Here is a 72,089-nt window from a genome sequence, read left to right on the forward strand (position 1 = left end):
TAATATTAAATATATATTTCCACGACTTCTTATAATTACTTGCACAAATAATTTCAATTTATAATTCTTTCCTTGGGGATAAGGGGTTTCCTCTAAGGGACTTCGCGTTTCGTTTTCGGCAATTCATTCTGAGGTTGCCCAATTTTAACAGTTTTTTCCAAGAAGTATAACTTTTACATACAAAATTCAAATTGACACATTTTTTACACTATTGAAAAGGTATCTAAGTGTAGAATAACGTTTCTAGGTTTGATACATAAAAATAACTTTTTAGCCATAAAAATCATCATTTAAGACCCGGAAATGACCACAAAGTTTTCAAATTTCAATTCTTCAAACTGAGTCCTATTAATAAATCTACTCTTACAAGTCGATTACTCTAATTTCTCTACTCTAAAAGCATTCAGATAGATGAAAAAAATAAAATGATCCAATCTAGATCATACCTCCCCATTTTCAGAGGCTTTAGGTCCCCCAAAAAATTTACTAAATGAGGTGAGGAAATTCGCCAACCTTCATGTTTATGGAGTACCATTTGTCTGTGTCTGGAAGTTGTCCTTTGAACCCAATCTGCCAAAGTTTATGTTTTTCTTGACGTGTAGTTTTATACATCTTCTGCAAAATTATATCTTACGTTAACACTGCTTGGGCATCTAGAATTTAGTCCCTTATGAAATGTAGGACTTGTTCCTCTTCGTGATTCAACATGGAAGACTCCTAGAGTGTAAGATTTTCTACATTTACTATTGAGTAAATTTCCATATATGTGGGTAGAATTAGTCTATCAGTATTATCTCTCACCTTTTCTAGTATCTCAAAAGGACCATATTGCAAAGCCTTGATTTTTATACTAGGACCTTGTAGCCTTTTTGTGTTCAAATATAGCCATACTTTATCTCCCACTATGAATGAATTCTCTATTATACGTTGATCATGCTTGACCTTGTACTTATCTTATGACTTCTTTAACATATCTTGTACTTGCAAATGAATTTTCTTGGTTTTCTCAACAAATTTTTCTACGCTTAAAGCATCCCATGTGAGATCCTTCCTCACTACTCCTTGTTACCCATATTCAACATCTAAAGGTGAAGGTGGAAAATATCCAAAACAAGTTTCAAATGGGGACTTACTAGTAGAAGTGTGGATTGTTATGTTATAAGTGTGTTGTGCATAGACCAAATTTTCATCCCAATGCTTTGGATGCTTCTTATTGTAACCCCTAGTTAAATTTTGCACCAAAGTCTCGTTGACTACTTTAGTTTACCCATCTATCTATGAATAGAATATTGTAAACCTCTTTAACTTCATTTGCATATTCTCTCACAATTTCATCCAAAATGCATTGAGAAAGCTAGTGTCCATATCTAAAATGACATTCCTTGGTATCCCGAAGTGCACGTAGACTTATTGAAAGAATATTTTTGCTACCTTTCCCCCTTTCATGGTATTCTTATAGTGCATAAGAATGCATGTCTTACTAAACCTATAAAATACCATAAATAGGTTATTGTGTCCCTTCCTAGTTATTAGTAAAGCTCCCATAAAGTCCATGGAAATTATTTTCCAGGGATGATTAGGTATAGGTAGGGGATAGTATAAACCTTGTTTCACGTTAATAGGCTTGATGGTATAACAAAGCATGCACCCTCTAATGGAACTTTCTACTTCTTCTTACATTTTGGGCCAATACACATACCATTGTAAGTTGGCCATGATATTCCCTACAACAAAATGCCCTACAACCTTGGAGATGTGAGCATATTTAATTATATATATTCACTCACATTTAGGAACATCCATTATATTATTAAAGTATCTAAGGCTTATGTCAACTATGCTAATAATTGGATCTAAGAAGTTAACATTATTGGATCTAATGTTGATAATATTTATTAAGAATATAATGGATGTTAGTTCTAATTATATTCCTAGTTGACATAAGCTTTAGGAGTTGACATTAATGGATCTAAGGAGTTGAAATTATAATGGATCTAATGGATCCTTAGATATAATTCATTATAGATCCTTCTAACGAATAATAAGGATCAAAGCTTGTCTCCCTTGTAAAGAAACCCGTTCCAAAGATGAAAATCAATTATGTTATTTCCATTGTATGCATGAAGATGAATCTATAGTTGTTGAAAAACCTCCTTGAAGACTTCATTTGTTGTATATGCATCTTTGTATGCATCATGGGTGAAAGGATCCATGTGCATCGAAGTTCCCAAATCTATAGTTTTTGATGTGGATGGCTTTGAAAGCATGTCAGCCAACCTGTTTGTGCTACCCTTCTTATACTTAATTACTAAATGAAGCTATTGTAAGAACCCCATCTATTTGCAGTGTTTGTTCCATTGTATAGTAAAATAATCCTATAGGGACTATAATGGTTGCCGATCTATGTGGATGCAAATATCCCTTCCCATTACATAATGCTTCCAGTTTCTAATAACATATACCATACATAGAGATCCTTGATACAACTATAGTAGTTGAGAATCATCCCTTGAAATAATTCAGAATGGTATCATATTGTTATAGACATTTTTGTGCCTTACAGCATTGAGCATGAAATGTCCATAATCCAAGGGATCCAAAGTCCCTAAACATGTTGTTCCTACCTCTAGAGGAACAAGGCTAACAAACCACAGCAATTCACAGAAGTTCTCCACCAGAAACTGCTCAAAAACAAGTCAATTCAGGATCAATTCAGTGGCTCCACTAGCTGTCTGCACTGAAATGCAAAGTCAACACTGGCTACCTGCACTGCAACGCAGGTAGAAGCACTACCAGGGTGCGCTGAGCAAGAGTTGACAAATGGCAAGTTCATTCCAAGAGGTGTTAAGACCCAGGAAGCTTCCAGAATCTTCCTCAATGACACTTGCCTCAGTGAATTCGACTAGTGATGAGTAAGAGGTTCCCAATCTCCAAGTGGAAGCAAGAACCTCCAAGTGGAATCAAGAACTGACAGAGGGAGAGGACACTAGTCAGATCTCAAGCTGACTCATCCTCTCTCCAAACATCTATATATGGATCTCTCCTCCATGAGATCTAGAGGCTGGAATTTTGTTATTGCAAAGAATTGCTGTTGGTTTGAGATTGGAATCATTGGGTGCTTAATGTTTTGAAGGAAGGGGAAGATATGAATTTCATTTGCTGGGAAGGAGATGCTGGATTGGAGCCCTCTGGGTTGTATCTCTTCCTGAACCTTGTTATTCATCAATAAAGCTATCTTGGTTTCTCCTATATACTGGTGTATCTTTGATGTATGATTGCATTAGTATGTTTAGTTTATTTCTAATCCTGAACTAGTTATGAATATGAATCTGTGTCTTTGTGTAGTGTTCTCTTCTTGTGATCTCGCAGAAACCTCTTGAAGCTGGGCGAGCGAGAAGGCAAGTAGTTGGGAACTCCCAAAGAGAAGAGAAACAGGATCGAAGGACAAACGGAAGACACCGGTTAGTCCATCCATCTCTCTTCATTCTTAATTCATAAAGGAAGAATACTAGAATAGCTGTCTCTGTTTGTTGCTAAGGCACTGTCACACCTTAGGTGGATAGGATCGTCCTGCATAGGCATTTTTCCCCACAACAAATTGGCGACTCCGCTGGGGAGATCTGTTTAGTCATTTTATTTGTGTATCTATCATTGTTTGTTTCATAGACTCAACAGCAACAATCGAACTGCATCTGCTATTCTCAGATGCAAAGTAGACAGCTGCTGCTTTGATCCAATCACTGGATTTGTCTATGATCTGAAAAATGGACTCACAAATGATTTGATGATCCTTTGTGAAAGATCTTAGCCCTTCCTCAAAGCATCCCTTTGATTGTACCTTGCTTGTTGCTTTGATTTGGCCTGAAACTGTAGATTAAATAGCAAACTGTGACCCAGAACCCAGTGAGAAACTGTCGTTTCTCCTTCAGCGCAGACCCTGTGAAGAGGTTCTGCATTTCAACGCAGGTCCCGTGAAGGCTACCTGCGCTGAATGTCAAAACCTCTGTGTTGAGGGTGCGCTGATCCAGTTAGGCCTTGTGCAGCTGGGGTTCTCTGCTCTGTTTTGCCTTGTTTTGATCTCTGTTTTTTGCAGCCTGTAACCAGCATAGGTACCTGTCTGATAACTCCTTTTCTCTGCTTAAATTCCGCCTCCTTTTGTACAAAAATACTGTGAGTGTTTTTATGTGTTTGTGGCGTCATTTACAGTTTTCCTTTGGAAGAGTGAAATAGTCATCCTGTAGCCCTTGATTCAGATCTGTTGATTGTGATCTTAGGAGAGAGTTCATTGGCTGTTTACAGTTGATTATACATTCATTTTTGCTTTTGGTTTGAGCTTGTCTCTTTTAAGTGTCGAAACAAGTATTCATTTCGAAAATCGTTAAGTGTTGTAATCTCTTCTACCCTCTCTGATTTCGAAAAAGTAAACTTGTTCGTATTTGTCATTTAAAAGCAAATTCAAAGTTGTACAAAAAGCTTTCTTTGTAGGCATCAATACTAAGAAAGCGGAAAACAAACACCTGCATTGTGCATTTGCATCTTGATAGTTTGCATGTTTGGTTTAGGAAATGTGCATTAGAGTGTGCTGATTGCTCTTTGAGAAAAGATGGTGTCTTTCTTTTCCCTTTGTAGCTAGGATTTTCATAAGTTGAAAAGATATAAAGCTTGCTTATCATCTTTAGACTGTATTTAGGAATTGTATCATACATCTCGTGGTGAACCTAAAAAGGCAAACTTCTAAGAAGATCAACCTAAAATAAATTGAATGAACTTAACAACGCTTTGCAACATAACGCACAACATAGAGGTCTAGGCTAGAGACGTGTTCCGGCGTCATAAAGCCTGGTGACTGTCGATCTCGTTGATGGTGGGTGATTCCTCCTGAGGGACGATAGCGCCAGTACAGATTGTGCTCCCACGTACCGTCGCGTATACATTGGGAGACCCCTATAGGCATAAAACCTTTATCCTTAGGAAGCTGTGTCGGTCGCCCTACTGATCGCAATGCACTGAACACAGCATTCAGGAAGATCGACCGCCCGTACCTTAAAAAGTATTCTGTGGTTTTGCGAAAAGTTTGGCACACCCTCTACCTAGAACTCCAGAGCAGTTCCTTTTGGCCTTTTTCAGACTCTATAACGGAAAAAGTCCATCTGAGCATTTGTCACTTCGGGCTCGTTAAAACATCGAAGGAGACTAGAGTCATCTTTAGCTTTTTCTCGACTCTTTAAAATTGAAAAAGAAAGTTGTGTCTAAAGCGTTTTTAAAATTTATTTTAAACGGAACAATCACCCCTATTCCTGCGTTGATCTTTAGGTTGAAAAAATGGAGCACACCAACCAAGGAATTCCCCTTGGTGGAAATCCTAGTCCCTTCTCCTCTTGGGGAGATGTTGGTGCGCCCCATATGGCCACATTGTCGCTTCCAGGACTGACAATTGGCCTGTCGGTCTGGCTCTTCTCAACCAATGTCGTTCAGAACACCACTATTCCTGAACAGTCGAATCAACAGTCAGACCAGACCAGAGTTACCCACCAGCCTTCTACTTCATCTAATTCTCCCTCTCCTCCTTCCTCTTCGCTTGACGGAACTGGTAAAACAAAAAACCAAGTTCCTAAGGAGAAGAAGGAAAAGAAGAAGAAAGAGAAGAAGAAGAAGGAGCCAAAAGCGACTGGGGGCAAACAAGTGGCGTCTGACAAAAATCCACACACAACACTAACTAGGCCTAAATCGCCATGTGTCATATGCAAGGGAGACCACTTCCACAGAGATTGTCCCTGCATCCCTCGGATACTAAGGGACTGGTCTCCCCGTTTGCACAATTCGGTGGCGTCAACCTCTGATAGCCATGTTGACAGCTCACCGTCAACTAGTGAAAGTGAAGTCACAGGACAGAGAGGGAAAGCTAGATTTCCTTGCAAACTGTGTGAAGGCGACCATGCCATCCACCGTTGTCCCTTCTTAGACGAGGCTAAAAGAGTTTTGGAAGATCGCCTGGTTTTACCAGTGCAACTTCCTCCTGGATATCAAAAACTCCTGCCAAGTCCTTCACCAGTTGAGAACCCGGCTGGCCCACTCAGGTGGTCAGCCGAAGCACCTATCATTGAGGATGAACTGTCTGAATCCATACCTGACGAAAGTCAAAAGGTTGAGGCGGCAGTTGACCCGGTTTTGCCTTCAGAGGCTCTATCTTCGAATGATACCGTCACAGAGGAGAATAAAGACGACACCGTCCAAATTCTCTTCATCAACACAAACTCCGACGAACAAGGGGGCAATTTGCCCATTCCTTTATCGCAGGAAGGAACTTCGTCAGAGTCATACCCGGCCGTCTATTCAGTCCCACCACCAAGCAACCTAGTTGTCTCGTTCGACTGGAACCAACTAGGCAGACCCCGTTTGCCGGCAAGCATACCATTCAGGATTATCGTTCAAATATACAGAATGGTAATGGCTGGCACTATCATTGATGAGGGGGCATCTGTGAGTATCCTTTCCTCTATTGCTTGGAAAGCGCTTGGTTCGCCAACGCTTTTGCCTGAAATGAGAAATCTGACAGTCTTTGATAAAGGAACCAGTCGACCTTTAGGGATCCTCCCCAATGTGCCCATAACATTGAAAGGGAAGACCGTTCAAATGAACGTGATGGTCGTTCAAGGACCCTTGGATTATAACCTACTCCTTGGACGAGACTATATATATTGCATGGGAGCCATTGTCTCCTCACTCTTTAGAGTAATGTGTTTTCCGCACGAAGGAAGAGTGGTCAAGCTCGTGGACCAGCTTTCATTTCCCGGATCACGCATCGCAAATAGTCATATACCATCCCTAAATGGTCTCTTCACGCAAGAAATGTCTCAACCCACGGTCCATCCTCCTGATGAGCGCGAGTAATCCAGGAGGATATGACTGAAACCCAGGGGGCATGCATCCTGGTCTGCTTCGGCAGGAAAACTTTGGGTGTAGGGTAGGTTTCCGCAGGAGAATATGACTAGTCCGTACCCCGTCCATGATTGGAAGAGGGGTTGTTCTAGAATAAGATTCTTTTGTCAAAGTTATGTGAGTTGGCGGGCTTCGTCGCTCACCTTTGTTTATCTCGGTAGACATCGCCGAAGAAGTGTTTTATTCATGGCCGCGAATGGAGCAATCTTTGGTAACCTGAAAGAGGTAGGCCTCTCTCGGTAAAACAATTGTTTTGCCGGACTAAAGTAGGGGTAACCTTGAAACTCTGTTTTATACCTGGGGGCATGCAAACCTTTCGGAGTGCAAGCAAGGGGCGGCTATTTATTTTTTTAAATTTTTAGGTCCTCCCTTTAAACCTGTAGGTCTAACCCTTTAAACTCGTAGGATTAGTCGTTTCCGAACTTGCATAATGAAAGGATGCGGGGCATAGCTTTGGTAAGGCGCAAGCTCCATAAAAAATGGAATCTTACATGAGACATTCTTATCATATGACTGGATTGATCGAGCAGTTTTAGCACACAGTTCATGCTCGTTAAAAAATAAACGCAAGATCCGAGCAGTTTTAACACATAGTTCATGCTCGTTAAAAAATAAACATAAGATCGAGCAAGTGTTTCCACCCGCGTTTAAGCTCGTTAAAAAATGAACTATCCCAGTAAATAACCACAGTGAATGTAATATCATCAGCCATTAAAGCCTTGGTCGTGTTTGCACCGTCACCTCCACTTTTCCATTGGCCGATCGTTCACCTCCATATGATTGTTTACCCATTTTGAGGAACAACTGCGAAGAGTGATTTCACTAACCATCCTTGTGACACTGCCGTGATTGGAAAATTCCAACATGTACCTGGAATCAGCTGCTAACCTGTTTCATCACTTGTTCCTCAAAAGACGAGTCTTCTTTAAGCTCTTTTCATCTGACTCGTAAAATATGAAAAGATTGCCGAGTCCTTGGCCTTCCAGCTCGTTAAAGGGACAGGAAGTGTTATCCCTCCTCTAGATTTTAATCTTTTTGGACCTGAGGGATCATTGCACAAAAAGATCGAGCGCTCGTTTTATTCGGCTCGTTAAAATTATAGAAAACTCATCCCTTCTGTATTGTTTTACACTTTTTCGGACCTAAGGGATTAGATGACGAAAAAGGACTTTTGGAGTTAACTTTATGTACCTTTTCAGACTCTCTAAAAATGAAAGGGACCGAGTTATCTTTGTCGTTAGACTCGTTAAAATCATTAAATAGCGACAAACTTGTCTTTAGACGAGAACGAGTTTCACTATCGCTAGGCTCGTTAAAACATAGCAATGGGCTTGCCCAAAGGGCAAGTTATAGAACAAGCATATGTTATCCTCCTCAACCTTGACAAAAATAAAGAGGTACTGGTCAGCAATGACTGGGGAAAAATTGGGAGAAACTTAAGAAAACTTTGACGGTAGCAAATCGCTCTTGAACATGACACTTTTCCTCCGTACCACAGTCGGGTTGGGTTGTTTCATTCACCGGTCACATCACCATGGTCTCGCCATACCATCCATATTTGGGGTAATGCTACCGATCCATCGCATCAGTGTCGCCATATGTTCAAGAGAAGTCGTTCAGAAAATTCAACCGTGTCCCATCCACTGCCGTACATTATCCTTCATCCTTTCATGACCGCCACCCTGAATCATATGTCACAGATCGTTTTCACCTCCATCAAAATCATTAGCTCCGTTCCGTGTCATTGATGTGGGATTCATTAAGGCCCTCCTTTGACGGATCGCTTCTTGTCGACATCAGCTCATTATCCAAGAAGTTGATCTAGGAACAACCCCTTCAGTACTTTGAAGCTTGCATGCCTCAATGGCAAGTTTCTCACTTCCGGCGACAGGTATACATCAATGACCTTCGACCGAAAGATTTTGCGTGGTGTTCGATGCCAAGTCCTTTATTCACACCATGTGAATTGTACTGCAGTACCTTGAGGGTCATTATCATTATCGGTGATTCCTCTCGCGCTTGTTAACGGTTTACCTCATTGACCGGTAATCAAGCGATGTCTTTCCATGTTCGACTTCAGAACATTTCTCACATGGATCGACTTGTACTTAGAGTGAAGATCGAACGAGTTTGAAGACCCCGGATCTAGTTTCATCCATCCGGGCTGCGATATATATTCAGGAAAGATAAAGACATTGACATGTACATTATTGCAGCAGATAATCATCCTATCCAAAGGATGATAATTGCATCAAAATTATCAGTCTACCATCAGACGATTGTGTGTTCTATGTACAGGAAAATGAATTTATAAAGCTGAGCATGGGAATGCCCGCCTCAGCTAGATCATGAAAGCAGTATGAAAAATAATGTATTGTATTATATCTTATTACAGGTCTCCTCCCAGCATTGGATGAACTTCGGATCCTCCTGATAAAGCATTTCACCCGATAAACAACCTCATACTTTAGGGGGCAACTGTTATAGACATTTTTGTGCCTTACAGCATTGAGCATGAAATGTCCATAATCCAAGGGATCCAAAGTCCCTAAACATGTTGTTCCTACCTCTAGAGGAACAAGGCTAACAAACCACAGCAATTCACAGAAGTTCTCCACTAGAAACTGCTCAAAAACAAGTCAATTCAGGATCAATTCAGTGGCTCCACTAGCTGTCTGCACTGAAATGCAAAGTCAACACTGGCTACCTGCACTGCAACGCAGGTAGAAGCACTACCAGGGTGCGCTGAGCGAGAGTTGACAAATGGCAAGTTCATTCCAAGAGGTGTTAAGACCCAGGAAGCTTCCAGAATCTTCCTCAATGACACTTGCCTTAGTGAATTCGACTAGTGATGAGTAAGAGGTTCCCAATCTCCAAGTGGAATCAAGAACTGACAGAGGGAGAGGACACTAGTCAGATCTCAAGCTGACTCATCCTCTCCCCAAACATCTATATATGGATCTCTCCTCCATGAGATCTAGAGGCTGGAATTTTGTTATTGCAAAGAATTGCTGTTGGTTTGAGATTGGAATCATTGGGTGCTTAATGCTTTGAAGGAAGGGGAAGATAGGAATTTCATTTGTTGGGAAGGAGATGCTGGATTGGAGCCCTCTGGGTTGTATCTCTTCCTGAACCTTGTTATTCATCAATAAAGCTATCTTGGTTTCTCCTATATACTGGTGTATCTTTGATGTATGATTGCATTAGTATGTTTAGTTTATTTCTAATCCTGAACTAGTTATGAATATGAATCTGTGTCTTTGTGTAGTGTTCTCTTCTTGTGATCTTACAGAAACCTCTTGAAGCTGGGCGAGCGAGAAGGCAAGTAGCTGGGAACTCCCAAAGAGAAGAGAAACAGGATCGAGGGACAAACGGAAGACACCGGTTAGTCCATCCATCTCTCTTCATTCTTAATTCATAAAGGAAGAATACTAGAATAGCTGTCTCTGTTTGTTGCCAAGGCACTGTCACACCTTAGGTGGATAGGATCGTCCTGCATAGGCATTTTTCCCCACAACACATATAGGCCTTCCTTCTTGCATCAACTAGATCACTCCCATGATATACCCAGTCACATTTGTCATGACCTTAAAGGGCTACTACAAGTTTGGTAACACAAGAAATAGTGCTTGAATTATTTTCTTCAACTCTCTGCATGCCTTTTGTTGACCCTTCCCATTGAGAAGTTCTTGCCACTTATTATTGTAATATAGAGTGGTGTAGCTACTACTACAAATAAAACTATGAATTTATTTAGGTATTGTTTCCTCAATGAAACTTTTCTCTTCAAAGACATTTATAGGAACTTTCCACTTTATGATGGTATCCATCTTTGTAGGGTCTATCTTAAGCTTGCCTCCACCATCACATAGCCTAAATACACCAATCACTACTATGCAGATTCACATTTCTTTATATTTTCCAGTAGTTGGTGCTTCTCCGTAATTTCTAGCATGTGCAACAAGTGTGAGATGTGCCCCTCCTGAGTGCCACTATAAACCATTATATCATCTAAATAAACAATACTTCATGAACTAAATAATGGTGCAATACATCATTCATTAATCTCATAAATGTGGCTCATGCATTACATAGACCAAATGGAATGAATAACCACTCATACAAACAATTTATGCTTTTGAAGGTGGTTTGCCAAGAGTCTATTTCTTTGAATCAAACATGGTGCCTCCTCATAGCTAAGGATACGATCTCATTCACCCTTTCCTTCCTAGACCTACCCACTTCCCTGAGTTTAATTCCATCCTAGTGAAATAGTTTTCTAATTATAACTCATCCAACAAATCATCAATCCTTGGAAAGGGGTACCTATACTTTAACCTCTATAATCAATGCACATTTTCCAAATCTTGTACTTATTTGGAACATTTATGATGGGAAATCCACAAGGTGAGGTACTTGTTTGAAGCACCTTCTACAACTGCTTATTCACTTCTCTCGCTTCTAAAATGAACTATATAACCTAATATTTGGAAATGGAAACTCCACCAATAGTTGGATTTTATGCCCCACTCACTTCTTTGGTGGTATCCCTTTAGGATCTTATAACACTCCCCTACACGCTTATATCAACCATTCCAATTGGTTTTTATGTTCTTTACTACATCCCTATGGGGATTCCTTTTCCCTTATTAAATCCTCACTATACTAATTTTCTCTTAAAAGCAACAACACTTTTCTCTTGTTGGAACTTATCAATTTATTGGCTTCATTGGCATTTACTAGTGAAATATTGGACTTGCCTTTGTCCAAATTGATGATAAAATATTTCACATCCTTGATGATGCGGTATTGTTTGTCTCTATACATGAATATTTTAGCTCACGTATACATGTAGGGACTCCCAAAAATAGCTCTGCATACGTCAAGTGGAACTACATCCAATCTACTTCATCAATAAAATTAACACCAATAGAAAATTTATCCTACATTGTTTTGTTACCTTAATTTAAACATCCTTATTTACCCATCATAATGGATATGGGATCAGGTGATTTTGATCTTCTTAACTTGTATCTTAATGTGGATGAGCTTAGTCATCTCGTCCTCCTTTTGATGACGAGAGATACTCAAGCGCACCTCCTTTTTCATTGAGGTGTAGATAATATATCATCCACATCATTGCATCTATCTGCTCAAGTTTATGATGATAAGATTCTTTTTCTTCTCATCCTCCTCCTGTTTCTTTGAGTTCAACTCTAGATGCAATCCCTAACACTTCACATCTATGTGGAAATCAATGTTGTAGTGATTGCAATGATTACTAGGATCCTTGAACTAATTGCAATGCTTATTATCTTATTTTCCTTTCCTCTTTCCACTTTTTCTTAAGTTCGTTGGAAGCTTCAAGGTGCCTATTTTGTTTCAAACCCTTTGAATACCCTTACTTTTGGCCTATTTTTTATAGGTATTGCACTTGTACAAAAGCCTCATCCATTTTATTTTGCCTTGAACAACGTCAACTACATATCTAGATGGCTATGTAGACCCTATAGATACTTATGCAATACATTTGGGTTCTTGGGATAGATATTCAACAAGATGGCCATCTTTAAAGATTGAATAATGTACTCCCATACACTCTACCATTGCCTTTGCTTGAAGTAGTGCCATTTAGGGTAGAATTAGGACTTTATGAGGGTTTTAAATACCTCCCACTTAGTCACTATGGGAACACCCTCCAACCTAAGTGTCTCCATATGGTTTTCCCATTAGGATAGGGCATCACATTTTAGATTCAACCATGATTGAACCTAGAAAATTATATTTTCTTCTCCTCATCTATGTGGTGAATGCTACAATATACTTCTAATTGTTCGAACTAGTGATTCAATTTTAAGGCATTAATCTCACCTTGATATGGCTTGATGTTAACCTTTGCTTCTATCTTGAACATGGACTATGAATGGTTGACAACACTCATTCTTGGATGCTCCTTTTGGGATTATTTCCTTGACTCGTTTTCTAGTTCATCATGTTCCTTGTTGAGGGGTCTCTTAGAATTATGATTGTTATCATACATAATGCATTAAGTAAATGTGAATAACACTTAGTAGCTATGTAAAATAAGGTAAATGAAGGGTTAGTTGAGAGAAGCTCCAATCGCTCCAACCATATCATCTATGTATAAATATGAATAAAGTCTAATGTCTGATACTTTGTTGGAATTCATTCCCAAACTAGGTTTCTCTTTTTGTATTTCTATGTATGCTCGTGTTGTTATTCATGATGTAGTCTATTTTGGCTGCACAAAGAATAGTCTTACAACATCATGGGTCAATGGAATCATGGGTCAATTTCCATTGGTACCGAGTTTGGGGCGAAACATATTAAATGAATATGGTGAACAACGGCAAGAAGAAAGGAAAAAGCAAAGAATATTAATTTGTAAATCAAGGTATATCGGAGAAGATGCTGTAGGAGAAACTTTTTCTTTCTAAATATTGCTCTTCAGTAGGAAAGCTTTACAAAAGAAAATTTTCAATTCGAATGATTACTCAAGGAGATGTTTATGGAGAGGATGATCGAAAAATTGTGGGATTTTTCTTTCTAAATATTGCTCGTCAATAGGAAAGCTTTACAAAAGAAAAATTTACAAGTCGAATGATTACTCAAGGAGATGTTTATGGAGAGGATGATCGAAAAATTTGGGAGTCTCTTGCATAAATACATACATTCATATCATGTAGAAATATATAAGTAGTCACTCACTCCTGAAAAAATGCTTCTAAATAAAGTTGTACATGAATTATTAAAGAGAAAATATGTTTTTCAGGTAAGATCTCATGTTTCCTACCAAAAAACGATCGACATTATTTTAAGAAAAGAAAAATACAAAGGATTGGGCATCTAATTGAACATTAGAAAAATAAAAAGGATTAGGCATCTAATTGAACATTTTCTAGTTCTCGTTGTCTTCTATGGTTATATGTGGTAGTCGCGTTTGTCCACTCATTAATTTAATTGTCTTGCTATTTGATTATGTTCACTAATCAATGTAGTCGACTGACCACTTTGAAAAAATTGATATCTACTTCTGTTGGATCATCATTTCCTTTGTGAAGGAACAATAGCGTCACAACAAATTGTTTTATGGAATATGAATATCGTTAACTATACATTATTACTAGCCAGTTCAATACAATGGTTGGTTGACCCTGGTCAAGTCGAATTGATCGATGTGTACATGTGGATTGACTAGATCAACGAGGACGGATGATCGACTTATTAATGGAGTCCACTTATTAAGATGAGGTTACATGATCTTCTTGGATGACGGTGAATCTTCTTGTTGTTAATACACAATCAAGCATGAAGCATGATAAAATATAAACAAGACAGAGGGCTTTGAAATTTGGTGAATGTCAATGAATTTCAATGCATTCTTCACCCAATTTTGAGTTTCAACCTCTGTTAATCTTAGATAATTTTACAAGAGCTACAGTATATGCCTTGCTATTCTATTTCAACCTATATAGTTTTGTGATTAAAATTGCATGGTCAAATGAGAATCAAATTACCCATCCGCACATGCGCACACGTGGCCACATACACATGTTTATGCTATTATGCAAACATTGTATGTGAATTTTTTACTTGGGATCATCTACCTGATACAAACTGGATTAAAGATTATGTAATGCTACATGTGATTGGGTGCAATTGTATTCGAAATTAATGGGTGTATCTCGGAATGGTTCTTGGACCTTTACAATATTTATATGGAGGTATTTGACATGTGGAACTTACTAAGCACAATCAGCTAGATTCACTCTACTTATGACAAATAAAAAATGACACCACAAATAAAATTTTGCGCCATTGGATTTTGTCTTTTGTTTAGTGAAAGTTATTTATTCTATCAATAATTCTTTATCACTTAAGAAGCACATGATCATTTATGAAGGCACATTCGACGAATTGGAGTCGACTAAACTTGAGTCTATGGGAGCTGATGTATGAACCAACTTACTGTAATTTTAAGTTCTGGATTCAATAATTAGTAGATCCGATTTCGACTGATCTAAAATAATTAAGAGGGTTCAACGCTGCATCAACTTGATCTTGCAGCTAGTTTACACTCAATTATTTCCGTAACATGTTAGAATCAGAATTCAACCATTTTATGAATCCATCAAGTCCACAGGTGTAACAATTGATTTGTTATACATACTAACTTGATGTGTTTCCATCAATTTTCGACCATCAACATCGGCCTTATCGACTTACCAGTACCATTTCTGTAATTGGTAGAATATGTGAATTGGAAGATGCTTGTGAGTGCTAGTCGACTCTGCTAATGGAAGACGACAACCAATATCTGCTAAGTCGAATTAATGGAAGCCAGTCCTATCTAGTCAACAAAAGGATAGCTGAGCCAGTTGACCACGTTGGTTAGTCGATTTAGTTTATAAGAATCAGTTGACTCGCATTGGAATTTGGAAATAACACGTGCTCAGACATGATCGATCAACTAAGAAAGATGACTAGAATGTATATTTGAATAATACCCATGATGCCATACTTTTCAAGAAAATGAGTGCATAAAACTTCCAGCACCCATGGACCATAGAAAGAGTTAACCACATTGATTGTAGATTGTCTGGTTATAGAAGAAATATTTTATATCATAAAGAAAATATTTCATGGAACATACAAATATGTGAGATGGGAAATCGATCAAGAAACATCAAAATTTTAATAGATCCAAAGAAATTCATGTTTATTACATAATTTGATTTTATTTTCTGCTCTTATTTATGTATTATAACAAATTAGTGAGTTTGTAATTATAACATATTATGCAATGAGTTTAATGAGTTTCTATAAGCATTAAGTAATAAACCTAGTCAATTCAACAACACATCAACATTAATTAGTAGCATAGATAATTTTGCAGCAGAAATGAGCAACAACATAAATACCTGCAATGGGTGAGGAACTAAAGGATGCAAACTATAATGAAACTAGACAAGCAAAACATACACATAAAGAGTTGAAGTGATAAATATGGTGACAACATTATGCTATATTGTTTAATCCCCCATATGAAGTTAAATAATTATTCTTGGGTTGTGACAAAAGTAAAAAGATGGATGGTTAATATGGTAAATTTTCATTTTCTTGTGTTGAATGAAAAACTTCCCAGGAGCGATGGACACTCGCTAAACTCATCCGTAGAGATAGCGAAAAGGATGCACCCATATTGGAGAGGAGCTTCCTAATGATTCCTGGTTGGAGTAGAATTAGTATAATTCCATATGGTAGAGAGATTGTAGAGAATGCGAACATTTGATATATGTAATTAAGTAGCCACCAAATAAGAAGAAGTCATAGTAAGCCTTGTATATGTGCATCTTCCTATCTAGCTGGTGGCTGTTGTGGTTGACTTAACTATGTAGATTGGTATGCATGGTTGATGTACAATAAGGATACTTCTACAGGAAGTAGAGATGCGAGACTTTGTTTCGTCCTTGCTTAGGACGAGAAGACATTGAGGTTGGGGGAGATGTTGAGGGGTCTCTTAGACCTATGTTTTCCATCATACATAATGTGTTAAGTCGATGTGAGTAACATTAATCAACTATGTAAACTAATGAAAATGAAGGGTTGTTTCAGAGAGTTACAACCGCTCCAACCATATCATCCATTTGTAAATATGCATAAATTATAATGGAGACTTGGTTGGAATTCCTTCCCAAACTTCGTTTCTCTTGTGTGTTTATGTGTATATTCTTGTTGTTGTTCATGATGGAGACTGTTCTAGATGTAGGAAGGCTAGGATTACAATTTTCCCCCAATATTCCCTCTAATTAGACATATGAGTTAGAACCTCCATCTCCTCTAAAACTAAGCTTGTGTGTTAGAGGTATTATAAGGAGTTTGATATTGTGGAAAATATCCATGACCTACAATTCCATTCTTAAGAATATCTTCTTTATCAAATTAGGGTTATTACAAACATATTTTTTGGCCATGGCCAGGGTTCTACAAATTTTTGCATTAACTCCTTCTTATATGCACTACAACTTCCCATGAGATTCGTAAAAAAAACCTAGCTCTGCTATCAATATGATCTATAGACATCCATGATTATTCCAATTAATATTTTGTCACAATAGATTTGAAAAAAGTATATCGAAATCTATACTATGAGGTTTAGATTCCAAATCTATTAATTATTGTTTTCTATTCATGCATGTAATATATGGAAATGTTGAAAATAGAGAATAATAAAATAAAAACACAGAAAAACGAAAATGAACACAAGATATGCTCTAGGAAACTCTTATGAGAGAAAAACCTATTTGGAAGGTGAGGTTGTTATGCTCTCTTTTTCTAGAATGGAAATAATGCAAGTACAAAAGAGAAGGAACTCTCTATGAGGGCCCCTTCGACCTATGACCTAATATGATACTACAATACACTAAACCCCTATACTATGATTTCTCAGTCCCACTCCTAGTTTTATTTCTCTAATATTGAATAAGATGCAACTAAAAAAATTAATGGAACTCATTTTTCTCCTAGTGGTTGAGTTACAATGTAGCCCAATAGCTAACTAGGGGTCAATTTTGACTCCAAATCTCAACTAGAGTTACAAAGGTGAAACTTTTACAGTCTTCTTCCAAGTCCCCATGTGGATATCCGCTATTTTACGAGTAATGAGGGCTGACATGAAATTCTCTCAAACCATGTTGGTCAAACACGGTAAATTAATTTTTGCGAGGCATAATCTTTACATGCCAATTTTAATTGATATGATCCTTTCACTGTTACAAAGGTATCTGAATGTAGAATACCATCAGAGGGTTTGAAACTTAATTGAGAAATTTTATGATAGAAAAAAAAAAAAAAAGAAGAAAAAATGTTTTAAGAATTGAAATGACCCAAAAAGGTTTTAGACCTCAATTCTCCAAACTAGGTCTCATTGTTAAAACTACAGCTACAAGCTAATTCCTCCAAATTTTCCACTCTAAAATCATTGATATAGATGATAAAGAATATATGATCCAATATAAATAAATTGGAATCATGTATTAAAACAAACCTATATATTTAGTATTATGTTATGACCATTATTAGTATTTAGATTTTAGAGTTTTTTTGGTTTTGTTTTTACTTTTCTTGTTTTATCTCATAATTCATTTTCATTACCTTAATTAAATTTTTAACTTGAGATGGTTTTCATAATACATAATAAGATTCTAAAATCCCAATGTAACAAAAATAGTTTATTTATAAAGTATTCAACATAAGAGGAAATAATTTCAAACTCATATAAGATAATAGTTAAATAAATATTATTGAATGAATGAGATGAACGATATAACGATCCTTTTTGTGATAGGGTCTTTATATGCACTGATTAGTCACAAAGGTGAATGATTATGTTTTTGTAATTATTATTTTTATTATAAATATTGTATTTTTATATATTTTATATTCAGTAAATTACCTCTCCCTTAATGAAAATTTTGTACCTAAAAGCATTTTATGGAAAACAATTATGTATTCATTTATGGATTATAGGGCCTTTTCATGATTCTTCATTCTTGATGTCGCGAGGGTTAAGAAACAAGATAATATGAGTGATGAAGTGTTGAGTAGAATTTTCAAGCCATGAAAGGATCAAACCACTATGATTTTGTTTTCTATAGAATTGTGTGGTGATGATTCCTTTGATTTGGAGGATTAAAAGATTCCACAATTGTTTTTTTATTTTTATTTTTATGTCACTTGGATCTGTAATGTTTCATTTTTCCATGGTTGGGATTTATATATATGACAAATTCTCTATTTGAGAAAGATTAATTATTGTTTCTTTATTCATTAATGACTTATTTCTACTCAGATTCTCTATAGTTTTTTGTTACAACTTCACTTTTTCTTCATATGCTTGATGTGTGACCAAGCTTTGATTATGGTTTTGTTGTAGCTCCTAGAGACAACTCTTGGGTTGAAGAGAGACCAGTGCCTAGGACATCTTGATGAGTGCTTTAAGGATCTGCTGTAATTTTCTATTACACTCAGTAGTAAACACATTTGAGATGAAATTGATTCAGAATCTGCCTTAAGAGGAGAAATGCAAAGCCGGATGCAAAATATTACTCACAAAAGCATTAATATCTAACTCTAGCGGCCAACATCACATGAACATGCAGTTTTATCAGTAATTTGTAGTATATCAGATAGAAGAATCGAGGAGGAAAGAAAACCAATACACAAGGCTTAAACTAAGAATCCAGTGCATCGAATTTCAACATGAAGTGGATGAGAAAAAAATTTAAATGAAGTGCTAAGATACATGGAGCACATTTTAAGGATAATAATTCATATTAGTTATAGGCATATTTGATCAACATTAGACATAGATGAATCCATAAATCCATGAAAACATATCTAGCAATTGCTATTACATGTAATCTGAGAAGAAGAGTGAGAAAATATGGAACAAACAAAAGAAGGAATACATACTACACATTCGTATGAGCCAAAATCACCAAAAACTTTCATTAATATTCTAGAGAGCATGCATTTCATTGAAAATTTGTAGAGCTTCTCTCTTGGAAAACCAAAATTTCCAACCCCTGGTTTTGTATGATAAATTGTTTTTATAGGGCCTCAGAGGGAGAACTCGTTACAAAATATTCTTTCTTGATTTGCCAGTGAATCATCATAAAAAATATTAGCTTTCTCTAATTGCACAATTGTACTAGCCATATCCAAACTAACTAGTATTGATTCTACGAAAACAAAATATTTACATGAAACAAAAAATATCAAGGTGTCCGTTGGGTGTGGAGCATGATTATCATCCTAATTTAGAGGTCTTTGTTTCAGCCGGATGTATACCCCAGGAAGATTGTACACCTCTCAAAGCAGGGGGGGGGTGCGGGGGTTTCGGGGGCAGCGCCCCCGAAGCTAAAAACAGATGTAAAATTTCCTTGTAAAAGTATAGTAATTTCTAGTCAATCTGGGCCGTTCATTAGGCGGATGATATGATGGTAGAATTTATGTTTAGTTTAGGTTTTTTGCCCTAGAAGGCAACCCCTCTATTTGTATGAGGGTATTGTATTGAGGCTGTGGTATAGATGTGTATTCTCAGAGCAAAAAACTGATAGGTGAGACTATGAGAGAAAACGGAGGATATTACAACGGATCTGTTGTAGGTTGTGTCTCTTCATTTTGCTAGATAATAAAAAGGAAGGACTGGCTGTTCAAGGTGGACATAGCCCAAACTGGGTGAACCACGTATATTTGTATCTCTCTTGTTTTATGCATTTTTTGTTTTTATATTTCTGCAATATTTTATGTGTTCCATTCCTCTGTAATATATAATTTTCTAACAGTGTCATGATTCAACAGAATCATCATTATATTTTAACAATGATGGCTAGGTTCAGGAGGCAGCGTTGTTGGGTCAATGATTTTGAGCGCAAGAGGATTGATGAAATGTTCACTTCTTTTCCATAGTGATGGCGTTGGCAGAGGAGCATGAAATAATCACTAACATTTAATCTTGAGATTTATGAGCCTTGTATAGTTCAACCTAGGGCGCAACAGGGTCTTCACCAATCCTAATAGCTGAAATTCCTTTATGAGATAATTAACCATTGTTTTACCTTTAAGGGTGGTAGTATTCTCATGGGAGGAATCCACCTTTTTCTTGGCCTCAACTAACATATGAATATATTGTGCCCATGGGACTAACATTCCCACAATATCCCAATAGCTAAGCAACCCTACTCTGACTCTCTCATCAAATCCTCTCCTATCTCATCAATGGTCCTTTTTTGAGCCTTTTCCTCTGTTGCTCAAGTCTTGACCTCCATATTTGTGTTAATAGGCCATGAATTAAGGTTAGATTTCCATTAAATCTTAGGCCTATATTCATGCTCATAAGTTAAAGCTTTTAGGCTTTTTCATTTCTTTGTAATGACCCCATGAGGAACATAACGCCAAGCATCTCCCAAGTCAAAATTAATTTTGTTTAGTAATTTCTCAGCTGCCAAGAAGGCCTATCTAGAGTTTAAAATAAAAGGCCCCATAGGTTTTCCCAACTTGAAAATATATTCCTTCTTGGTAGGGACAAAATGGACCTGGTCCAAATTAAGACTCTATCTAATGAACTCAACGGGGAATATCCTTATATGCATGAATACAGGAAAGTGATATGGAGGAAGCTCCCACCCATAGACCTGAAGCTCTGTGTAATCCTCAAATAGGTACCATACTCCCAACCTAGTGTCCTTTCTTGATTGAAGGATTTCTTTCTGTTAAGGGAGAATTCTTGGAGGGGATACATTATGAATGATTTTATAGGCAATGTCCATGTATGAGGAAATGAATAGTTAATAAACATTGTTCCCTGGTTTCCTGCTAACAATAGTGTCCAAGTAAAAAAAAAACTTCCTTTGTTTGACTGTAGCCACTAGACTAAGCCCGAGGCACTCAAACGCCTCCACGTGGGTGTACACAATCAAATAGAAAAACCTAGAATAATACCGGAAGTATGAAGTGGTGGAAAAATGGCATAACTGGAATTTTATGGACTTGGCCAAGTAAGCAGGTATGTCAAATAGATGACTTGGCTACATCATCTCCTTGATAAACCCTAGGTATGTTTTGTTTTCCATATTGGCATTGTCATCTCTAAAAGGGTGAGCAAACACAGACAAGATAGGTTGAATTGACTTAGAAAAGATAGTTATTGGAAAACTATCAATAATGGGAAATGACTGTATGACAAGAGATAAGACCATTTGAAAAAAATATTGTTGTTCAGCTAGTGGAAGGGTAGTGTATTTATAAAATAGGGTGGTTTTTGTGAACTAATGAGGTTCAAGGGAGCTAGGGTAAACTAGATCCTTTTGGATTAGCTCTGGGGTCACCTATAGGATTTTCAATCTAATGGGGGAAACAAAAAAAATTCTTCTCCTATATATAAGTTGTAGCTAATCAAGACATGAACTTGTGGAAGTGATTTATAGAAGGGATGATATGATAATACATCCCCGAGTCAACTACATAGAATGGGTCCTCTCCTTGGATGTGGTGGCCATACAAGTTGAACCGAAGGTACGAGAGGTGGAAAGAACGAAGGGGGTCTGAAATGTGAGCCTTAGTGTCCATGATAGGTTCGACATTAGATGAGGGTTTGGATTCTTTGGATTTATGGGTCTTGGCGGCCACTTTTTTCATGTTTTTCACGAGTATTCAAATAATTTTCAAGTGGAGGGGACCGACTAGTTACCTCGTTGTCTTGACAATAGCTGAAAACAACGTTGGAGGGGATTTCCAAGCTAGCTGATTACTCGAATGACGTTATAGAGCGAACAAATGGTGGGAGGAGACTGTACCAGGAAAATGAAGCAAATTTGAAGTTTGGAGTGGGGAGGTTTTTTTTATAGGCAGAGAGGGGACAACAACCATCTCACATGGGATGATGTCACTGGGGGGAGGGGGGACACGTGCCATAAGTAGATTCGACGACAAATGGCAGGTGGATGGGAGTGTGGGGGGTGGAGAAGTTATCGTTTACATTTTAATTTCATTGCTCATTTTAAATGGCACTGACAGACTTATAACATGGCGGGTGGTCCCCACCATCCTCTTACAAGTACAACAACAGGAGGACAGATCCAACGGTTACCCAAACAGAATCAATCTGGGCTGTTGGATCAATGGATCCACCCCTTTGAATTTTCAACTTTGAGGGGTAGTTCCTGTCTATCGCCTACGCAAGTTACCCCCCCAAAATGCTTTTTGGGGTTATTTAGTCAGAGATGGATGATGATCTACCCTAAACCTACTTGATCTTTAAACGAAGAGGCATGCCCATGATAATTCTGATTTTATCCCTCTCATCTCAATTCCCCAATAGGATCAGGTGTCGTGACTAGTGGTTTGGGCACTTGGGTGCTTAAGCCTTCGGGCTCTTCTCAATGGCATAAATCCCTTTATATTTGTTCTTTCACCCTTGATTCTTTGAATTCTCATGACCCAGTGCCACATAACACCGTATCCCCTTCATTGGAGTCTTTTCAAAAACATAATTACAAAAGGGGACTGAAATGTCAGACATCTGATATCCAACATAATGTCTTGGTGCTCCACCTTTTCTACACCTCTGGTCCCTCGAGCCCTCATGACCATGTGCTAACAACACCAAAGCCCCTCCATTAGATCAGAACTTTTTATAAAACATTTTAAAAATGGGTTACGAAATCTCCTTCCTCCAATGATCCAGTTGGCTCTAGATACACTCAGAATTTAACTGTGGCTATGGAAAAACTCAAAAATCAAAGTCCTCATATTGAAGTGAAACAAAGACCATATCATGGTGCTCATCACCCTGATTCCAACAGTGTGAATGGAACTTAAAACTGAGTTCGTATGCTCAAGTTATAGTTGGTAAAATCTCTAGTCAAACTTGTCCAAGTGGCAGTCTTAATGAGGAAACAATTTGGGAGCATCCTCGCGCATGCAATGCGGTCACCGGAATGGGTTATGTTTTTTCCTAATTAATTTTTCCAGTGACCCTTATTTTTCGGCGGGAAAAAATTGAACAATTGGGCTATATATATATATATAATAAATCAAAGACCAGTTGGTTGGCGGTCAAACCCGACGAATTGGGCCTGACCCAACCATATTATATATAAAACATTGTATAATGGGTCAGGGCCGCATGTATCACGGACCCTACCCAAACGACATGTGACTTCCCATAGGGATCTATCAGGGGTTGAACTCGCTCAACTCACATGGGCCAACCCCCAACGGGTGGCCCCAAAATATAATATAATGTCAAATAAATCATAGTCGTCAATGATATGGACACAAATGTTTGCCATATATCTAATATATACCACTCCAAAAATGTTTCTGTGGGGTTCAACCCCTGAACCAATTCAATGCATGTCTTAACATAGTACCGCTCACCAACAGGCCAACGACCCTTGGTTTGTAATCTTCGTCCAAGAACATATACTTAAAACTTCACCACAAATGCATTTGGGACTGATAATGTAGGAGCAGAGTGGAACATTTGTTGGCTGCGGGATCCCCCTAACGCAAGTTTTGGGGCTTAAAGTCCAAGTTTTGACTAAGTCAGATGTTAAGACTCCACAACTTGTGGGCGCAGAGCACAAAGTTGCAATTAAGTCATAGGGTTGTCCACCCTTACTTTTGTAATATAATGTCAGCTTGAGAGTTCTACCCATGGTACGAGAACCATGGGATTGTATAAATAGAGGGAGGCTCTAAGTGTAAAGGAAAAAAAAGTGATCCATAGAAGATCTAAAGAGGAAGCATTGAGTCTAAGTGTAAAGTCAAGTCTTTCGGTCGTAGAGTAGGAGAAGGCTCTGCAGTTGAGTGCGCAGAGGCCTAGTAGTCCGTAGCTAAGTGCGCAGACCTCTACAGCTGAGTGTGCAGGGAAGGTTAAGTCTGTGACCTATTGAGGCATTAATAAAGAGAAGTTTTACAATATTTTTGTGTATCTTTTCCTATTTTATGCATTGAAGTATATTGGGTATGAATTGCAAGTTTACTATTTATTTGTTGCGCGAACTTATATGAATATGCTAAATAAGTGAATATAATATAAAGTATATTTTTACGTGAAGATAACTAACAGTTATAAGAAGATAAGTAAGATTCATGGTATGACTTGGGGAAATAGTGCAGATCACTACTTTAGCAGCGCAAAAGCTCCTCACCCCCTGGTTAGGGCTGCACGAAGTCGAGTATAATAGGGCGCAAAGGCCTCGCAGGTCAGGAAAGTGTGCGAAGTGACCTACGCGAAGATATTCAAAGTCAGATTAAATCGACCCCTCAGACATCTCAAGGGTGCGGAAACTTGGTTCCAGCATCCCCCGCATACTGCTTCGGGTGAGACCTTAGTTCATGCTCCGCGGGTTGTTGTCGAAAGGGCGAGTAGTACAGGGATTTGTTTGGCTAAATAGCTCTGAACCTGGGTCAGGTCCCATCAAGCCAACAAATGGTTCCATTGTCGGGACTCGAGTCTGCATAGAGATGTCTGATGTCGTATCATTGGAATCCCACTAAGAAGGAAATTGAAGGCTGGTTGGACAGGAGGATTCATGAGTTCGCGGCGTAGGAAAACAGGAATCCGCGACTATCAAAGGAAGATTGGTTAGACTGCTACCTGTACACAAATATCCATGAAATTTTCTTCACATCTTTCCCTACTGAGCTATACGAGCGGATCGCGAAGCTAGCAGATAGCCAAAGAAGGTGGAAGCTTGACAATCCTATTGTGTGGACCCCAGAGTTGGTGTGAAAATTGGATGCATCAGAGGATAAGATCACGCGCATTGTTGATCACTGGCTCGATTGAATTATAGGAGGATTCATTATTGAGTTTGTGGTAGATACTTCAATTAGCTATAGCAAGGTTGAGTGACGCTTTCTCAAAGGACCACGAGGTAAGTACGTAAAGTCTCTGAATCCTTGGATTAAAATTTTATTGTGTGAAAAGAGGGTTATGCAATTCCCTTGATTTCTGGAGCTACTCAAAGTGGAAAAATCTACAGAAATGAAGGAAGTAAGGGACCAGAGAATAACCCTTTGATTTCACCTCCGTGAGGGAATAAGAAAGAGCTCGTGAAGGTCTCACCACGAAGTGTGATCAATTTGATAAGGCAGATGATTCCGCACATACCACCCCCACCCACACCACCACCAGCTTCACCGCCTTCACCTCCATCTCACCCATATCACCTCCGCCACCACCGCGAGTCAATATGGCAAGCGTGATAAAGTTACCTGTGTTCAAGGGAGTAGCAAATGAAGATCCAGACCAGCTTTGGTTTGTAATAAGAGCCTTATGGGAAGCGCAGGGGGTTACAGATGATAATATAAGTAAAGCGACGTTGGTCAGTGCTTTACAGGATCGTGCACTAACCTGGTATATTAAGCATTCTAATAACAATCTGATTGCGGGGATCGCGGATATCCAAATTGCGTTGAACAAAGAATTTAGCATGCCGAAGTCAGAAGTGCAGTCAATCATTGGATTCAAAGAGATCACAATGCTACTAGGAAAGACTCCTTGGGAGTTGGATCAAAGACTAAAGTGCACAATTCGTGAAGCTAACATGACTTTGATGGATGGACAACACCGTGAATGATTTGTCGCCTCGCTAAAGCTGCATTTTAGGAACGCACTGTTGCAACAAAGGTTAATCACTCAGGCAGAAGCCTTAGAGATCGTGATGAGGCTGCATGAGACCTCGATACAGGATCCTAACTTGGGAGTTTAGCATATCCACGTGTAGTTGGAAAACTCATGCCTTGACATGCAGAGTCTGAAACATGACAAGACAACCTGACCAGAAGTGTGCGAAGAGGTATGGTGCGTTAAATGTAAGGGTCAAGGTCATGACAAGGACCACTTCCCAGTGTCAATGAACTACCTCATGGGAGGAGGACCGATGCCATTAAGACCAGACGCACAAGTAGGACCTAGCGCGGCGCTTGCTTTGTGGTGCACGATTTGTCAAATAGGAGGAAAACATGCTATGGAAAACTACCATTTGTTACAAAAGTACACATAAAATTCAGAACAGTGGTTCTGTAACTTTTGTGGATCGGTTGGACACGATGAGCGCACTTGTAGAAGCTATGAGCTAATGATGGATAGAAAACCCACCTATAGGGTACAGGCCGAAACGTGGCCCCTTGACCATAGCGCAATAGGGGCACGAACTGGATTTCAGGGGCACAGACAAGGTCGAGGTGTAGGAGGACATAGAAGAGGTCGCGGACAGCTGATATGTTACAATTGCGGAGGGCTAGGATATTATGCTCATGATTGTACAAATACAACGCGTCCACAATGTCTGTATTGTACCTTTTTTGATCATGAGATGGAGGATTTTCCTACGTTGATAGCTAGGCTGCGCGATAAGGGAGCGCTCCAACCTCCCTCGACTCAGAACCTGCAGATGATGAGGTCTGAGTCGTGCAAGGAAGATCCAAATGTGAACATTGTGTTTCGAAGTGGAATTACGAGAGGAGATGATAAAGGAAAATAGTCCGAAGATAGTACTTGTGTTCGCAAGGCTCTAACGAAAGAAGAAAAGTTTGATTTGGAGCGCGGTAAGGAAACCTTCATGCAAGCTAAGAAGAGCTTCATTGATGCCTCCACTTCAGGAAGAAAAAATAGATTGAAGCCAGAAATGGACCCATCTATGTGCAAGATGATTTTTGAGAAAAAGTCTCTACGTGTAGTCGTACCTTTGGACCCTGTAGAAGGATTGCGCTACACAGAGACAATGCGTGACTATGAAAGTGGCGACAATTTGGACTGCATCTACAAGATAAACGCGCAAGAGAAAGACTGGGTAAATCCAACCATGTATGGACGAATCTCATGGGAGCGCGAAAGCTTGTGCACATCGAATTCGGATGAAGAGATATGGCGGTGGCAGAACCGGTTACACGAGGTAACCACGTTGAACTATAACATGATGAAAAGATCGTTACACTGCATATTGATAGAAATGAGAAATTTTCCTACTTATGATGGATTAGGTGAGGTAGATGATTTCTTGGACAAATTTGAAAGTGAGGTGCCGGAAAAGCAATGTTTCCAAGCTTTGAAATGGGTACTACACACTACACCCGCGAGGTGGTGGGGTACGCACAAAGGAAGCTTTGAGGACTGGCGTGAATGCAAGAGAATGATGCACATGCATTTTCGGAAGCCTCAGATGTGACTAACAGATAAATACAATGTACAAGATGCTCTGCACGCGCATCTATCCAGGTGGGTACAAGCATATGGTAAACAACCTATGCGAATGCACATGGAGTTCATGTTGGGGAGGCAATTGCATGAACGATCCCTCTAGTTGGAATGACAGAGTGTGGAAAGACCAAGTGTGCAAAAGGTTACCCATGCAGAAGCATTTAACGAAGTGTGCGAAGCACTGAACAGGCTATATAATGTGCAGCGAAGTGATTTGGACCTGCACGTACCAATAGTTTTGTGGGATTATAGGACGACGTGCAAGAAACTGACGAGACAGACGTCTTCTAGGCTGGCCTATGGAGCAAACATTGTAATATTGATGGAGTATATTATGCCCAGTCCGCGCATAGCAGCGCCCCTGGCTATAATGGTTCGCGGAGCCTTGGAAGAAGGGATCTTGCAGCTGAACGAAGCACAATGCTTGGGACCTGATGAAGAATGAAAGAAATCGATTAAGGAAGAAAAGCACTTTTATTGAAGCAGATTTCAAGAAGCTTAAGGAAGGAATAAAGAAGGATTTTCTCGATAAGAACACTGTGGTAGTAAAACAGGATGCACACGATTACGTTGACAAATTTTGGGACTACTGCCAAGAGTTGATCAGCTTGATGCCTTGGATTGGAGCGTATATTATTAGAGGGGTCACAAACAGAGGCACAGTGTAGTTGGTGAAGCTAAATGGAGAACCTTTCCCAAGCAATGTGAAAGGTAGTCAGTTCAAGCCATACACGGGTGGCACGGTTATCTGACTAGCTGACAGAAGCACAGTCTTAGCGCTCCAGGTAGCTAAAAGGAGGTGCGGGACTATAAACAGATGCAAGGGACATAGGAGCAGATACAGGAAAGCAGTTCAGATACCGCGGTCTCCAAACAACGCATCCAAGAGATACAGCAGGTAGTCGCTCAGTGTTGTCGACCTTGTAACAGTCTGAGGAGAATTGGGATGTCTCTATCGAAGATCTCCACACTGATAGAGTGACTCAAGGGTGAGTCATGATGTTTGTGTTGGGGGCCTGATGGGCGTGGGAACCCCCCAAGGCAAGTTTTGGGGCTTAAAGCCCAAGTTTTGACTAAGTCCAATGTAAAGACTCCACGATTTGTGGGCGCGCAGCGCGAAGTTGTAATTAAGTCATAGGGTTGTCCGCCCTTACTTTTGTAATGTAATGTTGGCTTGAGAGTTCTAGCTATGGTCTCTGGACCATGGGATTGTATAAATAGAGTGAGGCTCTGAGTGTAAAGGAAAAAAAAGTGATTTATAGAAGATCTAATGAGGAAGCGTTGAGTCTAAGTGTAAAGTTGAGTCTTTGGGTCGTAGAGTAGGAGAAGGCTCTGCAGCTGAGTGTGCAGAGACCTAGTAGTCCACAGCTGAGTGCGCGGACCCCTGCAGCTGAGTGTGCAGGGCAGGTTGAGTCTGTAACTAATTGAAGCATTAATAAAGAGAAGTTTTACAATATTTTTGTGTATCTTTTCTTGTTTTATGCATTGAAGTATATTGGGAATGAATTGCAAGTTTACTATTTATTTATTGCATGAACTTATATGAATTTGTTGAATAAGTGAATATAATATAAAGTATCTGTTTATGCGAAGATAACTAACAGTTATAAGAAGATAAGTAATATTTGTTGTGTGACTTGGGGAAATAGCATAGATCACTGCTTTAGTAGCGTGAAAGCTCGTCAGCCCCTGGTTAGGGCTGCGCGAAGTCGAGTATAACAGGGCGTGAAGGCCTCGTAGTTCAAGAAAGTGCATGAAGTGACCTACACAAAGTTATTCACAGTCGGACTAAATCGACCCCTCAGACATCTCAAGAGTGCAGAAACTTGGTTCCAGCATCCCCCCATATTGCTTCGGGTGAGACCTCAGTTCGTGCTCTGCTGGTTGTTGCCGAAAGGGCCAGTAGTACAAGGATTTGTTTGGCTAAATAACTTTGAACTTGGGTCAAGCCCCATCAAGCCAACAACCTTGAGTGGACAAGAGGGTCAGAACCTTGAGCTAGGGAATCTCTTGGATGCTGAAAATATTCTCTTGAGGGCCAAAGGTGCCAAGTGTCAGAATTTGGCAAGTTTATAGTCATTTTTTCATGTCCTCTCACTAGGAGTCCAACAGTACAGTTTGTTTCCCCATTTGAGCAACAAAAATTTAGGCGTCGAACAGTAAGGAATCTTGCAAAATCTTGTGGAATCTAAAAGATTCCCTTGGACATTGATTTTTGACAGAGACAAAATGATGCCAACTTTATAGTGATTTTTCATAGAATTTCGTAGGGAGCGTAGTGGTGTACTCAGAATATTCGTTTGACCAGTGGATTTTCCATCCATCTTTAGGAAGGAATCTTTGGGTGGATCTTTCAGATTCTTGATGATCCAAAATTTTACATTGTTAGAAAGGGGCAAAGTTTATAGTCGTTTGAAATGATTTCGTGCCATCAATTCAATGGTGTGGTTCATTTCATCATCTGAGATTTTCATTTTCTAGCCTTCCCTGAAAATGGAGGTATGTGATGCAGTTATGCCATGTATTTCTTCTTATTTGTTGAGGTGATGTTTTTTTGTTGAGATCCATGATTACCGTTATGTTGAAGGATACTTGTATACCAGATCATGTGAGATTTTATTAGCTTGTCATGATGAAGGAGTGCCCATTTGAGTGAGAGTTCTTGAGAATGTCTCATGGGGAGACATGCCACTCTGGTTGAGGGAATTTATCCTTGTAACTAGAAAGAATGCACTATGTACTCATCATCTTCTTGCAACATTTATTGAAGCAGCCTCCCCACTCTTAACACCAGGCCCAGAGACATAACCCACATTTGGTGATATTCATTATTAATGTGTTATGTGTTCATGATTTGATGGTTGTCATTATGTTTCATTTTTTTAAAATCATGAACATGTGGTCATTTCATACTCTTTCACATGTAATTCTTCTATCATCCGAAAAGTAAAAGGTCTTGGTTAATTATGGTAGCTGAAGAGATCCATATCAAATTTGGTATCAAAGCAATCTTCTCGCTAATGTGAATTGCGAGTGTGAATGATTGAATGTGAAACAAGAAGGGAAATGGAGAAAAAAAAGATCTCTATAAGGACCTCCTCAAGAAGGCACGCATGGTGGAAATAATGTATGCATATTATGAAGAGAAGATGGAAAGAGTGGAAAAGGAGAAATAAAAAGTAGAGGATGATACTCCATCTACATCTTCCGGTGACCATTCATCTTATTCATCATCTTCTCATCATTTGTATGAGGAGATCAGTCAGAGCCTTCAAGAAGAGAATGCTGAATTGAGGAGACTTATACTAGAAGAAAAAGATAAAAAGCAAAGGATGAAGCTTCAGTTACACGCCATAGAGGAGGCCTTGGAAAAAATGAAGCACAACAAAGGCTTAGCGAAGCCATCATCACCTGCCCCAGAATCGATAAGTTAGGTAAACAATGCTGATCGTTCTTCAGTTTCATTTTCACATCACACTATTTCCATTGGAAACATGCAGGTACCCATTTCAGGAACTGACATGAGACTCCTTACCAAGATGGGGTATAAAGGAGGAGGACTTCGTGTTAATGGCCAAGGGATGACTCAGCCATTGGAGGTTGTACAAAGATCTCGATTTATAGGTTTGCGATACAATGAAGGAGAACGCTAAAATCTATCAAAAGCTTCCAAGACATTTTTGAAGCCATCGAAAAAAGGGGATGATTGGGACACATCACAATCCTCCCATGACAATGCGCATTGCAGGGGCAAAGCTAAGGAAAGCTCTCATCACTAGGATCGCACTAGAGACAATCAAGAGAGGTATAAAAAGTATCAGTATTCTAAATTTCATTTTGATTACAAGCATGTTAATGATGAAAAGAAAGCATGGAATAGACAAACTTGTAGTTTTTGTGGTTTACATAACCATGTGGTTGCTGAGTGTTGGAAGAGAATAGAAACAAGGAGGATGAAGTGTGAAAGGTCTTCTCCACATCAGGGAAGGAAGAAGGTTAAGCAGGTCAGGAGGAAGAAGAATTTTTACAACAGAGGTGGACATCAAAGAGCTACATGTTGGAGGCTCCATCCAGAGCATCATCTCAGGGACAAAGCGCCTGTGTAGGAACCAGTTAGAAAATTTGTTCAACAAGCGAATCAACTGCAAAATGATGACCCATTCACTTTTCTGAGTGAGAGATGGTTTTACTAGATCTGATAGCTTTTCATGGTTGCATTTTGTAAATCATGTGTTGCGATTTAAATTATAAAAGTGATGATGTGTTTTCCATTGCTTATTAAATAAACGATGATGTTTATGGCCTTTTTATTTATAACTAGGGTATTGATTTCTATTCTAATGTAAACTTGACCAGAAACTGTGTCTTATAAACTCTTGGAAAGTAAGGGGATTCTTGGGTCATGGCTGGTCATGTAATTGAGCATGTAATTTGAAAATATTGTACTACAGATATGCAGAGGATACAAGTGTCAACTCATCACTTATGGCTTTGAAGAACAAGGCTGAAGGAGTAGGAAATGTGACCTATCAAGACACTTGTGGTGCAGACAATGTAATTTTTTTTTGTAGATTATATTCATGCTTTTCGAGTACCAAAACCACCTCATTGGGGAGGAATGATCCAGTTGGATCCAAACATGCTCAAAATTCAACACTGGCTATGGAAAAGCTCAAAAATAAAATTCATCATATTGAAGTGAAACTAGGACCAGATCGTAGTGCTCATCACCCTGATTTTAATAGTGTGAATGACACTCAAAATCGAGTTCATATGCTCAAGTTATAACTGGAAACATTTCTAGTCAAACTTGGCCAAGTGACTACCTTAATGAGGCAATAATTTGGTAGCATCCTGACGCACGGAATCTATCCACTGGAATGGGCGAATTTGTCACCTACTTAATTTTTCCAGTGACCCTTATTTTTTGGCAGGGAAATTTTGAATAGTTGTGCTATATATTTATAAAAAATGAAAAATAAAAATAAATCAAAGTTTGGTTGGTTGATGGTCAAACCCAACCAACAAGGCCTGACCTGACCATATTAAATATAAAACATTGTATAATGGATCGGGTCCACATGTACTGCAAACTCTGCCCAAACCACACGTGACTTCCAATAGGGAGCCAACAAGGGTTGAACCCGCACAACCCACGTGGCCAACCCCCAACAGAAGGCCCAAAAAATAATAAAACACCAAACAAATGATCACCGCCAATAGTCTTGATAAAACAATGTCAAATATATATCATATATACCACTCCATAAATGGTTATGTAGGGTTTGACCTTGAAACCACCTCAACGTGTACCTTAACATAGTACCGCTCACCAACAGGCCAACGACCTTTGGTTTTTAATCTCCGCCCAACAAAAAATACTTAAACCTTCACCCCAAATGCATTTGGGACCGATGGTGAAGGAGTCTAGCGTAACCTTAAGTGGCCAGGAGGGACAAAACCCTGAGCTATGGAATCTCTTGGACGTTGAAAATATTCTCTTGAGGGCCAGAGGTGCCAGTGTCATAATTTGACAAGTTTACAGTAAATTTTACATGTTTTCTCATAAGGAGTCCAATGGTACAGTCCCTTTCCCCATCTGAGCAACAAAAATTTAGGTGTCTAGTAGCAAGGAATCTTTATAGTATCTTTTTGATTCTAAAAGATTCTCTTTGAGGCACATTTTTTATAGAGGCAAAATGATGCCAAATTTATAGTCATTTTTATGGAAATTTGCAGGGAGCATAATGGTGTGCTCAGAATCTTCATCTGAGATTCAAATGTTTTTTGCTATCTTCAAGAAGGAATATTTAGGGGAATCTTGGAGATTCTCGAGGGTCCAGAATTTGACAGTTTCAGAAAGGTGGAAATTTTATAGTTGTTTGACATGATTTCGTGCCACAAATTTAATGGTGCAATCCATTTCAACAACTGAGCTTTGTATTTTCCGGCCATCCTCGAAAGTGGAGGCATATGATGCAGTTATGCCATGTCTTTCTTCTGATTTGCTAAGATGATGTTTTTTTTGTTGAGATCCCTGATTACCATTACATTGATGGATACTTGTATGCCACGTCATGTGAGATTTATTAGCTTCTCATGTTGAAGGAGTACCCATTTGAGTGAGTGTTCCTGAGAACACCTCGTGGAGAGACATGCAACTTTGGTTGAAGGAATTTATCCTTGTAATGACAAAGAATTCACTATGTACTCATCATCATCTTGCAACATTTAATGAAGCAACCTCCCCACTCTTAACACTAGGTTTGGAGACATAACCCGCACTGGGTGAAATTCATTATCAATGTGTTATGTTTTCATGATTTGATGGTTGTCATTATGTTTCATCTTCTTTAAATTATGCACATGTGGTCGTTTCATACACTTTCACATGTAATTATGCTAACATCATAGAAGTAAAATAACTTGGTTAATTAAGGTAGCTGAAGAGATCCAGATCATCTGAAAAGCCAGCCTCCAAAATGACATCACGTTGATGTCATCATCTCCATGTGGAGCCTCCTTGGTGGTGACATGTGTCTTCCATATTTTCTCCATTGGGCCCTCACAAATGCCAAAATCAACTGCCACGTATCCTATCTTGAGGAGAGAGAGGGTCTCTCGGGGCCCTCGGATTTTCAATGATTCCTTTGTCTTTTTCCTTTCTTAGCGATATCGAGACTTATAAAGAATTATATAATTTAAAAGGTTATGAGGTCCCAATCTCCGACATCCTGAAATTTCTGATCCTCCGAGATTTAGGTTCCAATGCACCCTATTCTATAATGTCCATCCTTCTGATATTGGGTTTTGATGTGATCACCTCCTAAATTTCGACACTTTCCTTTTCATTTTGGAATTTTCTTTTCATTTCGGACCTCCTTTGAATTTCGACTCCTGAAATTTCCAGTCTCCCATCTAATATTGGCCCTTGATATGAATAACCTTCTCTGAATGTGATTCGATGTGCTGCCTCTCCCTTTTGATTTCCCTTTGAACTACCTAGACTACACCTCTTCATTGTTGTATCATGGATGGAAAACAGAACCGTTGGACATAAAGGCAAGAAAATATTACAGATACAACATCAACTCCAATTGGGGACAATGTAATGCAAGAAATGCATTGAGAACTCGCAGATTAGTGCCTTGTATACATTGAGCATGGAGTCATTTTTATTTAAACCTTCATAAGGCAAAAAAGAAGTAATAAAAAACACAAAACAGTGTTGGTGTTTACAATGTATCAATGATATTTATAGTGGATGAGAGTGGACCTCTTCAATGTTGGAAATAAAGGTTGAGAAACTTTCCATTCACTGGCAGCTCAAGCACTTCACCGTCTAAATTTTCCAGTAAGAAAGTATTGTTCCCTTTTGCTTCAAAAATATTGAAAGTTTCAAACCACAAAAGGTCAAACTTTCTAGGTTTTCCTTTATCTTCCCTTATGACATCCCATCTAAGTACCAAATCTCCTAACTACAGGGATTTGTCCCTTGCTTTTAAGAGATATTTGATTCTTTCTTAATAATTGATCAAATTCCGATTTACATATTCCTTGCTTTCTTGAAGTTTTACTAGCTAATTGATCCTCTTGGTTAGATAATTTGGCTCCTCCTCGAAATCCTGTATAATTTTAGTGACTAACATTGCTAACTATATAGCGAAAATTACAACTTACCATAAACTAATTCAAAAGGAGATTTCCAAGTGGACCTTTTGGTGGTAACCTTGTTAGCCCATAGGGAAAACTTCAGCTGTGAATCCTAATTCTTCTGATTTTATGCTATTTTATTCTTCGGAATCCTTACTAACGTTTTATTAGAGGATTCAACCAATCTATTTCCCTATGGGTAATAGGTAGTGGAATGGCCTACTATAATGTTTTACCTTTCGAAAAAATCAATAAATTTGATAGAATTGAACACCTAAGCATAGTCAGTGACAATTTTCTTTGGGCATCCCAAGTTGGCAAGGATGTTTTCCTCTAGAAACTTGATGACTACTGCATCAGTTGCATTTCTAGCTGGGGTAGCTTCCACCCACTTAGTGAAGTAATCGGTGGCTGTGAGTATCCACTTGTGCTGGCCACTAGAAGGTGGATGTATTTCTCCAATAAATTCTAACCCCCATTTTCTGAATGTTTCTTCTACAAAAAAATGGATTAAAGGAAGGCAGGCCAACCTCTACTTTTCTGCAAACATTTGACATTTTCCACAGGCCCGAACATAGGCATTCACCTCACCGAACAACTTTGGCCAATAAAAAAATTCCTTGAGAAATTTATGGGTTCTAGCTCTCCAACTATAATGACATCCACAGACATAATTATGGAACTAATAAGTCACTTTATGGATCTCTTCTTCAACCATACATAAGAGAAAAATCCCCACTGAATATTTGCAATACAGCTGGCCATTTGATATTACAAATTTCCAGGCTTGCAACCACATATCCATGTATTTAACTTTATCAAAGTTGACTGGGATCCTCAGAAAAATTAAATAATTAGCAATATGTTTATACCAGAGGGACACAATGTATTTCTTCTAGATTTTCTGAGTTGAGGTCTCAATTCTTTGTTGTTTCTCTTCTTTTCCACTTCCTCCATCCATTTTTGTCAGTAATTTATGCCCAAATCCTGGCAATTTTCATTAGACAAAATTTTAGCCAACCCTTGCCCTTTGATCAACTTGGTGGGTTTGATATCCATGTCATATTCTTGTATTTTAGAATTCCACTTGCCACTTTTTCCTTTGTTATACCCCTCCACAAGGATATCTTTTACTGCAATTGTAGGAACATCAGCTATTATGCTTGATTGTATGACATAGATTCTAAAATCTTTTAGAGCTTTGACTAAGGCATAGGCCTGCTTCTCCAAAATATTATATTTTATCTCAACATCTCGTAACACTTGGCTGAAGGATGTTATTGGTTTCTCATGTCCTTCATCATTTTTTCGCAACAAGATAACAGGTACCATGTGGTGAGAGAGAAAAGAAAGGATGAAAAATGGTTTTTGGTAATCTAGGCTAACTAGTACTGGGGATTCTACAAAATCCTTTTTGATTCTAGAGAATGATCCCTGAGCTTCTATTGTCCACTTTATCTCCCTATCCTTCCTCATCATCTTTGCGATTTCTTTAACTATTTTAGCATAATTTGGTATGAACCTTCTTAAAAAGTTGATTCTACCAAAGAACACCTATATTTATTTCTCATTTCTTGGTAATGGAATGTTATTGATGGCCTCCACCCTTATGGTATCAATCTTTACTCCCTCATTTTCCACAATGTGAACCAATATTTTTCCTTCACTCAAATCAAACTGAGATTTCTTGGGGTTTAAAGACATACCATACCTTTTTCATTTTTCAAAAGTGACCTGCAAGTGTTTCATGTGATCTTCATATTTTTTTTAGAAATAGTGATGTCATCAAGGTGAATAACTACAAACTTGTCCTATTCTCCAACAAATGTTATATCCACAACTCTCTAAAAAATGGCTCCTGCATTTACGAGGTCAAAGGGAATTCTGGCATACATAAACATTCCTCAAGGTGTAGCGAAAGTGATTTTATTTTGATCTTCTGGGTGCAAAGAGACTTGGTTATATATAGAGAATCCATCCATCATAGACATTCGAGAAAACCCTACCACCTTTTGAAAAATGTAGTCCATCATAGGAAAATGGTAATTATCTTTTAGTGAGGCCTTATATAAATTCTTGAAGTCTGCACATAACCTTATTTATCCCTTCTTCTTCCTGACGGGGAATAAATATTCTACCCAATCTGAATACCTTAAAGGAACTTCCTCACCTCTTTCTCAATCGATGGAAGTAACATAGGGTTAATTTTCTTGATATTTTGTTTATATGGCTTCACCCCACTCTTCAAAGGAATTTTGTGTTGAATTATGGTAGTTTCAAAGGTTTTCAAATCATCATATGACCAAGAAAACACATCCATATACTTCTTGAAAAGATTCAAATACATTTTCTTTTACTTTTTAGGAACTCCTTTGGCCAACTTTATCACGTTGTGGTCTTCTTTTGTACCAATTTTCTAGTCTTCCAACTATTCTTCTAGCTCTTTCTCAACTGGTTTGGAAGCCACATAATTTGGGTTAAACAACCTTTCTAATGGGACCAAACCCCTTCGAATGGTGTTACCCTTTAGTTGTAAAATATTTTTTCCATCAATAGTTTCTCCCCAACTGACTTATTGTTCATTTATTACTTCCTCATCCTCATTGTCAATCAATGAGTTCGAAAACTCTCCAATAACCTCCATGAAGCATTTGATTTTTTCCTAAACTTAGAACATGTACCAATACTTAACATTGTCTAGTATTGAAGGCCTATATATGACTTCAACGTCATATCCAAGAAAGGGGTTTTGAGGAGGCTTGAAGTTACTAGCAACTACAACCAAGGAATCAACCATCTAATTTCTATCTCTAGGAAAAAATTGGATATTAAAGGCTAAGAAAAAATTATCTATCAGATACCATATCTCATTTCGGTTAGCCTTTAATCTTGGAGGTTTAGCTTGGAATTGATTTCTAATTTTCTTCACCACCAGCTCTAAATCTCCAAACACTGCCAAGCACCCAATATTGAGACTTCTCGCAGATTGCTACCCTAACAACAAAACTTGATATTCATCAACATTATTAGTGGCTTTAAGCTCTAGCTTGAAAGAAATAGGAATTAGCTTCCTTCTGGAGACACTAACAAAACACTTCCTCCATTTCCTTCCCTGGAATAAGAACCATCAAAGTATAACTTCCATACTTTATTACACTCTAGTGATTTTTTATTTGGCTAAATAGAACATTCTACCTACATTAATAGAGATGATTTGTTGATTTATAGGAACCAAATTTATGTTCCCAACTTGCAAGATATTAAGCAGCTAATTTTAGATGAATATCACAAAAGTCCCTATGTTTTCCACCCTAGTTACCATAATTTAACTATTGCTTTAAGGAAGGATTTTTTTTTCCTGGTATGAAGATGGAAGTGGCAGAATACTTGGAAAAAATGTGTAGAGTTCCAACCAGTAAAGGCTGAACATCATCATATAATGGGTTTACTTCACTTGTTACCCATTCCTAAATTTAATCCTAATTGTTTATCAATGTTGTCTTCTTGCTTCATTTTCTTCCATAAAAATTGATACTCTGGGTCTCTTTGGGTTGCTTCTTTAATCTAATTTGTAAAGTCAAATTTTATTTGACTAAATGAAATTTCATAAATACAGTTCAACATTGTACCTTGGGCATCCACCACCTAGTTTTCTTTACCTTTCAAGTGATTTGTATAAATTTCAAATTCACTTAAGAAGGTTGTCCATCGTGCTTGACTGTTGTTAAGTGTGGGCGATTTAAAGAAACTAGTCAAGCTACTTTGATTAGTCATCAAACTAAATTTATTTCCTACACTAATACAAAATGTCTAATTAGTTACTAAAACAAAGACTAAATTTTGCAAATAAATGACTATTTTTTCAATTAGTCACCAATAGTGGCTAATTTACAGTATCTTATAACATGACCAACTTTTAGTCGTATTTATCTTAATCATCAATTGGTTGTCTCAATTTTATCATCTAGTAGTATATTTAGTCATAAATTTGGTTATTAATTTCATAATTAATTAGTCGTTAATTGTCATAATTAATGATAAAATACACAAGAAAATATACTAGTACATGATCACCTAAGAAAACCAATTAATGACCAAAGAATTATGACCTAAATGTTGGAAACATTATAAGGCACTATAAATTAGCTACTAATAGTCATATATATGCAAATTTTAATAACAGTTTGAAACCAATTAATGACAAAAAAAATATGGCTTAATTTTTGTTGTATTATAAGATACTATAGATTAGCTACTAATAGTCGTATATATGCAAAATTTAGTCATTATTTGTAATAAGAAATTTATCATTTACAATACTCATTTATGATTTTTTGGTAGTTTCATATTGATTATATAAACGATTGATTTAGTAGTTTATATTTATTTCATTTAATTTCATTAATAATCATTATAAACGACTAATTTAGTAGTTGTATATTCATTTTATTCGTATTTATAATTAATCAATATAAACTACTAATTAAGTTGTTTTATATTGGTTCTATTTGTTCATTATTAATACACATAACTTAACTAGTATTATTTTGCGACTAATTAAAAAAATGTCATACATTGTGCATGTTCATCTAATATGAAAATAAAAAGTCACATATGTTAATTACAATACTAAATAATATATGGATACACTATAAATAATTTCAACCATATCAATTATACTATATGAAATGTCAAATATTACAATATGAGTTTCCAATTTAATATTGGTTGGACTACAATTTACAAATGAAATATTGTTTCATCACTTCAAACCATTATCATTGTGTTGCCAAGGCATTGTAGGTGAATTCACAAACTCTAAATGCATGACCACCATGTTAGAAAATTATATATTACAGAGCAATCAAACACATAAAATGTTGCAAAACACAAACACATAAAACACATAAAACAAGAGAGACACATATATAAGTGGTTCTCCCAATTTGGGCTCCATAAGGAGAAATAACCAATCCTTCCTTTTCTATTATCCAACAAAATGAAGAGATACAACCTACAACAAATCCACTATATTTTCCTCTTCAATCTCACATAGTATCCTCTCTCTTTCTCACTTAGAATAATAATACAGAGCCACAATAAAATTCCCTCATATAAACTAAGGGTTTTCTTCTAGGGAAAAAAAAAACCTAAATCAACATAACTTCTACCATCAAATCATCCACCTAATGAATGGCTCAAGTTGAATACAAAATTACAATATTTTACAAGGAAATTTTTCATCTATTTTTTGCTTCGGGGGTGTTGCCCTCGAACCCCTGCCAGTGATGATGATTAAATGGGTGGCGTTTTTGCCCCATTAGGATAGGGTCCAACATGGTGATACCTTTGAATAAATAATATAATTGAGCTCCACGCCCATCACATCATTTTGTATGTGTCCATCTCATGTGGGATATTGGATTTAAGGGTATACTAGACCAGTTCCCTTTTCTCTCTCTTTCTGCATTTGTCGCTCCAATTTTATTGTTTTCCTCTTTCTTCAATTCCTTCTTCTGAACATCAATATTGATTTACTAATCTGAAAATGAAAAAAGATATAATGTAGAGTATAAGATATGAAATATAATGAACACTACAATATAAAATAAAGTATACTATAGTGGATTTATATGACATATACCTCAACATCAACAATGTCAATGCCATTTTCCCCAAGAAAAACAAGAAACTTGAAAAAGTTTTCTTTAGCTGGGAGATAGTTTCATTATGTGGCAAGATGACCCATATAAACAAAGAAAATAAAATTTCACCACAAACACCTTAGGAACTTATTATTCAACCTTGATGAAAGGCTTAGCCACAATCATGTCAACTAAGTTACATGCTAAAAATATCACACTATAGATAACTTGTGAAAATAAATGGAAAGAAAAAGACAACATATAATAAATAATGTATGAAAAATGGAGAACAAATTGTATCTACTTGTAATAGTCTATATTATTGATTGAAATTCCTTACTGTTGAACTTCCTCTACAGTGTAATGTTTACACAAAACCTATAATCTATGTGCTTATCCAGATATCAACTAAGCCATGTATTATAGTTCTTAGTGGTAGATCTAAAATCCAAGCATTTGAAATCTTATCTAATTTAGTATGTTTCGTTATCCTTCAAAAATCTCTCTTTGTAAAGGAGTTTATACTATTCAATCTAATGGTTTTTAACAAAATAAGTATTTCTCCACAGATGCCATATTTTCGAACCCATAAGTGATTTCAAATGGTTTATTTACCTTTTATTTGTAATTATTCCACATATAAGAATCATGTAGAAGATATCAAAACATCACACATTATTTTAAAAGAACCTATGGATGAAGTAACAAGAGGAGCAAAAGGGTCATGCAAAAGGAATTCCCAACTATTTCATCTCTTCATATTTTGAAATTTCTTATGATATTTACTATCCCTTTCCAATATATTTGATTAAAAATGTTTGTCACTGGTCACACTTGGTAAAGTGCAGTAATGCCTATGGCTAGAGCTTTATCGAAATGTTAATTCAGTTGCAAGGTCCTTTTGACATTGAAGCAACATTTGTATCCCTCTAGGGAAGAAACATTTTCATCCCATGTCATGTAGCTTGTCACTTCAACCTTGGGTATTCAACCATCCTTCATAACTCTCTTACATCCTACCATTGATCATCTTACAGAGAGATTGAATGACACGTTTAAGAATATGTTAGATATGTGCACCAGTCAATGACACTCGGATTTGGTGCCCTTCCCTATGTTTTCACTAATTGAAATATTGTTGTGTTTGGTTAATTTCATGTCCTGCAACATATTGTTTGCCTTCTTGCCAAAAATATATGGTGATACTCTACTAATGAAAAGGGAGTGCAACACCAAAACTTGTGTAAAAAAATGTCTCGGTAAGAGCCCACAAAATAAAAATTGGTAAAAATTGGCAAAAAGACACCATGCAATAAAAAAATTATGATGTGACTCACCAATCAATCATCATTTATTGTAATATTTTAATGTACATTTAGTTTCATTTTTCAATGATATGCTTGCCTTACTTTGCAGCTGCACATTAGTACAACATAAAAAATGCTTCTTTGAAATTTCTCATTAGTTTCATTACCTTATGTAGGGGAGGGAATTTGATACTTGTTTATCTTCCTCTATAGAAAAGAAGACTCTCAAAGACTCAATTTGCTACTTTGATGCTTGATGGTTAGGACTAGATATAGTTCTTGAAAGTATCATCAATTCTACTGTAATAGTTGCAATAGTTTGCTAATTAGATATTGCATTTTGCCTCTAACTCTAGAATGGAAGCTGACTATGAACCCTCATTACAACTACTTCAAGGAGAGTCGTGTTAAGAGGTTTGAAAACATTTGTAAGCATAAATGTGTACATTATTGGATAAAATAAAGTCTTGTTGTAATTTCCCTCTATTTTTGTAATAATGTCTTGTTATTTTCAGATTAAACTATATTGAACTTGATGGCATAAAGGTCATGATTGGTTGAAGTGAAAGTGAAAAATAAAGTTATAATGATGTAAAATAAGTAAATTATACTAATAAATAAAAAGGTTGGTACTAATTGGGAATGAGACACTATAATTAAGATATTCGTGCCAAAAAGTTGGAAAATCTCATTGATGATGAGGTCGAGATAAATCTTCCATAATAAGAATTGCTAAAAATTCGTAGGAGGAAATAAATATGATTTAATGAGATAGGAGAGAAATATCCATTAAATAACTTAGCTAGAGAAATATGTTAAGTATGGGTGGAATAAAATGCCACAGGAGAGAAAAATAGGCTTTGTAGAAAAAAATAAAGGAAGAAAGCACAGGCAAGGGGGTTGGCAGACCCTCGAAAGTGGGTCATCGCTAATGAAAAATATGCCATGGAAAAAAAATGTATAAAATACATCATGAAGGGATTAAATAGGTTTTCGATTCCCTAGAAAACACCTCTCATCTCGAGGGGAACTAGAGGATTCAATTCAAGGTCGGGAGGAAAAGTGCAAATTCCCAAGTGTTATCTTACCAATGACTATGGTTATGATAATTTCATTACAGTAATAAGTATATGCAAATGGTATTGGATATCACTCTCATCATTAATTTGATTATATTAGAATTTTAATCGTGTTACTAATCTGATAGAAACAATAGTTAAAATATTCTAGACAAAAGAAAATCAAATGAGATGAAGCTCATAACTATGATTGTGATTATATATAGGTGAGTGAATTTGTATCGAAATCCTTATAGATTCACTTTTACATATACATTTTACGAAATAAGTTATTAATTCTATAAAATTGTTTTATGTGTTCATATAAGAAAGTAGTAACGGTCAGAAGCGTTAGAAAAGGAAAAATGAGTAGATGTCAATTCTAGTGGGAAGAAATTAGGCGCCAATAGGAGGTGAGAGTCACACCTGGATGGGAAAAATTTCTTAGATGCAAAGCTTCGGTGCATGTGAATCATTACATGTACTCGGGTCAATACAGGTTATAACCCATAGTAACAATGAAATTAATTCGAAGTGAACAAATAGATATTGAACTGAAGATCGAGGGAAGAAACTAGTTCAGTGGATCTGGATGAAGCTATAGTAAAGAAGTTATAGGAACTTATTTATATTTTTCTAGGTGGCACAATTTTATAGACATATTCAAATTTAATTTTCCCAATTTATTACGAATGTTATGAACCAACCTATATCTATGTAGCAACATAAAAAAAATAAAAGAATCATACTATATGAATACCCTAGAATGTTATACAATTAACTCAAAGAATAGCTTATAACAACATTTTGGCCACAATATCATAAGTGCATCTCAATTCTAAACTTATGTTATGACATAATACCAAACTTTTTAAAATAATAAATAAATAGATTATACTTAAAACCCATGCAGGCTATTAACCATTCAACCTTCTTAACCTAACTGGGAACTAGATTATAGAAAAATTGTAATTCTAGAAAGCATTGGAGATATGAATAGAGCTGAATAGTGACATTCAACTTCATAGTATTAAATACTAATATCTTCAGTTACATAAAGGAGTGACCCTTGTTTCAAACTATTTCACGTAATAAGAAAAAATTATAAACCGGAAAGAGGGAAAGAAAAAAGAAAGCACGCCCTAAGATGGACAATAATATTAAAGTAAATTCACAATAGAAACAATTTATAGATACAACACCGTGAGGGCAGGGGGCGATCATTGTATATGTGCATAAGGTTGCAGTGAAAAATAAAATAAACCCTTGGTACCCAAATCCAAGGTAATAATAGGATCAAATTTCATAAATAGATAAGGAAAAAAAAGTACATGAATTAAATGGTAACCCCTCAACTACAGGGAATGAAATACAAGTTTCCATCAGAATAGCAAGTTAACACTTAATCAATCTCAGAGGTACAATAGATGAATTGTTTCAGAGCAAATTTGGCAAAAAATGAATTTTAAAGGAGTCACCACACCAAATAGAGCTTCATGTACTTGATTTTAATCGAACTGGAGGAAATAACAAGTTGAGGTTTAAATTAACAACCTTAGTTTTGACTTCACAAAGGGAAAAACACTGTTGAGGAAACCGTCATACCTGTAGGCCATGAACACGAGGTGTTGTGAGTATCATACTACTAGAGAGAAGGACTAGCAACATTATAAGAAGAAAAAAGGGGAAGTTATGGTTCCATACCTATTAATACCCCATACTGGCACGCACACTTTTGTATAACAACAAGAGATAAATTTTTAGTTTCGTGTGGATATATGTATATATATATATATATATATATATATATATATATATATATAGTGATGACATTAGGAGAAGCTCAAGTTCAAAACACCAACTATCACCAGGGTGTGAAGACCCGACACAATTTCATTCTGAACAATACAATATATTCATACCACGAGAGAAACAATAGATATAATTTTGATAATTTCATATTTTACCTGTGGTTTACTTTGAATCAGTACTCAAACCTTGGGGCACCAAGATAAACTTGTTGCCTTTGATGCTCTCTACGAAACTCACAAGGTAGCGCTGATAATATCTATAGAAAATTTAAGGGAGTAAGTAGTAAAACCAAACGTTATGATGTACGGTTAGAACAAACGCGAGATAATTATCTGAGAAGGAAAGGGTATAAAATTTTGAAGAGAGAGAGACCGACATGAGAAAATCCCATAAAAAATAAAGCGAAATCGAAAAGTCACAAACTAGATAAGGTTAGTAAAAAGGAATCCCAGGAATACCAAGGTTAGGAGGTCTAAACTCAGTGATTTCCCTATGAATGTGAGTGAAGCTAGTTCAAAAAGAGAAAAAAAAAAGAAAAAAAAAACATACCTGTAGTGTTGGTGAAGGACAACAGGAAGTGTTGATGGAGGGAGCCATGCTCCATTAATTATATGAATTAGACCAGGTGTCGAACGTTGGAAATAATTGCCGGAAGGGAGTGTTGCAATGAAACCAGTAGCAAGCAGTGCAAAGGAAATAAATGGAAAATAAAATTATTACAAAGTAAAAAGGGTTAGGGTTATGGGCTTTAGACCCTATCCATAGATCTACACAACCCTGATCTCAACCATTGAGTGACATTCAGGATAGTCACATGCCATGACATGAGGAAGTGAGACTTTGCAACAATGAATTTGGTTATGGAATCCCAAGAAGGGTACAAACATTTAACCTAGTGTTGTTATAAATAAAAGAACAATTAGCTAGGTGAAATCAGCTTTCTAGCTATACATATTAACCATAGATAGATGCTTGCATAAAAATATGGCATAAAGATATTGTTTATACAGGATCTAATTGATAGCACCTTTGGTATAATACATCCATAGGTCAGAATTAATCTTAACGACAAGAAGGTATGTTTAGAAATAATAAGTGTACTATAGACAACAAGGTGGTGTGGTCACCAAGTCCAAGTATGTGTGCCTTTAGAGGGAGATATAGAGTAGTGACAAGTGATAACACATGTTAAGCATGTGTCATTTTCCATAACTTTGTAGGTTAAGAGGAATGATTCATTATGGTAAGTGTTACACTGATACTAAAAATTTAAGATCTAGAAGAAAAAGGGAATGGTTTGTATTACCATGATAAGTTTAATCTTGTAGAATAGACACACCAAACTTCCTTATAAGATGTATATCCATAAGGGGAATTAACCACAACTGGAAAAAAAAATTATAGTCACTAATAAATAAGTTTTTAATAAGTTGTGCCTATAAATAAATGAAAAAATATAATGATGTTAAGGACTCATTGCAAATGGTATCGAAACCCAGGTTCACAATGGGGCTTGAAGGAACCACCATAGTAATAAGTAGAAATGTGCAAAATTTAAATATTGATTTAAGTGATGGAGAACTAATACCTGTTTGTTTTTGAATAAAAGGTAATCAAGTGAAGCAGGCTACAACAAAATGGCAGAGGATCCCCCTCCAGCTACAACATTAGGTGAATAATAATATGCTGAGTTGGGAAATGGAAGTACAACACCAACCTCTCAGTTTATGGATGTTATTAGAAATCTACAGCAAGAGTTGGGTCACCTCCGGAGTAGTAATGAATGCATGCTAAAGGCTAGTGAGGAACAAGAAAATATGATAAGAGAGTCGACCAAAAATTCTAGCCATAGAACCATAAAACCAAAAGCACTAAAAATAACAAAAGGTGGAAAAAATTCAGAGAAGTCTGAAAGTGGAGGCAATTCAGATAAAACATACCCAAAAACATAGAAAAGAAAGAAGAATGTTGAGTTGCAAGGATAATTTAGGAAAATAAAGCTTCCTACTTTTTATGGGGAAAGGAAGAGGATGTAGAAGCATGACTTCTTAAAATGGAAAAATATTTTCAAGTTTATGAGAACGAGAGTAATTTGAAGGCCAGATTGACCATTTATCAGTTGCAAGGAAAAACTTCTCTCTGGTGGGAAGAGGCCAAAAGTGTTCACCTGTTGGAAGAAAAGAGAGTTTCTTAGGAGGAATTATAGAAATAGCTTAAGTCTTGATACCTGAATGAATAATATTATGATGATCATGCTAAGGAGTTTTATGAATTAAGGTTGGGATAGTTTACTATGGATGAGTTTATGGAAAAATTTACCAACTTGTTATGGTATGTTCCCTATATTAAATAATATAAAGCCAAAGTACCATTATTCGTGAACTATTTACGTACCATTTATAAAGAAAGTATTGGGTTCAAAAATAGTAAGACAATGGATGAGGTTGGAAGAAAAGAAAGACCGTGCTATCAAAAGTTTACAAATAGGGGTGAAGGTTCCAAAATTTGGCAAGTTAAATAAAAAAAGAAATCTACAATGGGGGAAAAAGACATAAACCTACCTATCTTAAATGTTTTGGGAAGGACTATCAACTGAATAATTTCAGCAAAGGAAACGTAAAACAGCTGGAACGATCTCAAACTGTGTCTAAACCCATGGATCTGAATAGTAAAATATCAATGGGGTCAAGGAAAAAAACCACTGAAGTGTTGGGGTGATGTGAGACCTATATGTTGAGATATTTCCCGCATAACCCCAGATCTATCCAAAAAATCCAAGTTGTCCAAGAAGCCACAATGTTAAATGATATTGCAAGAAATATTCCAAGAATAAGAGAAACATTAGAAAATAGATAAGCAGAGCATCAATTGACAATGATAAATATTGAAGGTACCATTTGAAACCAATCTATTTTTGTCTTAATTGATCTAGGGGCTAGTTTAAGTTACATTGGTCCACATGTTGTAGAAAAATGTAAACTTAAAATTGAAAAATATAAGATTGCATGGTTGGTACAGTTAGCAACTGGTACAAAGAGAAAGGTAACCATCCAAGTGAGACAATGGCATATAGATTTAAATTGCTATTCCATAGCAGTAAACCTAAATATCATTCCCTTAGAATCTTATGTTGTGTTAATAGACATGGACTGGTTGGAAAAATACGGGGCTATCCTAAATTGTTTAGACAAAATAGTGAGTTGTGTTATTCCAAATGGAGAAATTCAATTAATCAAAGGCATACTGAAAATGATATCAGTTAGAAAGATTTCATCCTTACAAATGAAAAAGAGTGCACGAAAAGGGTGCTACTTATTTATGGTTCATGTGGAAACAAATGAACACCAAACAAAAGAGAAAAACTTAGGGACTCTACTAGTGATTAAGGAGTTTCGAGACGTATTTCTAGAGGAAATCCTAGGCATACCTCCCTGTAGAGATATATATTTTCCATTGATTTGGTACTAGGTGTAACCCCAATATCTAGAGCTCCTTACAGAATGAGTGCACCTGAGTTATTGGAGCTGGAAATGTAGTTACAAGAATTACTGGACAAAGACTATATTAGGCCTACTGTATCGCTGTGGGGGCCTACTATGTTATTTATAAGTAAGAAGGATGGAACATTTAGAATGTGCATCGATTATTGACAATTAAACAAGCTAACCATTTAAAACAAATACACATTGCCTCGTATTGATGTTCTATTTAATCAAGCAAGGGGGAACCCATATTCCCAAAAATTGACTTAAGAACTGGGTATCACCAGCTGAGAATAAAAGACGTTGATATGCATAAAACAACCTTTTGGACCAAACATGGCCACTATGAGTTTGTATTATTACCATTTGGTCTCACTAATGCACCAACAACCTTTTATGTCCCTAATGAACATTATACTTGTGCTCGTATTTATAGATGACATTGTAGTGTATTTGAAAAATAAAGAAGAACACATGGAACATTTGAGATTAGTGCTGCAAACTCTAAGATAATATCAACTATATGCTAAATTTAGCAAATGTGAGTTGTTTAAGGACAAAATATTGTATTTGGGCCACATATTTCAAAAGAGGGGCTAGTTCTTGATCCTGAGAAGGTTAGGGACATTGTAAATTGGCCCATACCAAAGGGTGTGTCCATTATCTACTCGTTTATGGGAATCATGGGATATTACCAACGATTTATAGAATGATTCTTTAAACTAGCCTACCCTATTACATCCTTATGGAAGAAAGGAGAAAATTTGTTTGGATGACCCAATGTCAAGAAAGTTCTGACAAATTAAAACATTTCCTTACAATGGACCATATACTACAAATTGCGAACCAAATTAAGGAATTTATTTGCACAAATGCATGTTTTGAAGGACTAGGGGGAGTTTTGATGCAGGAAAATTTAGTAGTAGCATAAGAATCTAGGAACCTGAAATCACATGAAAATAATTATGTAGTATATGGTTTAGAGTTGGTTGCTGTCATACATGGTCTAAGGTTGTGGAGACACTATCTATAAGGGAAGAAATTCACTATAGAAGAAATTCACCTTGGTAACATATCATATCAGCTTGAAATATTTTTTCAGCCAGCCAGATCTATACACTAGACAAGCTAGGTGGAAGGCCTTTCTTAGTGAGTTTGAGTTTGAAATTAATCACATAAAAGGAAAATAAAATAGGGTGGAAGATGGTTTAAGAAAACATGCACATGATGTAATGGGAGTATTTGTTAGCAATATTAGTATCGATTTTGTAGAATAGATTAAAAACTTGATATCAAGAGATCCTAAGTACTTATAAAATCAACATAAATTGCAGCAAAACGAAATCTCAAGTTATGCTGAAAATTTTGAAAAATTCTTAATTTAGAGGAAAATGTTATATGTTCCCAATGTGAATGCTCTAAAAAAATTAGTATTAGATGAATACCATGAGAAACTATATGTGGGACACCCAGGATATTAAAATATCATAACAACATTAAGAAAATATTTCTTTTTGCTAGGCATTAAAAAGGAGGTGGCAAACTATTTGTCAAAAAGCTTAGAATTTCAGTAAGTGAAGGTCTAACATCAACACCCCATTGGATTGTTAAATCCACTAACTGTTGCTAAACGGAAATGGGAAGTGATTTCTTTGGATTTCATCACGGAACTACCAAGGACCAAAAGATAACACAATTCCATTATGGTAGCGGTAGACATCTTAAGTAAAGCAACACATTTCATACATGTATAGTCCACTTATGGGACACCACAAATTACCAATGTTTTCATGAAGGATATTTTCTGACTATATGGAGTGAAAAAGATGGTAGTGTCAGCTAAGGATGCTAAATTTATCTCGAAATTTTGGAAATCTCTATTTGGGGGCATGGGAATTCAGCTAAATTTTATCGTTACATATCACCCTCAAATGGATGGATAGACAGAGAGAACCAGTCAAATTTTGGAGGACATGCTGAGGATGTATGTCATGGACAACCTACAAAATGGGAGGATTTTCTACATTTGGCAAAATTGTCTTACAACAAAAGCTATCAAACTTCAATTAAGATGAGCCCTTTTGAAGCCATGTATGAAAGGAAACGCCATACAGTTCTCAGTTGGAGTCAATCAAATGAAAGATTAATATTAGGACCAAAAGCCTTGCATTAAGTGGAGCAGGTGGTATGGAGCATTAGACAGAACATAAAAACTAAACAATATAGACAAAAAATCTATGCAGATATGAAGAGAATGCACAAGGAATTTAAAATTGGAGACCATGTTTACTTAAGGGTGAAAATGAGGAAGAGTACCTTAAGAAGTGGAACTTGTACAAAACTGACACCACAATTTTGAGGGCCTTTTGAGATTTTGGACATAATTGAGCCAGTAGAGTATCAATTAGCATTTCGTAGCCATATGAAAGTGCACAATGTTTTTCATGTATCTTTGTTAAAGAAATATGTGCATGATAATTCTCATATAATCAATTAGAATTTGATATAGGTGGAATCAGAATGAGACTTCCTATAAGAGACACTTCGTATACTAGATCGAAAAGAGATCTTTCTCTAGAAATGAGTCGTTGTTCAGGTTAAAGTGCAGTGGAAGCACTTTATCCTCGAAGATGTCACATGGGAGAAATAGGATGAAATGCGAGAGACATATCTAGAACTATCTCAGATGGAAGAGAATAAGACATGAACACTATGTATAGTGTAAATAAAAACATGGGGGAGTGGGGAAGATGTAATACCCCTCTATTTATGTAATAATGTCTTGTTATTTTTACATTGTGTTATGTTGGACTTGATGACGGAAAGGCAATGATTGGTTGAAGTGAAAGTGAACAATAAAGTTATTATCATGTAATAAGTAAATTCTACTAATAAATAAAAAGGTTGGAAGTACTTGAGAATAAGACACTACAATTAATATATTCTTGCCTAAAAGTTGGAAAATCTCATTGATGGATGAGATTGAGATAAATATTCCATAATAAGAACTCCTAAAAATCCCTAGGAGGAAATGAATAAGATTTAATGTGGTAGGAGAGAAATATCCATTAACTCACTTAGCTAGAGAAATATGATAAGTATGGGTGGAAGAAAGTGTCGTGGGAGAGAAAAGTAAAAGTAGGCTTTAAAGAAAAAAGGAAAGGAAGAAAGCCTAGGCAAGGGGGTTCGAAGACCCACAAAAGTGGGATGCCGCTAAAAAAAAAATAAGTGATCAAAGAAAATGTATAAAATAAATTATTAACAGATCAAAGAGATTGTTGATTCCCTGGAAAGCACATCTCATCTTGTGGGAAACTAGAGGATTCGGTTCAAGGTTAGGAGGAAAAGTGAAAATTCCCAAGTGTTCTCCTAACGATGAATACAATTAGATTTTCTGTTATGATATTTTCATTATAGTTAATGAGTATATTTAAATGGTATTGGATATCACTGTCAGTAATTAATTTGATTATATTAGAATCTTAATCATGTTACTGGACAAAATAAAATAAATTGAGATGAAGCTCATAACTATGATTGTGACAGTATACATGTATGTGAATTTGTAACGAAATTCTTACCAATTAACTTTTACATATACATTTTACCAGATAAGTTATTAATTCTAGAAAACTCTTTTACCTGTTTATATATGAAAGTAGTAAAGGTCAGAAGTGTTACGGAAGGAAAAATGAGTGGATGCCAGTTCTGGTGGGAAGCAATTAGGGGCCTATAGGAGGTTAGATTCACACGAGGATGGGGAAATTGCTTAGGCAAAGAACTCGGGTGCATGCGAATCATTACATGTAGTCAGGTCATTACAAGTTATAACCCCTAGTAATAATGAAATTAATTCAAGGTGCATAGATAAAAATTGAACTAGAGATCAGGGGAAGAAACTGGTTCAGAAGATCTAGATGAAGCTATAGTAAAGCAGTTATAGAAAGTGATCTATATTTTTTCAAGTGCCATGATTTTATGGAAAGAGTCAACTTTAATTTTCCCAATCTATTACGAATTTTATGAACCAAACTATGTCTCGTAGAAATTGACAAAAAATAAATAAAAGAATCATAGTATTTGGATACACTGGAATGTTATACAATTAACTTAAAGAATAGTTTATAACAAAATTTTGGCCACAAGATCGTAATATAAGAGCATCTCAGTTTTAAACTTATGTTATGAGATAATATCAAACTTATGAAAATAACAAATAAAGAGATTATACTTAAAACCGAGGCAGATTATTAACCATTCAATCTTCTTAACCTCACTAACAACTGCATTATAGAAAAACTAGAGAATTGAACAGTGACATTCAAATACATAATATTAAATATTAATATGCTTCAGTTACATCAAGGAGTGACCCTTGTTTCAAACAATTTCACATCGTAAGAAGAAATTATAAACTGGAAAGAGGGAAAGAAAAAACAACATGCCCTAAGATGGGTTATAACATTAAAGTAAATTCAAAATAGAAACAATTTACAAAAACAACACCCTGGGGGGAGGGGGGAATAATTTTATCTATGCATAGGATTGTAATGTAAAACACAATAAACCCTTGGTACCCAGACCCAAGGTAATAGTAGTTTCAAATTTCATAAATATATAGGAACAAAAAAAATACAAGAATTAAATGGTAACCCCTTAACTACAGGGAACTAAAAGCAGGTTTCCATAAAAATAGCAATTTAATTCTTACTCATTCTTAGAGGAACATTATGAGAATATTTTCATAGCAATATTGGTAGCAAATCAATTTTAAAGGAGTCACTACACCAGATAGAGCTCTAGGTACTTGATTTTAACTTACCTGGAGGAAATAACAAGGTGAGGGTTAAATTGACAAACTTGGTTCGGAGTTCATCAAGGGAAAAAACTATGGAGGAAACCCTCTTTTATGAGTAGGCCATGATGAAAAGTGGTTGTGAATATCATACTGCTAGAGAGTAGGACTAGCAACTAGAGAGTAGGACTAGCAACATTATAAGAAAAAACAGAAAGGGAAGCTATGGTTCCATATTATCAAAACCCCATACCAGTGTGCACCCTTTTGTATACAAACAAGAGAGAAAGTTTTAGTTTCATGTGGATATATCTATAGTGATGACCTTAGGAGAATCTCAATCCCAGAACACCAACTATAGCTAGGGTATGAAGACCCAACAAAATTTGATTCTGAAGAATACAATATATTCATACCACGAGAGAAAAAAAAAGATACAGTTTTAATCATTTCAGAGTGTAACTGTGGTTTACTCTGAATCAACACTCAAACCTTGGGTTGCCAAGCTAAACTTTTTGTCTTTTCCTCTCTCTATGAAACCCACCAAGAAACACTGGCAATATCTATTGCAAATTTAAGGTAGTAAGTAGTAAAAACCAAATGTTAAGATGTATAGTTAGAACAAAGGTGGGATATTTACCTGAGAAGGAAAGGGTAGAAAATTCTGAAGAACGAGACCCCGGCATGAGAAAATCATTTGAAAATTAAATCCAAATAAAAAAGTCATAGACCAAATAAGGTTGGTAAAAGTAAGCCCAAGAATATATATGCTAGGAGGTCTAAATTATTTAACCTCCATAAAAATGTGAGTGAAGGCAGTTAAATAAAATAAAAATAAAGAAACTTACATATACTATTGGGGAAGCACAACTAGAAGTGTTCATGGAGGGAGCGATGCTACATTGCCTCTGTGCATTAGACTAGGTGTTGAATGTCAGAAAACACTTGCCGGAAGGGAGTGCTACAATGCCACCAGTGGCATGTAGCGACAGAGGAAGCAAAGAGAAAATATATTTTATTATGAAAAAGAAACGTTTAGAGTTATGGCCTTTAGATCCCATCCATATATTTCCTCAACCCTCATCTCAACCGTTCAGTGGTAGTCAGGATGGTCACATGCCATCACATGAGGGAGGAAGACATGGTAACAATAAATTTGGTTATGGGATCCCAAGAAAGGTACAAACATTTAACGCAGTTTCGCTATAAATAAAATAACAAGTGGCTAGGCGAAATCACCTTTCTACCTATACATATTAACCATAAATAGACACCTACATAAGAATATGGCATAAAAATATTGTTTATATAGAATCTAACCTATATCACCTTTGGTATAATACATACATAGGTCGGCATCTATCTTAACGAAAAGAAGGTATGTTTGGTAATAATAGGCATACTATAGACAACAAAGTCATGTGGTCGCCAAGTCCAAGTATGCGCATCTTGAGAGGGAGATATAGAGTAGTGACTAAGTTAACCATGTGTCATTTTCCATAACTTCATAGGTTAAGAGTAATTCTTCATTATGGTAATTTTTACGTTGATACTAAAAAATGAAGATCTAGTGGAAAAGGTGAATGGTTTGAATTACCATGATAAGTTTATTCTTGTAGCATAGACACATGAAACGTTCTTATAATATGTCTAACCATAAGGAGAATTAACCAAAATTGGAAAAAAAAAAAATATAGTCACTAATGAACCCGTTTTTAATAAGTTGTGCCTATATATAAAAAAAATTAACGATGTTAAGGACTCATTATAGATGGTATCAGAACTCAGGTTAAAAATGGGGCTTGAGGGAACCACCACAGTAATAAGTTGAAATGTGCAGAATTGAAATATTAATTTAAATGATGCAGAACTAATACATGTTTTTGTTTGAATAAAAGGTAATCAACTAAAGCATACTACAACAAAATGGCATAGGATCTCCCTCTAGATATAATAGTAGGTGATGAATTATATGTCAAGTTGGGAAATGGAAGTACCACACCAACCTCTTAGTTTATGGATGTTATAAAAAATCTACAACAAGATTTGGCTCACCTCAGGAGTAGTAATCAATGGCTGCTAAAGGCTAGTGAGGAACAAGAAAGGATGATAAGATAGCTGATTGAAAATTCTATCCATAGAACCATAGAACCATAAGCACTAAAAATTTTAAAAAAAAGGTGGAAAAAAAATCAAAGAAGTCTAAAAATGGAGGCGATTCCGATAGAACATATCCATAAACATAGAAAAGAAAGAAGAAAGTGGAGTTGCAAGGAGAATTTAGAAAATAAAGCCCCCTACTTTTGATGCGGAAAAGGACGAGGATGTAGAAGCATGTCTTATTAACATGAAAAAATATATGCAGGTTTATAAGTATGAGAATAATTTGAAGGTCAAATTGGCCATTTATCAGTTGTAAGGAAAAGCTACTCTCTTGTGGCAAGAGTCCAAAAGTGTTCACTTGTTGGAAGAAAAGACAAATTCTAGGGAGGAATTCTAGAAATATTTTAAGTTCCAATATTTGAATTAAGGATATTATAATGATCACATTGTAATAGCCCTGGTGAAAATTCCATGTAAAAATATATAAATACCATGGATGATGGGACACGTATTCCAAGCTGAATGGTGGGCAGGACATCCTAGTGGGTGTTCATTTGTTTGTTTAAGTGTAACGAAATTGGCAAAGGCAATGGGTAAGGCATTAAAGAGTAAAAAAGGCATTTTGGCACATTTATTTATGAAAACAATGGAAATTAGAAGAAAAAGGAGGTGAAAGGTCATAGGTTGCATGTGAGGAGGAAAATGAAGAAAAATAATGGAAAATGAAGAAAATAGAGGCCTCATTCATAAAAAGGCTTTTGAGGATCAGCTTGCAAGCTTCTTTATTTCATGGTGAACCTTGGTCAGTTTAGCTTTGGAGCTCTCTCATTATTCTCTCTCTCTCCCTCTGATACTCTTAGATGCTTAGAGTTTTCTTGGAGCACTCTTGGAGGGTGTGGCATACTTGGATTCTTGGAGCAAGAAGGAAAAGGAACAACAAGAAAGCAGAAGATGGCATCAGAAACAACAACTACATCAGATTACTTGTAGGTACCAAGTTGCATGTATGATTTCTTCACTAGTTTTGGCATGCATGGCACGTGCATGTGGTTTCTTGGTTATGATATATCATTGGCATGGAGGATGGCCGAGATTGACAGTGGATTGCCTAGTCTTGCCATTTCCTGGATAGCCATGGTGATTGTGGGTTTACTTTCATTGCTTTGTTTCTATTGGTTCTGATGTTTCCTTAGCTAGGGTTGAGTTATTAGTCCTGGAAGCCCTGGTTGAAAAAATGCTCTGGAAGCCTTGTAACATCTTGAGTTGAGTTACTAGTCTTGGAAGCCCTTGTTGAACAAACGCTCTGGAAGCCCTATAATAGCTTGGGTTTAGTTACTAGTCCTGGAAGCCCTGGTTTGAAAAACACTCTGGAAGCCCTTGGTGGATCGAGTTACTAGTCTTGGAAGCCTTGGTTGTGTTAATGCTTGAAATTTCACCTCAGGCTGAGAAAGGTAAACCTCAAGGCAACATCAAACCACTTAGCCTCGTAGCTAGCCCTACGGGGCGGGAGAGGGCTCTCTCCGGTCTATCTCGATAAAGATCTTCAATGGGCGAGATAACCAATAGGGTAACACTGATTTTAGGCTAGTAAACTGATCAAAAGGGTTGATTTGGAATTTTTAGGGCTTTTGGTGGAAAATTGAGGAGTGGCAATTTTGGGTGCGGGGATAGGACACTGCTTCTGCAGGGGGTTCTTTGGGGCGAGGTAGGAAACAGTATTGATGCCTTTGATAGAGGTGGATGGATGAGAATGACAAGTGAGGAGCTAAGGGGAGCAAGCAATAACCTTGAATTCCTTTTAAACAGTAGAAAACATTGATATTAAGCAGACTTAAAAGCAGAGCATGACAGTCATGAGTTCTACTTTAACACTTCATTTGCCTAATGTGCAGAAGGAAAAGTAAGGAAATGATTCACATAACACACTTAAAAGTACAAAGAGAAACACACCATCAACACATGTGTCCACAAGAATCCCAAAAAGGACTGCAAAACCCTGGTCTTCCTTTGCCAAAAATTGCAGAGATACAGTGAATAATACAATAGTAGCTTCTCCCTCCAGAGTCCAACCTTCCAACCCTCGCCCAATCTCTCTTGCAAGTGAGTTAGATGCACAATGAGGGTAAATGGAGGGAGATTGGGCTTTTATAACTTTGATTTGGAATAATTTCATGCCCAAACCCACTTTATAATGTTTTTCTTTGACACTTTATAAACTTGATGTTTTTGGTTTCCTTTTGTCCTGAAATTGACTAATTTGATGTTTTTGCTCGATACTTTTTGCAAGGATAACATCTGAGGGATCTTGGCAAGGGAGCCAGGGTTACATGCTGTCCTTTGAAGCCTTTTGAAATTTTACCATTTTTTTACAAAATTTTGAAAAATGACCTTGGCTTTAAAAACAGGGTCTTTAAATCCAAGGTGAAAATTAGCTGCACAAGATAGAATATTTCAAAGAAACACTTTGAAAATCATCCCTCTGGCTTGCTAGGCACTTATTGACCTTCAGAGACATGACCTTGAAGACAACTTTGACCTAAACCCTAGACCTAGGAATTTGACCTCAAGACAAGACAAGACAAGCCTGAAAGAGATTAAGGACTGAAATGACTTTGATCCAGCAATGCCAAGAGGGGGACAAAGACACCAGCTCCTCCATCAGGGTTATGGCATGCCTAATGGGATGCAAAAATTGACACTGATGAGACACCTACTTATGCAAATGCAAAGAGTTTTGATCGCTGATGGAGGGCTACTAGACTAACTCTAACAGGTTGGACAAACGCTCTAGAATCCTTGTATAAGTTGTGGGTTGAGTTACTAGTTCTGGAAGCCTTGGTTGGAAAAACGCTCTGGAATCCCTGTATAAGTTGTGGGTTGAGTTACTAGTTCTGGAAGCCTTGGTTGGACAAACACTTTGGAAGCACTGGAAGGCTTAGATGGATACCAATTTGATGATGGCTTTTGGTGATGTCCAATCATGAGGTGGAATCATTGTTTGATGGGTTGAGGTGGGTGGCCTCTGGAAGCCCTAGATGAGTAATGATTCACGTTTTCCCTGAGATCCCACATTCATGCTTGGAATATGGCACGAGGGTGATTAGCTAAAGAGAGACTTGGCTCAGCCAATCTATGGTCTGGTGGAATGTGATAGTCCCATCTCCGGTTGGTTCATTGCATTTATTAATGAAAAAATTCATTCCCTTGATTTTCATGTGCAAATGTACTGATGTATATATGGATTTTGATGGTTGATATGTTTATTGTATTTATGTTCCTATTATGTTGGTTTATATGCAAATTTTCCCTGGAGGGTGTTACAGAGTGGTAACAAAGCTTCCAGGTTCAAACACTTGGACTGGATGGGCTCTATCATAGGTGAAATGAAGAACATATGTTAAATTTTAGACCTTTCTATCATATTTGTTATAAATTTTCTTCTGTGGCATATTAGAAGTTGAAATTCTTTTGATATTGAAGGTAAATCCCACTGATAATGTGGTAAAAATTTCAGATATTGGCTCACAATATTTTAGGAATTATGATCTAAGGAAGATGTCCTTTCTGAATGCACCGTTAAATAGGTCATGTTGGAATATCTGAAATAAATCATTTTCTGTAGGTTATCAAAAGCTCAAAAATTGTCCACATTGAGGAGATATACCACTGATTATGTGGTAGAAATTTTAGATATTGGGTTGCAATATTTTAGGAGATATGAGTACAGGGAGTTGAGACTTTTGAATGCTCCTAAAATCAGGCCTCAAATAGGTCAAGCTAACATTGTTGTTATAACTTTTTTATGAGAACTCTTAGGAGTTGATTTTTTTTTCACAATGAGGGGAAATCCACTGATATTATGATAAAAATATCAGACATTTATTCGCTATATTTGAAGAGATATGACCACTGGAAGTTGATCTTTCTGGATACTCCTAGCCTTCTGCACCAAATAGGTTTGTGTTGGTATTTTTATTATAACGTTTCATCTGTGAAATATCAGAAGACGAAAATTGAACCATAGTGAGGGATAATTCCACTGATCATATGGTTCAATTTCCATAACTTGTACTACTACAGTTTAGGATATATGCATTGAATCATTCGTTATATTAGTTTGGATGCAAAGTGTTTCATGAAATGCTTAAATCGTTCAATGATTAATTGCATACAAATTGTTTGATAAAATGCCGAAATGAGTATGTTGTTTGTCATTGGGGATAGTCTTGATGTGTAATAGTATTGTTGTTGTTGATATATGCTTACTTGTATGCAAATAGTTTGCTATATTAGTTTGCATGTAAAATTCTTGAAGAAATGCTTACATGCAAATGTAATAGTATAGTAGTTGTTTGAACAAAAATGTAAAAGTATGGTAATTGTTTGAAGAAAATGTTATTTTTTTCAGATGGAATAGTATTGTAGTATGATAATATGGAAGTTGATGATCTATGCCTATTTGCATGCAAAGAATTTGAAGATTTGCATGTAGGGAATTTGAAAGGTTGCATACAAGGAATTGAAAAGTTGCATGTAAGGAAATAGAAAAGTTGCATGTTTTTAGTTATTATGTTACAAGTGGAATAAGTGCAATATTTTTACTTAATCTCATGCAAATGTATGAGAAATAAAAATCAATCTCTTTTAAAGTGTGGTTAAATTTAGTAGAGCTTTGGAGATCCCATTTCCATGATTGGACATTGGAGATCGAGCCATTATATTAGCTTCCTCCTTCTACCTTAGTGTGGACCATGGATAGTCAGGGGGTACGCTTATAGGTTGTTTGAATGCTTGATTAAGTGCGTGATATTTGTTTGTGCTTATAAAATTGTATGAAGGAAGTCTCTTGTTTTAATACGAGTGTACTAACACAATATATGTTGAGACAACTGATATGCACTTGCGTGCAAGTGGGTGATAGTTTTAGTATTATGACTATGATTGTGAGTTGATTTCCGACTATGATATGGTTGTTAGTATTGGTGAAAGATTATTTGCAATTAATAGACATGATGTCTTGATTTTTGGAACATGTGACTAGGTACATATGGATTATATGTCGCTTACATGTTGATTTTATGTCACCTAATTACATCCTTGTATGTTAGGTTACATTCTCGAATATTTTGATTACATGTATCATCCTTCTAGGTTGATTACAATAATTGATCGCTTATGTTTGATTATATGCATTTATGCATAGGTGTAGTTGATTTGGCATTGCTTATGCATATTGTTGGTTGCATGTGGCAATGTGTATAATGGAGTAATGGTTGTTGTTATGCATGTATGGTCATGGCTATCATTATGCATGTATAGTAGGTCAAACATGCCTTGTGAAGTCATTGCATGCAATTTAGGTCATCATGATGCTATTGGTTGTTATGATGCTAATGTGTTGTCTAAGATAAAGCAGGAGATGCAAATCATCATAATGAGGTTGCAACATTGGACTTTGGGGTAAGAGCAGATTGTCATATAGGTATCATATGTTCAGCATGAAGGTATGTAAGTTAAGGATTTTTATATGCATTAGGTTTATATACATTAGGTTTATGTACATGTATTTTGATGTTATGGTTACATTGATGATAGATGTTAGTTGATTAGTGTAGTTATATGCACATGAGTCGGATAATCAAGGATGATGGTAGCTTGTGGTTATATGCATTACTTCGATTGTTTATGTTAGATAAATTGATGATTATGTTGTATGTTGTTGACGAGTATGATACATAGATAATTGTTGTTAGATGCTATTAACTTGATGATTAGGGTCATTTCATTGAGATATTGATGTTATAATTTGGATTGGTAATATGTGTGATGGTTATGCTCATTGCGTTGAAGATCTTGATGTTACATGTATTATGTTAACCTAGTTTGACCTATGCAGCTGGTTATGGTTGCCATATTCAGGTATGAATTGACATATTTGTGAGATGGTGTCATATTAATCTAGATTGAATTTTCATATGTGTGAATGATAGTTGTGTATGAGTTTATGATGTGAACATGTTAGTTAGATATTGTCATGGATATCATGATCTTATAAGTGCTTGAGTTGATGTGTTGTAAAGTTATATCGTGCTAACTAGATTGATTGTGCAGACAAGATCACCTCCCCTGAGATACCTTAAGGTATTAGTTTCTTATGTCATATATTTGGTGCTTGACTGTTGATTATGTCATCTAGTTGATTTATTTAACATGGTATGAATGTTTGATGAATTGAAAAATATGAGTATGTGTTGAGATGATCTTGTTTTAAGATGATTGTACTAAAATATATGTGTTGAGATAGTTGACGTGTACCTGAGTATAGTAGGTGATAGTTGTAGTATTATGACTGATGACTATGAGTTGATTATGGATTATGACATGATTGTTAGTCTTTGAAACATTTGATTTCAAATTAATAGATATAATCATATTGATATTTTGAACATGTGGTTGACATGTGTGAGCACTTGCACGGTAACATGCTTGGTATTAGCAAGATAAGGTAATAGTTGATGTCTCTATATAACTAACAGTTGGGTGGTGTGACAACATATAGTAAGCCTTGATTCCAACAAGATAAAAAGGTAAAATAAAGGAATAGGGAAATAATTCGTTTGGCTATGTTTGGAAACCCTAATTTCAAATGAATGAGTGTTTTGCCACGAGAAGTCTTCTTAACCTTGATTTTGTCTGACATTATGTGTATATGTGCTATATTCACGAATGTGCACTTGACATGTATATTAGCTAGTCTTTAGCTACAATTGGATATGTTAAAGGATTGGATTCCCTTGAGATATTGTGTGGATGTGTTCAGTTGCAAGCAATGTGCTTGGCACAATTAGATGAGGTAACTGGTGTATTATTATGCTTAATTATACATTAACAGTTATGTGTTTATGGCAGCATGATGTAGGGAGTTACATGGCAAGACAAGTTTCCATGAAATCTTGAATATGGCTCAGGTTAAGCTTTCCTTGGGAACCATGGGGATTGAGTCATGGTGTCAGTCTTGTGATTTTGGTCTTTTGAGCTTGATTTGTGGTTTTGTTTATGTCTGGTGTAAGGCCTTGCCACTTTGTTGTAGTGTCATATCATTATGGGTTTTCATGGTCTTCTTCTTGGTTGTTTCTTGTATTTTCTTCTATTGTTTTGAGTCTTAGGAATTGGTTGGGAAAGAGGAAATTTGATGGAGCTCAGGGAGAGATGTGTGGTACCTGAAGGGTAATGTAAGATTCATATAAATCTCGGTGCATGAGTTAGCATAGTGGAAGGAAAGACTATGATAGTTGGTAAGGCTATGATAGTCAGTAAGACTAGCTAGGTCCATTGTGGTAAATGGATGGTGGCAGTATAGTCATGCAAAAGGTAACAAGAAAAGGTAAAGTAAATGGATTTGAGGCATCACATGCCTTGGCTATGTTGGGAACTGTTGTTCTCAATGTTTCGCATATGTTGCATGGATAAAGGAATTTCTCTTAACCTAGACCTTATGTTATCTGCTAATTATGTTATGATCATGATTATGTTGATGTTTATATATGTATACGTGAATGTACGTATGTCATTGTTTGACAAGGTAATGATTGTTTTATGCTAAAAATTATATATGTATGTATCTATGTATCTATGTCACTATCTGACAGGGATTGTTAGGGATTATTCTTGTGAAGGAATAATTGCTTACACCACTGAATGCCATGAAGAGGTTCCTGGTTCATGAGGAATAAAGTGGGAAGAGTAGTCATGACAAATATACGAGGTCAATATCATGTGGTTATGAGTTGATATTATGTGATTATATTATGTCTATGTTATGGATAGGTTATACCAAGGGATACATTAGCAAAGTGAAAGTAATGTGGTCTATGACATGCTAGGATAAGCATGAATAAGACACTGGAAGCAAGGTTTCTTGGTAAGGACAATGTGGTTTTAGATGTGTGGTATTATTGTTGTGCATATGTTGTATATGTTATACATGTTGCATCTATGATGTGTGCACTTGTGGTGTTGTGTATGCATATCATGTGTACATGTTATTTATGCAATGTTATCTACAACATGGTACAAATAGGATTGTGCGAATATTTCATATGGGGTGTTGTATACATATGGCATTGTCTTCATTACGTATATGCGGCACATGTGCATATGGTGCTATGTACATGTTGGATATGCAATGCTATGTATATATGATGTTATGTATGTTGGAAATGCAATTCTATATACACTTGGTGTTGCATGCATGTTGTACATATCATGTTGTGTGCATGATCGTACAAGTGGTGTTGTGAGCATGTGGTGCCATGTACATGTTGTACATAGGGTGCTATGAGCATGCGATTCTATGTACATGTCGTGCATGTGATGCTATGTACATATGGTGTCACGTACACATCGTGCGTGTGGTATTGTGTACATGTGGTGTTGTGTACACATTGTACAGTGGTGTAGTGTAAATGTGGTGTTGTGTACACATTGTGCAGGTCGTGTCATGTACATGTGATGTTGTGAACATGTTGTGTAGGTGGTGTAGTGTATAGGTGGTACTGTGTACATGTTGTACATATGGTACTAGTGTACATGTGGTATTGTGTGCATGTCGCTGATATTGTGTTATGGGCATGTAGTATTATGTATATGCATCATGTAGTCATGGTATTGCAGTGTGTGTACTCGTTGTGTAGTACTCTATGTAGGTACATGCATTGGGTGGTATTTCACATCGGGTATAGATGGATGCATTGTATTGTATACACTGGGTGTAGGTGTATGTGTTGTATGTCAGGTGTAGATGCATGTATTGCATGGTGTGGTATGTCGTGTGGTTGTATGTGTGTGATGCACACTATGTGTCTATGTACATGGTTGAGGAGAAGGCAGTGGGTATTTTTTGGTTGTAGCAATCGATCCGGAGTCCATACGGAATAAAGAAGAAGCTAGAAGCTAACGATTGATGAAAGGATAAGTATCAACATTTTATTTCAGTTTTATTTTGCATGTGATTTATGACTATGGTATATGATGATTATATGTGATCTATGATTTTGTTTGATTTATGATTTTGGTCTATGATGTTTGTGTTTGAGCTAACCTGAGGTGATATACTTATATATGCTGATTTGGTTAAATATGCTAGTTTAACTTGTTGCGACATGAAGCGAATAGGATTTCAAATGTACCTTATTGACAAGCTACCAATGAGGTATGATGTGAATTGATTTCAATTTATTTTGAATCTAATGGAAGTTATGTTCTTGGTATAGGAAGAATGAACATGTCCAATTGGGTGTTTGAAATCAACTACAAGAATTAGCAGCAACAGTGAAAGAAATTAGAAATGCAACAGTATGTTGGTAGAGCACTTCAGAAGCAGGGCCATTGTGGGACATTGGTACCCAATTTTGTCCATTGATTTCTATGAGCATGCTATGACCGGTATGATGTGTTGAGGTAGGTATATGCTTTGGTTTTTGTATCTTCCAATGTGAGGAAGCCTTGCCAAAGGATGGAATGCCCAGGATGGGGGTGCCAATGGAACTTGGAAGGTGAGTGACTACACAGAAGGGGTGAACATATTCCCGAGGGATTGTGTAGTAGAGAAGGGAAGGTCACAGATGGATTTGTTTTAGTCATTAGCATTGCCATATGGAATTATATGCACATTAGGATTGCACCCTGGAACAATGAGGCAATAACTGTTCACTGAGAGGACAAGTGGCACGAGGTTATAGCATTGTACAGTGGATGCAAATTTGACTTTACAGTGGATTTTTGACTTCCTGGGAAGGAGGTGGATCCTAGTATTACTTTTAGGGTGGAGGTTTAAGCCTATGGATTCCCTTGTTGTGGATGAAGGCATCATATTATTTTATTTGATGGTTGAGAAAATGTGCATATGTGAATATGTGTATATGTGATTATTGTAAATACCGTAATGAGCTTTGTTATAAAGCTCCATTATGAAGTATGTTGTCATGTTGTCATGATGTTTTTATTTTGAGCAGATCTTTCATTGTAAATACTGCAACGAGTTGTGCTATAAAGCTCCATGGGCAGTATGTTTTATTTTCAAAAGTATTTTGGTTATAGGTGTCATTGAATACCGAGGACAGTGTTCCCCCAAGGGGTATGGTTCTGTAATATCCCTGGTGAAAATTCCATGCAAATATATAATTACCACGTATGATGGGGCATGTATTCCAAGCTGAAAGGTGGGCAAGGCATCTTAGTGGGTGTTAATTTGTTTGTTTATGGTTAAGGAAATTGAAAAAGGCAATGGGTAAGGCATTAAAGAGGCAAAAATACAGTTTGGCACATTTATTTATGAAAATAATGGAAATTAGGAGAAAAAGGAGGTGAAAGGTCACAGGTTGCATGTGAGGAGGAAAATGAAGAAAAATAATGGAAAATGAAGAAAATAGAGGCCTCATTCATAAAAAGGCTTTAGAGGATCAGTTGGCAAGCTTCTTCCTTTCATGGTGAACCTTGGTCAGTTTAGCTTTGGAGCTCTCTCATTATTCTCTCTCTCTCTCATACTCTTATATATACTTAGATTTTTCTTGGAGCACTCTTGGAGGGTGTGGCATACTTGGATTCTTAGAGCAAGAAGGCAAAGGAAGAGAAGGAAAGCACAAGAGGGAATCGACATCAACAACTACATAAAATTGTGTGTAGGTACCAAGTTGCATGTATGATTTCTTCACTAGTTTTGGCATGCATGGCACTTGCGTATAGTTTCTTGGTTATGATCTATCATTGGCATGGAGGATGGCCAGGATTGACAATGGATTGCCTAGCCTTGCTATTTCCTGGATAGCCATGGTGATTGTGGGTTTACTTTCATTGCTTTTTTTTTTGGTTCTCATGTTTCCTTAGCTTGGGTTAAGTTATTAGTCGTGGAAGCCCTGGTTGAACAAATGCTCTAGAAGCCCTGTAACAGCTTGGGTTGAGTTACTAGTCCTGGGAGCCCTGTAACAACTTGGGTTGAGTTACTAGTCCTAGAATCCTTGGTTGGAAAAACACTCTGGAAGCCCTTGGTGGTTTCAGTTACTAGTCCTGAAAGCCTTGGTTGGACAAACACTCTGGAATCCCTATATAAGTTGTGGGTTGAGTTACTAATTCTGGAAGCCTTGGTTGCACAAACGCTCTTGAAGCCCTGTATAAATTGTTGGTTGAGTTATTAGTTCTGGACGCCTTGGTTGGACAAACACTCTGGAAGCCCTAGAAGGCTTGGATGGATACCAACTCTGATGATAGTTTTTGGTGATGTCTGACTGTGAGGAGGAATCACTGTCTGATGGGTTGAGGTGGGTGGCCTCTAGAAGCCATAGATGAGTTTTAATTGATGTGTCTTTTGAGATCCCACATTCATGCTTCGAATACAGCACAGGGATGACTGGCTGAAGAGAGACTTGGCTTAGCCAATCTATGGTCCAATGGAACGTGGTAGTCCCATCTCCAGTTCGTTCATTTCATTTATTAATTAAAAAAATTCATTCCCTTGATTTTCATGTGCAAATGTACTGATGTATATATGGATTTTGATTGTTGATATTTTTATTGTATTTTTATTCCTATTATGTTGGTTTACATGCACATTTACCCTAGAGGGTGTTGCATGCACCAATAGTTCCATGCGTTAAGGCTGGTACAATTAACTATGGATGAGTTGGAAAAATTTACCAACTTGTTAGAATATGTTACCTATATTAAAGAAGAGAAAGCAAAGGTACAATGATTTGTGAACTATTTACCTACCATTTATAAAGAAATGATTGAGTTCAATGATACTAAGACAGTGGATGAGGTATTAAGAAAAGAAATATTGTACAATCAGTAGTTTAAGAATATGGGTGAAGTCTCCAAAATTTAGCTAGGTAAAGACAGAAACAAATTTGCAATGGGGGGGAAAAGAGAGAAACTTGCCTATCTTAAAAGTTTTTGGAAGGACCATCAGCAAAATAAGTTCAGTAAGGGAAACATAAATGAACTAGAAAATTTTCAAACTGGGTCCAAACCCATGGACCTAAATAGTAAAAAGATCAATGGGGTTAAGGGAAAAGAACCACTGAAGTGTTGGGGGTGTGGTGAGCCCCATCCGTTGAGAGATTTCCTGCATAACCCTATATGTATCCAAAACATCCAAGTTGTCCACGAAGCTGCAACGGTGAATGATATTGCTAGAAATATTCTAAGAATAAGCGCAATAATGGAAGATAGACAAGCGAAGCATCAATTAAAAATGATCGATATTGAAGGTACCATTTTAAACCAATATGTTTTTGTCTTAATTGATCTAAGGGTTAGTTTAAGTTACATTGGTCCATAGGTTGTAGAAAAATGTAAACTTAAAACTGAAAAATATAGGACTACATGACTAATACAGTTAGAACCTAATACAAAGAGAAAGGTAACCAGTCAAGTGAGCCAATGCCATATTGATTTAAATGGCTATTCCATAGCAGTAAGCATAAATATACTTCCCTTAGGAACTTATGATGTGTTAATAGCCATGGAATAGTTGAAAAAATACGGGGCTATCATAAATTGTTTAGAGAAATAGTGAGTTCTGTGATTCCAAATGGACAAACTCAATTAATCAAAGGCATACCAAAACCCATATCAGTTAGAGAATTTTCAGCCTTGCAAGTGAAAATGAGTGTACAAAAAGGGTGCCAATTATTTATGGTTCATGTGGAAATGAATGAATAGTAAACAAAAGAGAAAAGCTTAGAGACTCTTCCAATCATTAAGGAGTTTCGAGATGTCTTTATAGAAGAAATCCTGGGCTTATCACCCTGTAGAGATATATATTTTTTCCATTGATTTGGTAAGAGGTGCAGCCCCACCTAGAGCTCCTTATAGAATGAGTTATTAGACTTGAAAATGAAGTTACAAGAATGACTAGACAAAGGCTATATTAGGCCTACTATATCATCATGAGGGGCTCCTATGGTATTTCTCAAGAATAAGGATGGCATATTTAGAATGTGCATCAATTATCAACAATTAAACAAGTTAAATATTAAATACCCATTGCCCTGTAGTGATGATCTGTTTGATCAAATGAGGGGGACAACCATATTCTCAAAAAATGACTTAAGGACCAGGTAACACCATCTGAGAATAAAAGATGAATATATACATAAAAACAACTTTTTGGATAACATATGGCCACTATGATTTTGTAGTGTTACCATTTGGTCTCACTAATGCACCAATAACCTTTATGTTCTTAATGAACAATGTAATTAATAAGTACCTTGATAAATTTGTGTTGGTATTTATAAATGACATTCTTGTGTATTCAAATGTTAGGTCCCTATACTACTAGTGTAACCCCTTATTTTTATTAGTACAACCCCCTTATTATATTTTTGTGCCCATGTAGTCCCCATATTGTTATTATCGTACCCCATAGAAGCCCACTATTGTTATTATTGTGCCTTTACATTATTATTGTTATGTTGGGTCTCATTATATTATGACCCCTTAGACTGCTATATATAGAAAGGAGGTATTGTCATTTGTATCATCCAAGAATTGTTCACTTGTGTAATTTAAAGGAGGTTGCCCCCTCGAAGAGGCTGAATTTTAAGGCATTGATATATCTTTTCTATCATTTTGTGAGCTAGTTTCATAACATTTGGTATCAGTGCTTTGGATTCTAGGGTTTCGCTACTCCAAACAGGTCATTGTGGTAGTTTCATTATAACTTTCCTTTTGCGACGTTTCAGAAGCTAAAAAGAAAACCCATTTGAGAAGAAATTTCGCTGAACCTTGGGTCGGAATTTTAGAGCTTGTCTCGCTATATTTTTGGAGATATGATCTGAGGAAGTTATAGTTTTTTCAAGCTCCAGAATTTCATCTAAAACAGGTCATTGTGGAATTTTCGTTATAACATTTTCGCTACGAAGTTTCAAAAGCTAAAACAAAAATCCATTTGAGAAGAAATCAATTTGAACCTTGGGTTCGAATTTTAGATCTTGTCTCGCTATATTTGTGGATATATGAGCTGAAGAAGTTAGGGCTTTTGTAGACTCTTGAATTACATCTTAAACATGTGACCTTGGGAAAATCACCATAACTATCTCTCTGAGCATCAGATTGAAATTGCGTAGGAAGTTATAGAAAGAGGACGAACTATGGTTTCATGTGTATAGTTTTCAAATTCGAAGGTCAAAACAGTGACACATGACACTTCATACAAGTTCGCTCTTCTGAAAAGGTATATAACTAGGTCATATTGGGAGATTGTGCATAACCCTTTCTTGGAAAATCCAAATTCGATTAGATTGGTGGAATTGGAAAGAGGACATAGAGGGCTACTGCAAGTCATGATTTCAGAACTGGAGGATCCGAAATTATAGAGTTATAGTTGTTTCAAGATCAAGCTCCTAAAATCAAGAAAAGGCAATATGAGGAAGTTTGATGGAAAGGATCTGGTAAATTGGATACTACAGATGGAGAAATATTTTGATCTACATGGTGTACCACTATTACAAAAGGTATGTATTGCATCTTCATATTTAGAACCAGATCAATTTTTATGGTATAAAGGGCATTGTTCTCATAAACCACTTATTACATGGTCAATTTTCATGGAGGAAATGATAGCACATTATGAGGATACAAGGAGAAACACCTTAGGAGAAACACCTTGTTTAGCCAATTGATAAATCTTAGGCAAAAGTGTTCCATGGAAGAGAACATTGAGGACTTTCAAAAATTGAATATAAGGGTAAATGATATTCCAAAGAAGCAAAGGATTGATGTCTTCATAGGTACTTCAAAGGATAACATTCAACATGAGGTTAGTCTTTAGGAACCTGATTCATTTGAGAAGGCATTCAGGTGGGCAAGAAAAATTGAAAGCGAAATTATGGAAACGAGGAATCCCACCACTCATGACTATAATTATGGAAGTGTTTTTTCTCCTAGCCTTCCACAACCTACAAGGTTTACACCACAACAATTGGAAGAAAAAAGAGAAAAGGGGCTTTGTTACAACTGTGATAGAAAATGCACTAAAGGTCATAAGTGTGCTAAGAAGAAACTATTTTACATAGCTTATGAAGAGGAGGAAGAAAAGGATCAAGAAACATCAAAAGAAGAGGATATAGACCATGAACTAACCCGAGATAAAGAAGAAATGAATCTGACCATATCTTGTAAATAATTGGAAATAAATACCACTCCTCAAACTCTCAATATAGAAGGACATATCAGGAAGAAAAAGGTTCAAGAAGTGAAAAATCACATCGAGAAAGAAGAAATGAATCCGACCATATCTTGCAATGCATTGGACGGAATTACCACTCCTCAAACTATCAAGATAGAAGGACATATCAAGAAGAAAAATGTTCAAGAAGTGAAAGATCACATCGAGCATCAAGAAATGAATCCAACCATATATTGTAATGCATTGGAAGAAATTACCACTCCTCAAACTCTCAAGATAGAAGGACATATCAAGAAGAAAAAGATTCAAGCAGTGAAAGATCACATCAAGCATCAACAACAAGTTCTCCAACTTTTAAAGGATAATGCCACTTTGGTGCAAAATCGAATGAAACAACAAGCATATCAACATCGCAGTGAAAGAAGTTTTGATGTAGGCAATTGGGTACTTTTACAGCTACATCTCAAGCAAGCTATTTATGAGAAGGAAATGCTGCCAATATTACATGCACTTAGGAAATGGTGACCCTACCTAATGGGAAGACACTTCAAGGTAAAATTGGATCATGATAGTCTTTAATACTTTTTAGAACAAATATTATCTTTAGAAGAACGGAAAAAAGGGGTCACAAATATGTTGGGTTATGACCTTGAAATCATCTACAAAAAAGGGAAGAAAAATGTTGTTGCAGATGCACTCTCAAGAAAGGATGAGGATGTGGAAGCATTGTTTTTTGTTATATCTATTATCCAACCAGATTGGACAAATGAAGCAAGGGATGAATGGAAGAAGGACGAAGAAGTGTGGCCACCCATTCAAAAGTTGCAGAAGATCCCAAATCAAACAATATTTCCAGAACTTGACGAGGAAGGAAAAATCATATTGGAACCTAGAGCAGTCACAGAAATAAGTACCCGACGGCTATGAAATCGATCAATTTTAGAGTATTGCATCAAGTGGAAGAACTTACCCGTTGAAGATTCCACATGGGAGGACAAGAATTTTATACAGAAGCATCAATAACTACTCAAGCGTTGAGGAGAACACTTTTTGAAGGAGAGGGGCATGTTAGGTCCCTATACTACTAGTGTAACCTATTGTTATTAGTACACCCCCCTTATTCTATTGTTGTGCCCATGTAGTCCCCATCTCATTACTATTGTGCCCCATAGAAGCCCACTATTGTTATTATTGTGCCCTTACATTATTATTTTTATGTCAGCTTTGATTATATTATGACCCCTTAGACTCCTATATATAGAAAGGAGGTCTTGTCATTTGTATCATCGAAGAATTTTTCATTTGTGT

The sequence above is a fragment of the Pinus tabuliformis genome, chromosome Q, assembly GCF_031772625.1.
Source record: "Pinus tabuliformis cultivar Carrire ecotype Pingquan chromosome Q, CPIR1, whole genome shotgun sequence".
In the NCBI taxonomy this organism is placed as follows: domain Eukaryota; kingdom Viridiplantae; phylum Streptophyta; class Pinopsida; order Pinales; family Pinaceae; genus Pinus; species Pinus tabuliformis.